At 33.9% G+C, this 60,948-nt stretch overlaps 1 protein-coding gene across 4 annotated transcripts; it reads right to left on the reverse strand.

Moving 5' to 3' along the window:
* Positions 1–14,085: 14,085 nt before the first annotated feature.
* Positions 14,086–60,367, reverse strand: LOC143249656 (dual specificity protein kinase CLK2-like). Of its 4 annotated transcripts, XM_076499916.1 has the most exons (13): positions 60,106–60,287; positions 59,580–59,678; positions 38,137–38,230; positions 35,927–35,993; positions 30,348–30,461; positions 27,714–27,804; positions 23,553–23,628; positions 22,891–22,985; positions 19,749–19,878; positions 18,529–18,611; positions 17,285–17,364; positions 16,033–16,120; positions 14,086–14,763 (listed from the first exon to the last, which is right to left on the reverse strand). In XM_076499916.1, exons 1-13 carry the CDS (start codon positions 60,172–60,174, stop codon positions 14,533–14,535), a joined length of 1,317 nt encoding a protein of 438 aa, XP_076356031.1. In that variant the 5' UTR covers positions 60,175–60,287; the 3' UTR covers positions 14,086–14,532. The 4 variants fall into 4 exon arrangements, with proteins under 4 accessions (XP_076356031.1, XP_076356033.1, XP_076356032.1 ...); XM_076499918.1 differs by lacking the exon at positions 59,580–59,678 and having other exon boundaries at positions 60,106–60,367; XM_076499917.1 differs by lacking the exons at positions 59,580–59,678; positions 60,106–60,287 and adding an exon at positions 40,934–42,236.
* Positions 60,368–60,948: the final 581 nt, after the last annotated feature.

Below are 60,948 nucleotides of genomic sequence, written 5' to 3' on the forward strand. Positions count from 1 at the left end.
GGCCGAGCGCGTAAGGCGTGCGACTCGTAATCCGAGGGTCGCGGGTTCGCGCCCGCGTCGCGCTAAACATGCTCGCCCTCCCAGCCGTGGGGGTGTATAATGTGACGGTCAATCCCACTATTCGTTAGTAAAAGAGTAGCCCAAGAGTTGGCGGTGGGTGGTGATGACTAGCTGCCTTCCCTCTAGTCTTACACTGCTAAATTAGGGACGGCTAGCACAGATAGCCCTCGAGTAGCTTTGTGCGAAATTCCCAAACAAAAAAAACTAGAAATGGACAAATAACGGTCGATTGAAAAATATTTCGAAGAATAAGAAACAAAGACAAAAAAGTATGGTAAAAAACAGTATTTCACTCTCTGGACACATAAATAATTTGACATGATTTAGTTTTGAATTTTGCGTAAAGCTACACGAGGCCTACACGGACAGAAAATAAAGTGAAAATGTTAAAATGCCTTCTCTTGTAAAATGTAAACAAAAACATAAAATAAAGTCCCTAACTAGTTTAGGACGTGCCTTCTGACACGATGTCGTTCTTGGCCTTACATAGTAATAATATAACTGATAATGTGAAAAGCCTTATTCAGATACACATAAATAAAAATAATAAACTTTGATCTATTTATCTCCATGTGTAAATTAACTACAACCGTATCATGTAATGCACCCTTTTTCTGTGTAACAAAACTGAAAATGATGAAATTTACTCTCCCACTAGGAAGAAGACATACCTAAATATGAACATTTGTTTTCATAGGAGGGTTTTCCAGTAGGCTACGTGTTAATATATTAATTATAAAGTCTTTTCGGTAAATGTAGTACGATTACTAAAGATATTGCAGTCAAATAATCAAATCAGTCAAAATCAGACACAATTTTTATGTTTGTTTTTTTAAAACCAGAGCACGTTTCTATTTAACACGCGAACAAATAGAGAAACGTTAATGATTTTTTTCTAAATCGTAATATAATGTTTATTGAATGTAATGTGAAAGTTCATTACGTTTTGAAAAAAAAAAAAAACAACAAAAAAACGTTTGATCGGCTGTGAGGACTGAATATAATCCAGATTGATTGGAATGTGATATGCTTTGAAATAAAGAAGATTGAGGGTCTTACAACTCCTCTCATCTAACCCAAATTTAGTACCGAGTTTTGTTATAAACTAAGATTGAATACTGGCCTGATAACTTGTTTGTTTCTTTGTTTAGAATGTTTGCGCAAAACTGCACGCGGGCTATCTGCGCTAGCACCAATTTAGCAGTGTAGGACTAAAGGGAAGGCAGCTATTCATCACCCCGCAGCGCCAACTCTAGGGCTACTCTTTTATCAACGAATAGTGGGATTGATCGCTAATTAAAACGCCCCCACGACTGAAAGGACGAACATGTTTGATGTGATGGGGATTCGAACCGGTAACCCTCAGATTACGAATCGAATGCCTGAACCACCTGGCCATGCCGGGTCACGTATGTTTTGATTGCAGCTTGCTCTAAACAAAGCATGGAAGTTATTAATTTTCTATTAAGAAATCTAATAATATTACTCCAGTTGTGTCCTCAGTACATAAAAATCTTAATTTTGAGAAAACGATAATTCAGAATAAAACGAGCAGATTAATTAAGTATGTGAATTACAAAGTTTCTGTGCGATATGCACGGACTTCCGAAAGCTTAAACAGATTTTTGTTTACAAAGTCTACAACGAAAATAGTCGTTTTCAAATACCGTTTGAAAGACAAAGCTTTTGGACGTTTTCATTCTAATATTAAAGGTGACAATAAATTTATATCTACTGCTGTAACAAAAAACAAAGGCTTAAATCTTGTCATAAAATGTTCATATATCTAAAACTTTATATAACTATTTATCAAACGATTTAATATCTAACTTATTAAACTATCAGTGTGTACTTTCGAAACCAAATGATTTTGTTTATGCTTGTGCTAGAATCCAGTTTTTTAAGGCTTCGCATATAACATTCCAGGTACGCTAAACAATCTCTCCAAGAAATGCGAAGAACAATACATTATCATACTGTAACTCATAGGAGCATCGACTACCATCCTTTGTATGTATAACATACAAATATGATGAAATTGAAATCGCACAATTTGTCTTCCTCTTAGGATTAGCAATAATACGAGTTTATTTCGAATATACAAAGTATAAAAACATTGAAATAAAACGTGGTTCACATTTTATTTAACCTCTTGTAGCTTTTCAGACAATACAGAGTCCATTTATCCAGCAGATGACGGAAGAAGCGATAGATATTTAGTTCCTAACAGTAGGGCGTTTAAATAATAGAATGATCCATTCCTTAGGTTTAACCGTAGTATTAGATATTTTGAAACGCAGTAGATGCTATAGAGCAGTTTTCTGTTATTGTAGCTGAGGACTGTAATTACGACTTACGTAATTAAAAAAAAAACGTAAATATAATGAACGGTGAAAGACTATTAATGCGAATTTCTTTAATAAATAATATTATAAATTTTACGATACCCGGCATGGCCAGGTGGTTAAGGTGCTTGACTGGTAAACTGAGAGTCGCGGGTTCCAATCTCCGTCACACCGAACACGCTCGCCCTTTCAGCCGTGGGGGCGTTATAATGTTACGGTCAATCCCATTATTCGTTGGTAAAAGAGTAGCCCAAGAGTTAGCAGTGGGTGGTGATGACTAGCTGCCTTCCCTCTAGTCTTACACTGTTAAATTAGGGACGGCTAGCGCAGATAGCCCTCGTGTAGCTTTGTGCGAAATTCGAAAACAAGTAAATTGTTGAATATTTCACGTACCGTATGATATTTTATCTTTTCCCATCTGGTATCAGACAATATATTTTGTGTCTGAACATGCAGCATGAGATATGAGTAAATTGTTACATAAACAATTATGACTTATTTTATTTATTCATAGCATTTCAGTCATTTCACACATACCTTAACAAAACAATCTCAGTGAAAACATAACAGTCTGCATAGAAATACAAAACGAAACATAGTTGAGACGCATCAGAAATAACAGATACCTTTTTTAACTACATTGCCATACTGATGATGAACTGAGACCTTGCATACACGTGTCCCATTGTTTCGGCACCTTTGTTTCTAATAACATCACACGTTCACTCTTGAAGTTTAATATATACAACCGTCTAACTTCAAATGGTTCGGTTAATTGTAAGGAAATAGTCTTTTTGTCTTGATTATAAATAATCACTTTTCGCTATATTTATATGTTGTCAGTAATTCAGTATATTTTATGTAGCAGTTTATGAGCGTATCACGTAGCAAGTGTAAATTATTTTAAAAAAATAATTTATAATGGAAGTTATTTAATACAAGTGTACAATCAAACAGTATAGTAATAAAAGTTTTATTAGAATCAAACTAAAAAATGAACATTTAAATCATATTTTCAGAGACTAGATGTTTGTATCGAAATAATACTGCATATTGAACATTATAATGAACATCTACAGAGGAAAAGTGTTTCTCAGAACGGTTGGTATGGGTATTAACACTTTTATTGATAAGCAGAGAACAGCGTTTCGACCTTCCTAGGTCATCTTCAGGTTAACATCATCAGAAGTAGAATACTTTATTGTACTCGTCGTATTACAGCTAGGATATACAGTCCTTTCCCAGGACCTGGACTAAAAGTATGTGACATCCATCTTTTTTTTTTTTTTTTTAGATTTCTCGAGGATGATCTGTGTGGAGCAACACTTCCAGATAATTTATATTGTTAAAACATCTTTAGATGACATCCTAAACATGTACGTTTTTGGTTATGCTTTAATACGATTGACAAATAGGCATTCCTGTTAAACTACAAACTCCCAATTTTATAAGAAAATTTCATATTTCAAATGATTAAAAAGTATAAAAACTATATTTCACCAGGCACATAGCGAATCACAAGTTTTATTCGAGAAATTTTATTCAGAATCTATCAAAAACTTTAACAAACTAATTCCTACACGAGGATACACTACAGCAACATCGACTGTTCTGAACAGTGTTCATTGATTCTCCCAGCGTTCTGCATTTTCAGGCTTGTTTGTTTGGAATTAAGTACAAAGCTACACAATGGGCTATCTGTCCTCTAGCCACCACAGGTATTGAAACCCGATTTTTAGCGATGTGAGTCCACAAACGTACCGCTGCACCACTAGGGGGCAGCATACTGCGTGCCAACAAATATTTTAATCGCATCACCAATGTCGAATTATTTAAAAAGAGAGAAAAGGAAAAACTAAAATGAATATTTGTTTGTAAAAAGAAGGTATTTAGGTAAGCAGTATAACATGGTTTTGAAACATCTTTTGCCATGTCTAAAATTTCTTGCATAAAACTTGTCTCTGACAAAGTGTAAGTTTCTCTTAAACAAACATTACCTAAAATACAGTTTTTGAAATACTATTTTTTAATATTTTTTTTAATTTCGCGCAAAGCTACTCGAGGGCTATCTGCGCTAGCCGTCCCTAATTTAGCAGTGTAAGAGTAGAGGGAAGGTAGCTAGTCATCACCACCCACCCCCAACTCTTGGGCTACTCTTTTACCAACGAATAGCGGGATTGACCGTCACATTATAACGCCCCCACGGCTGGGAGGGCGAGCATGTTTGGTGTGACCGGGATTCGAACCCGCAACGGTCGGATTATGAGTTGAACGCCTTATCACGCTTGGCCATGCCGGGTCTTGAAATATTAAACTATTTTAGTAACCATTCTGAGAGGCAAAACCTAAATTATTCTATTATCATTTTCCTGAGTGTTTTTTTTTCTTATTTACTTTTGATTAGTTTCTAAAGTAATTACTGTCAAATCATATTTTTACGTTTCAATGATACTAATATTTTCGCGTTGCTCTTACCGTGAAGGACGAGAAATCTAATTATCTCAGTTAGCTGATTCTTCAGCAAACGTGACCGTTTCGCCATATATTAAGATAAGAAGAGAAGTTATGGTTTCATAAACACAGTCTTTCAGGAGCAAAGAGATTTATTAGAGGAATTATATGAAGTTTTCAATGGAAACTACAAAGTTGCGTTTGAGAAGACCAAGGACAAGAATGTACTCTTTGATTTGTGCTGTCACCTGTTATTAGGTATTGTAACTACATTATTCAAAAAGTAAAAATTGTTGCTTAAATCGTACATGCAATTTAGCTGTATAATTTAACAACAATTGTCAAGAAGATGCGCTGTTAACGTCCATGTCTTCAAAGGAGCTTGGTGATAAATACAGGGCTAGAAACATTCATAATATATCCTAATACTAAAAAGATTAGCTTATTATGACCTTTTTATGGTTCATAAGATGAAGACGATCAAAGTTCTTTTTAACAGTTAGGATATGTGATTCTATTTATATTGATGAAATAACGGCATGGAGACAAATCACAGACAAACTGTATATTTGTTTACAAATTTCCTTAAAATAAAAGTTTGATAAATTTTCTACGGCTTATTTTTATTTTGGAAACCCTACAATAGGTTACACGTGTATGCCTACAAATTTAAACTTCATAAAAATTGTTTGGGTTTTAATAAGGAACCTTCTGTTGTTCATTTACGATAATTTCGAAAATAATATTTTTTTTTATCACGTAAGAATTCTTTGCAAATTGAAAAGAAAATCTCTAACTTACATCAAATTATTATTTCGTTTATCACAAAAAGCATTTTTAATTATTATATTTGTTGTGTTTAGGTTTTAGAACTATCGATAAGACTCTGACGTCGCTATTGGTCTAGAGAAATTTATAGCCAGTAGTTGTCAACATTTTAAGCATAACAAAATGTAACCAGATTTAAATGAAAATGATTTACTTATGTATAAGTACATATGATGTTTTGTGAAAGGTCTGTACGTGACGGAGAAATATGGATATTATTTTCGGATTCAGCGTACAGGAATTATTGTAGAACATGCAAAAATTTCACGAGGATAAAACAATCGCAGGCTTATAAATTATCAAATGATTTTCGTGGCCTAATGGATAAAGCGACTATTGTGGGATCAGAAGATTATAGGTTTGAATCCTGTCGTATACGTGTTTTATTCTGTTATATAACAAAATATCTTCCATAAACGATTACAAAATTATTGTTATTGACAGAAATAAACTTGAGTTCTGAAACATTGAACATAGATTTTGAATTTCGTTAAATTATAAATACTAAAAATGAGTTTGTTAATTTCTTTTGTACTTTAAAACAGCGTCTGAACCACAATCGGTAAGTTATTAACGAAATAGGATCCTACGAATCTCTTTTATATCTACAACCGATCGTCATAGTTGGCGGTAGGCAAACGATATTTCTTTTTGTGACATCGAATATTTTCATCTATTCAGGTATATGAGTTGTCTTAACATGACATATTAGTCAAAAAAGTCACTGAGTTCCTTTCACTCTAGCTACTCATTGCTCTTTTTCACTCATCTAAGATGTTATATTTGTCCTTCCACGTCTAATGTTGTTGTAGATAGTGACCTTTTTTACTGGCTGGTCAGTTGGTGCCTAAAGGCTACAAATTTTGCTCAGAGTTAATTGAGAACTATCTGCACTAACCGTCCATAATTTAGCAATGATAAACTAAAGAGAAAACAGTTCCAACCATCAAGCCTAAAAGACTGAGATTTCAGTGTTTGTACACTTGTTACAAGTCGTGTGATATTATTGTTTACGTTGTTTTCTTAACTTACTAGTTATCCTTTGTAGGAAGTTACGCCAAATACCATTGCAATGACTCAGTTTGTGCCATTTGAAACCAGAGCTCTATTTGGTTTGTTTTGAATTTCGCGCAAAGCTGCTGGAGAACTATTTATAATAGCCATTCCAAATTTAGCAGTAAAAACTAGAAGGAAGCCAGCACCGACGATCAAATCCTGGGGCTACTCTTTTACGAACGAATAGTTGGATTAACCATTACATTATAACACCCCACGAGTGAAAGAACGAACATGTTTGGTGGGACGGAAATACAAACCCACAACTGCGTCCAAACAGTCTAACCATTCTGGACCCTACCACAGCTTGTACCCTGCATAAAATCGGCAAGGATTTAACTTAACTAACATTTGACAATACTTCCTATACCATCTTCCTCACTATAATATAATAATTCACATGCAAAAAAAATTTGATGATTTATTCAATACTTGTAACTGTTTACTAACCAGCGTCACATCTGATTTATTAACTATTCTATGGTTCTCATGAACCTTCTTATAATTGTCAGATAATGGATTTAACGTAATTTATTTTATCAGTTATTCTTAAAACTCTTGTGTATTTTTTGTCTTGAATCCCGTTTTGTATTTGTATTAAAATAGTTACAATGTCAGATGTCACATTAGATATAGAGAATAAGAATACCTACTCTCTTCACAAGTTTTACTCCTACTACAAAGTCCCAATTAAATGTTACAACTACTTGGTAAACGCTGTTTTTAATATTACTTTAAAACTAATAGAATTATTTTACAATTTAGAATCTATCTAAAACAATATTTGTGTTACACAATTTGGAGTAATATTTAAGACTATACCCCTTAGTTTAAAGGATACAGCTTCAGTGGAGGATTGACCAGGTGAGTGCAGATTAAAGGATACCGCCTGAGGGTTATGTAATATACAAACAATGTCACTGTCTAAGGGTTATATAAATCTGCGTAGTAAACACCAGAGGGTGATGACAGCTTCAGAGAACGTGTCATCAAAACTGGTTTTTCACTTCTATAATTACCAGTAAAACTACTGATTATATTTTTAGGTGTTGCATATAAAACAAGAAAAGAGTTATCGACAAAAATATTTCATTTTGACACAATAGTTTTTCACGACAAAGATTTTGCAATTTGATCTACATATCTATTAAGGACGTCTTTTAAAAGAAAACATTTTGATGCAATATTATGATAAAACATACTATTAATATCTTTGTAGGATCCAAATTCAAATATCCGTTTTTGTTTCGACGCATGTAAAAAACAGTAATACGTATAATATTGTTCACATAGACCAATACGGCCCTTACAGCTGTTAGTTTACTTTCGACAGTTCTTTTTGACGATCCCGGCATGGCTTAGTGGTTAAGGCACTCGACTCGTAATCCGAGGATGGTGGGTTCAAATCCCCGTCCCAACAAACATGCTTGCCCTTTCAACCATGGGGGCGTTATATATGACGGTCAACCCCACTATTCGTTGGTGAAAGAGTAGCCCAAGAGCTGGCGGTGAATAGTGATGACTAGATGCTTTCCATCTAATCTTACTCTGCTAAATTATAGATGGCTAGCGCAGATAGCCCTGGTGTAGCTTTGGTCGAAATTCAAACAAAGAGTCGCTGAGATTAAAAATCGCACTTCAAATATCACTGAAAAATAAACATGTTTCATACAGTGTTATCAAGTTCAACAGAAGTTACTAAAGCTACATATTACTCCTTCATCTCCACTATTTATAAAGTCATTAAGATATTAATGATACTTTAAACTAGCCACCAAAAAGTTATAGTTTTACCAGTAATAATCGTATTCTGATTTCACAGTACTTGGCCATAGCATACACTGCTAAGTTAGGGATGGCTAGCGCAGATAGCCTTCGTGAAGCTTTGCGCGAATTTCCAAAACAAATCAACAAATCTTCTTAATAAACATCCCTATGTTGATATTATTTGGAGGTAGCCCTAATGGACCAAAATAATTTTTTATTTCGATAGAAGTAAACGTAGATCCAGTGTTTACAAAATTCGTAACTACAGGGTGTTCGGAAAGTCGTTCTGCAGTTTTGTAATCATATGTCTATTCAGTATATTTCAAGCCAGCAACTGATAGCAGTGTTTAGAAACAAAATAAGAAGGATCCAAGCCTGTATTGATGCCAACGGGGGTCACTTTTAACATTGTTTATAATTGTCATTTATATTTACCTCCTGTATTCTATATTGAAACATGTCTGTTAATAAATATATAAGTGCACAGTGACTTTCCGAACACCCTGTAGAATCCAAATTAACTATGAGCAGTTCCTTTTGTGCATGGTCACGTGATCATCGGCAACCACACCTCCAAGCTTCTTTCACATACAAAAAGCTTGGGAACACATCGAACAAATTTCAACTGTGTTCATAACCTCTTGGATATTAATAGTGATGTTTCTAGACGGATTAATTTCTAAAATTGGTTGTGGTGGCGTTGTTATGTAATGGGCAATTCTGCTATTCATCGGTAAAAGAATAGCCCAAGAGTTGGCGGTGGGTGATGATGGCTAGCTGTATTCCCTCTAGTCTTACACTGCTAAATTAGGGACGGATAGCGCAGACAGCCCTCGTGTAGCTTTGCGCGAATTCAAAATTCAAACAGTCTAAAATGGGCTGGAATTCTGCAATGTTGGGTAAGTCACATCCAAAACGTATCTTAATTTGTACATTTCCCTGTTTTACTAATTTAAAGTGTGAATTTCCAACAGATAGATTGGGTATCCGATCAAAGAGTGTATATCTTTCTTTCAAGTGTTTCATTATAATCAATAATACTACTTTCATCTTGAAACTGTTCCTCGTTCCACTAAATAATGTTTCACGATTTCATTCATTTGGTTTAGCATCAAAATCAGGTCGTAAAAGTCGAACAGGAAATTCTTTATCTATCCACTTTGATTGTCATGAAACTGATACTGTAATGTTTGAAACTGTATGTGTTTTTCTTATAAAATCTCATTAAATGCATCATTAACAACACATCCTATAACAAGAGGTGTAGATACTTGACCTTAATACGCTTCATTAATAGATGCTTGTAAGGTTCCCTGAAAAAATGAGAACAATTTGCAGATGTGTGTGTCCCTCACTGGTACAGTGATAAGTCTTCGGAGTTACAAAGCTAAAACCAGTGATTTGATTCCCCTCAGTGGCTTTGCTATAAGAAAAAACAAAGAAACTGTTAAAAGGACGATGGGATACAGCCGTCGCCGTATAGAAGATTCAGTAAGAAAAGGAAGAAGCAAGTAATAGGAGTGCATTTTTGACATTACAACCTTAACACAATGTTTTGTTTCACAGTAAAAACTATGCTGTAGGCTTAAGTTGCTTTTAATGACAAGGTGTTTTTGACATGACAGCCTTAACACAGTGCATTTTACAATAGAAACGACACTGTAGGCTTAAGTTGATTTTAGTGATAATGTGCTATTGACATGAAACCTTAATACAACGCCCTTTACTGTAGAAACTACGCTGCAGGGCTATTATTAAAATGATTTAAATTTTGAAAAAAACAAGTAGGTGTATACAACAGGAATAATCTCAACTGATGTCCAACTCAGACACTTAGAGGAAAACAGCCTCAAAAGGAAAACGGATCTATTGCTCCCAATGTAGTTAGATATAGTCGTCCTTATGAACAATAACAATAAAACAACAACAATTTGCCCTTTCGGTTTCTGATTAGGTTGAGTCTCAATCATTTATCAATAAAGACATTGAATTCCCAAGAGCATCCTCACAGACAGAGGTTGGTGGGATTTTTATAGACACAACGACTAGTGAATTATATGCTTTACGATCTGAAAACCAGACTGTGAAAACACAAATTTTCTAAACAGGATTTTTATAGCAATGATGAGAAAGTAAGAGTCATCACAGTAACTGATAACTGTTTCAATATTTCCACAGTATTTTATAAGCTTTTATACACTATACATGTTTAGAAGGTTAATTCTAACAATCATGAGACTTCGACTTAATATGTCATCGTACAAGCATCATAATATTGTAAAATATCTGATATGGACAACACCTGAAGGACGGGGCAGGTATAACAATGAGAAATTGAACATAGAAAATAATGGTTTTTCTTAAGTAAATATTACCTAGTGATTTGATTCTGGCTGATCGTGGTTTTGACACAAGCGACGACGTAGGTTCAATGTGTGTTCGAGTTAACATTTCCGGCTTCTACCAAAGATGGATATCAGTTTCCACCTCCAAATTTAGAGACGACTAGGAATTTAATCAGTGTTAGAAGATGTTATTTGGACTGCACTCCAAAAGTACACGATTTTAAGCGAATACTTTCAGTGAGCTTACTGAAGTCCAAGAATGACGGTTCATTAAGTATATTGACGTGATAGCTCATGTGAGCTGTTCGCTTGTTCGTTTGCTGTAAAGTTTAATCAGAACGTGCGCATGCCATGAATCACAAGAAGAATTATGCACTTTGTAGTATGACACACGAACTTCGAAATCTAGAAATAAAAATATTTGTTACTCATAATTTTAGTCTGATTTATTCTTGAAACAGAACACTTTCGTGGACCCTGCGTAGGTACATCTAGTCACAAGTGGTGCTACAGACGCATCAGGGGATTTCCTAGGGCGCAGTTGATCACAAATTTTACATCTGTAAAATTATCTGTGCAGTTGAAAACTTACCTGTATAAGTAAGTTTATGTGGATGGATGTAAAAAAAAAAACGTATTTAAGATCATAAATTCCATTCCAGAGTTGTTAAATAAATGTATTTTGTGGAATATTCTTCATTTTTAGGATCATTTGTTACTAGGCCTGTATATACTAAGTACCGAAAAGATAACTGTCCAGTTGTAAAAATAATTCATATTAAAATAATTCTGTTAATTTCAAATGGAATTTAAAACAACATTTGAAATGAAATTTATAAAATACTAACAACTAAGTATCTGTACTTCTTAACAAAAGAAGAGCAAATTTTGTGACGCTTTTATTTACCTTTGTATCTCTGCTTGACCTCCAAGTCAGTAATCTTATTATCTACTAGGGCCTGGCATGGCATAGCGCGTTAAGGCGTGCACTTCGTAATCTGAGGGTCGCGGGTTCGCGCCCGAGTCGCGCCAAACATGCTCGCCCTCCCAGCCGTGGGGGCGTTATAATGTGACGGTCAATCCCACTATTCGTTGGTAAAAGAGTAGCCCAAGAGTTGGCAGTGTGTGGTGATGACTAGTTGCCTTCCCTCTAGGTCTACACTGCTAAATTAGGGACGGCTAGCACAGATAGCCCTCGAGTAGCTTTGTGCGAAATTCCAAAAACAAACAAACAATATTATCTACAATGTAATTTCACATGACGATGTAATGTAAAAGGTTTCGTATACTATGTTATATGTGAGTTAAGAGCATTTTTTATCCAGTTTTCCTCACTAATTAATTAAGTTAAATATTACTGGAAGATTAACTTCTATTAGATATTGAAGAAGTTATGTACAAATAATCAGGTAGGCTAAAATCAGAGGCTCGATTCCCCTCAGTGGACTCAACAGATAGCCCGATGTGACGCTGCTATAAGAACACATAGAAAATTAAAGTAAAAAAATCAGTTAGATCATTTAATTTTATATAATATCACGTGTAATATTTATACCGAACATTCAAATGCCATATTACATATCTTAAAGTTATTGTTGTCATAACTGACCTTCAGTGTGCATGATGCAAACTTTAGTGTAGATTGTTCAAACATTAATGTAACTTTATTTCATTTTTTAACTCTGTAATATAACATTTTCCTTACCGGATTATCCCCTTGAACAAATAACACCGACTGTCAGTTTTTCTAAATAAAATGGGTTCAGCTTTCATGCAAAATAATTAACATAAAATAAGCTTAACTATTTTGTTTTAAAAGCGGAACTTCGTTAGGTTGGATAAATCTAAAGATGAATACAGTTTGTTTGTTTTTTCTAACTTCAAATAATTTTCGTTTTCTCATATGACTGAGATGAAGTTTGGGTAAAATGCAATATTCAGACAAAATTCGGTACCTCAATTTTTTCTGCTGTAACGTCCTGCCACCTAGTGTCAGTAGTAATAAATTTTATGTATGAATTTTCTGATATCAAAAAGTGGTGTTAATGTCTCTTACTTTTCTGTTGTCATTATATCTTTGAAGACTGACAGGCAATTGCTGTTAAATTATACCAATATTTCATATTGAATAATAAGTTCAATTTTTCACATCCAGAGTAATGCATTTATCATGTCTAATAATAGGTGACAAATAGAACAGAGTCAACTTAACATCCATTTCGCTAGTCTCCATATAACTACACCCTTGTGCAAATTAATTGAAACAAATGGTCATTTTACAATATTTTCAGCATGGTGGCAGGTGTAGGCTCGCTGGACCCGCTGATTTCTTTTAATAGTCATTTTTTCACACAGACGGCGTCATTAGCTGTGTTTTGCAGTACGGTCGATCTATTTTTGGGATATATGACGAAATTGTGAAGAATATTACGTCATTCGAAATTGCGTTAGAAAGACAAGGAGACCAGTCAAAAAGCAACTTCTTACCAACTCAATGAAGAAAAAACGGTACCAATAGGGTCTGAAATACAAGAACTGGACGCAAGAACAATGGAGGAAGGTGTTATTCAGTATGTAATTTCTGTCAATATGCAACTTAACCACTTGTGTGAGTTACTGTCCACCTCCAAGATACACAATGCTCGTTTGAGACGATTAATTTAAAATATAAGAAATAGATTAATCAGAAAATGAAATTTTTAAGTGTTATGAAAGTCCATCTTACATGCTAAAATTTAAGTGTAAGAAAAATCTAACTTGCATGCAGAAACGCAAGTAATAAACTAAGATGTCAATGTTGTATCTCTGCTGAAAAATGCTGACTGTTGCAAGTGTACCTAATGATCATGCAGTGTGTTTCTGTGGAAACCATAATAAATTATAACATTGTGTATTCAAGGTACACAAAAACTTTCTTCACACAAGGTGGCTTTATCTTTCTGTGTATTAATTTTGGCTCCATACAAATGCACTCTTGATTGACGTAGTAAATATATTGCTTGAATAAATTGTTAGTTAGAGACTAAATACCCAAAGATTTACAACACTGTTTAATAAGCTGCCTAAACTACGAACCTCAAAATTTAAAAACACGTTTGTTTGTTTTTTCCATTAGAGATTTTGCAAAGCTTACGTTATTGTAATGTGTTTTGCCTTTCAGAAAATCTGAATTTCATGAGGAATATCCAACCAATTCTTATGAATATGTAAAAACACTACACGAGAGACACTACTAAGTAACAGCATGTTTTAATTTAGTAGAATAGAAAACAAAACCATAAGCAAGTTAGTATGTTACATAATATTACTATCTATCTATATAAACACCTGTTTCTAAAAATAGCTTTGTACACTCTTATAAACACTGTACATGAAGCATGCAGACCAATCTGACATGATTCTCTGTCAAATTTGTTATGAAATGGAAATGTTTCGGGGGTTGTGGGTTTAAGAATGATCATACTAATCTCATTCTTTTTAAACTTTTAAAATTAACTAAGTCACACATTATTTATGATATAAAGTAAACATGGGAGATGCAAAAACAGCTTCCAAACATTTTTTTTCTGAATAAAATAGATCACCTATTTGAAATACCATGTTTGTCTGAATTATTACACTAAAAAATAAAGAAACAAATTACTGGCAACTTCTTTCGTTTTGTTTACCATGTTATCGCTTCATCTACTAAGGCTGTGAGAACGCTCTCGTAATCCACTTTTTACCTCCATTGATAAACTGTTAGACCTCTGATCTTGTTTATGTAAAAGTAGCTCTGCTGGTAACTTGGCAAAAAAAGGATGATCGAGAGCTTCTGCTAAAGTAATTCTTTGAGATGGTTCATACTCTAACATCCTGAAGACAATGTCAAACAAGTTTCTGTGATCTTCATCCACCATTGGGATGTATCGCTGAGTGAGGGAGAAAAAAATTAGAGAACCTTACAGAATACGGAGTTTGCAACCGTAAGTGTATATTGAATAAAATATAATATACATATTTCTAAGAATACTACCAACTCAAAAATGTCTGCTCAGATATTCTAAATGTTAATAAAGAATCACTTATAAAAACAGGAGCGCATTTTCTTCTTCAAGTCTTTAAAGTTCTAAAAACTCAAATGATGATCTATACATTTTTTTCAACTCTTTGTTGGATTAAGGCGTCAAATTAATAACATTAGAAACTAATAAAAAATAAAACTCCAAAAAAGTAATTAATTGTTCTATAGTTACCATTTGTAAATGTTATGCTAATCAACCCTTTTGATTTATTAAGAGATAAAAACAAAACAATCATTCGAACATTAAAGCTCAGAATTTTACATTTATCTGACAGATAAAAACTAGTAACATAGATTTAAAAATATATACATTCTTCCTTGTCTGGAACAGTAAGTATGCCATAAGTCATTATGTTTTTAACCTGATACTAAGGTTAGAAGCTTTGCGTCACACACTATATTTATTTGTATTGCAAACTCAGTAGAGAAACCGTCCTTTCCAAGGATAGTTAAAACTTTGGTTCTTGTTCATTTCTTCTCACACACATTTATCTTGGTACGTTGTAAACAATAACTAATGTTTCTCAGCATTGTACAAATTTTCAGTCTTATGTATAGTCTATTTATTTTATTTCCACAGTTTATAATTTATATATTTTACCGAAATAGATGTACTGTTTATAAAACCATAACAAGTAAACGTTTAAAGTTTAAAAAGTTTTTCATGTCTTACAAAATGGCATAATTGCTAAGTTCTTTCAAATGTATTTTCACTTCCAGTTGCAAAAAAAAAAAAAAATAATAATCGTTCAAAGGCATAAAAATATTCTTTCTTCCTGATTGGACACTATTAACGCAGCTACGCTGATGACTAATAAGTGATTCGTTAAAAACACCAAAAAAATCAACTCACTGTTATAACATTATTAGATGAAGAATATCATTAAATATAATTCTAGAAAGTCATAAAAATAGCTTCAATAAGTGAAATAGCCAAAGACATCATCTTACTAAATGCTAGTTGCATGACTGTAATGCACGAAAGATTAACCATCATCAATGTTTCTTAAGCAGTCCTCATATTGTAAGTAAAAATAAAACTTCGTATTTGATTAAGAAACAATGTGTATAACTTTTGTTTTAAAACTTTTGAGTTATTTAAAACATAAAATCACACCTTCAGAGGCTTGCAGTTTTCTCGAACATATCTACCAGCCGAACTTTTGTCGTCCCAGTCAAGCCTTCCATGGTAGAAATATTTGGTTCTAAAAAAAGTTTCAAAAGTTTTATGAACAAATTTGCAAAACTTGCTATATTTAACAGGTGCAATGAAATACGAATATTATTTTATTTGTGTAAATTTAATAAAAATACTTAATTTCAATACTCATTTGCATCACATCCACTTTCAGTTGTCATAGAAATTATTCTTACCACAGTTTCAGCCCAAAAACCTTACATTCCTTTATTTTACAAATCACAACTGGCATCCATCAGAACATAACTGCATGTCTAAAATACCTAAAATGCTATGGCAGGTTAAGAAAAACATTTTCTAATATACTTATCCTCAAAGACAAGTGAAATTCAAAAGTTTCTTGTCCCATTACTTACAACAAATACAAAACTATTTTTAAAAACGATTCATTCCTTAATTTTTATAAGGCAAACCAGTTGGTAACTGTAAATAAAATAATTCAAAACCTCATTTCCATCAATTCATTTTTTGTTGCTCAGAAAGTAACATTACACATATATCCAACTAATTTTAACTTTTTTTATATTTATTAACATATTTCTGTTCTGATATTATTTCTGTACGTTGTTTACCTGAAAAAACACTTAAAAACCAAATAAGAACAACATAAGATTCATGTGATCAGTAATGATTTTAAAAAGTTTATTTTATCCAGAGTCAATTAAACTTTTCAAATTCATTTATCCCTAGTTAATTTTACCCATTCATTTTCATGTTTTGGAGCTTGTTACGTACCCAGCGGTAAGTCTTCCGATTTACAACGCTAAAATTGGGGGTTTGATTCCCCTTCGATGGACCCAATGTGGCTTTACTATAAGAAAACACACGTACCTTGTAACAGTATTTAAATATATTTAAAGTCCACGCCTTTAAAATTACACTTGTGATTAGAAAATCTGCAGCCGTAAAACTTATTTTCGCAGTAGATCTAAACATGCTCCACGCTAGTACAGAGGTAAATTTACGGATTTATAATGCTAAAATCAGGGGGTTTGATTCCCGATGTGGCTTTGTTATAATAAAACACACACACACACAGATCTAAACACGCTATTTTTCAAGTTATTTAGTTTTTAAGCTGCAAATGAAGTTATAGAAAAGTTTATTAGATTACCTTTAACAATTAAACATATTTATACAATGCTCCGCTAGTAATAAAATAAAAACTTACTTTGTTTTCCGGCACATGCGATAAGGAAGTGGTCCAAGTATTCTCTCCATCATTGCCAGATGTTCTTGGTTGTCATGAGTCTAAGAAGTTCATTTTTTTTTAAGCTATGATTCAACACAGTTATATTGGTGACTAAATAATCACTTCAAATATAATTTACTGAATCTAACTACAAAGGACAAGTTTCGAACAACTATTGTTTCCTTTTAAGTACATACTTTACTTAGCTTAATTTTCTAAGATGCACCACCGATGTCACAACAATATCAATTTCACGCATTGTTTAAGATTAACAGAACCCAAACTAATTATTGTAACAAAACAGAGTTAGTGAAAAAAACACAACAAAACGTAATTTTTAAAAAATTCATTATAAAAGGTCTTACATTTCCTTTTCTAAGAATACAGAAGGAATTGCAGTTTTACAAATCAAAATATAGAATTAATGTACGTAATTTATATTTGACTGATAATAAATATGAAGTTCTATAACCACCATGACAAAATCTTTTACTTCGTTACTGATCGCAGAAATTTGTTCATATCAAAAATGGAGGCCTGGCATGGCCAGGTGGTTAAGGCACTCGATTCGTAATCCGAGGGTCGCGGGTTCGAATCCCTGTCACATCCTTTCAGGCTAGGGGGCGTCATAAGTAACGGTGAATCCCATTATTCGTTGGTAAAAGAGTAGCCCAAAAGTTGGTGGTGAGTGATGACTAGGTGCCTTCCATCTAGTCTTACACTACTAAATTAGGGACGATTAGCGCAGATAACCCTCGTATAGCTTTGCACAAAAATGCAAAACAAACCAAACCAATCAAAAATGCTGTAAATAAAATGATAAAACCCCTATAACCCGAGCGTTCGAGTTATACGATTTTATTGTTTTACATTAAGACTTCTTGAATCTAAGTGTTCTGCTGACACCATGGAAAATCCTGAAAAATCATTATATTTCTATGGACCTATATTGGGTAGTTATAGTAATATTATGACTACAGTATAGTAAAGCTTGTAGTAATTACCAAATGAAAAATAAAAGAATTATAATCTGAGAATTAAATAAAAAAGAGTTTTATAGGTTTAACTACAGGATAAACATGTTATAAAGGTGGAAATAACATGGTGGTGCATGAGTTTTGCGTCATCACGTACGTTGTCTACATTTAAGTGATAATAAAACCAAACACGTCACTGAATATTAACAAAGGGAAAGATGGAATAAATTTATGACAACAATCTACCTGAAACAGGGTAATTCCCAAATAGAGTTCGAATAGGATACAACCTATGCTCCAGACATCACAAGGTTGAGCCCAGCCTAATTCTGAAGAAGATTAATAAATTAACAATATTTAATGCTCAGTAACAATAACAATCCTCAATATGTAATAAACTTTTGGCAAATAAATTTAAAGAACATCTGTTTTGTTATATTTTATAATATTTACTGTTTTTCTTTGTATAACAGAAATGTTTCAGTTCCTTAGGTACTCGCGTTCATTAAACATGCTGAATATGAGAAAAGAAAAAAAAACACTCGGTGAACATTGTAGCAAAACAACTTAAATAAGGTTCACTTGAGAGTCACTTCTTTCTAAAACTTTTTATGTTTCAGATTCTGGATTTGTCATAAAAATTCCCACTGAACTTTTCATTCTGAGAAGTATTTTACGAGATATCATCAAAATATAGACATTAATAAACATTTTAATATGTCCATAATAATTTATATGCTACTTTAAATAACCCCTTGTACTCATGCCAATTTTCACGTAACTCTGTAGATACAGTCTTGAGTACCATATGAAACCCTTTTGACTCCCCATATGGAAAGCTCAAATTTCAAACCCTCAAAGGCTGAATTTTGATTCTTATTCTCAATTATTCCTCACGTGTTAACACCAGTTTTGAAGTAAATTGCTTCAGTCAGGTTTTAGATATCCTAAAATTCACTTGACCTTATTTTATCGTTGGTGACACTTAACAATACTTTATAAATTTACAATTTATGTGATTAAAAACTATAACCAAAGTTTCAAGTAGCTTTTCTCAGAAATTGTTTAGGGAGCTCGGAAATAAACAAAGACATATATATGAGAACCAAGAATTGTTTTAAAAATAATGTTCGTTTTAATAAGTCTTTCTCTGCCATGATTATTAGTAAACAAATATCCTAGTGTCATTCGTATAGGTAAAAAAAAAACTCTTAGTGCCACGTTTACAGGTAAACAAATTTCTTTCTTTTTTATTTTTAGATACCTAATAGGAATAAAATGCACGTTTTAATGTTAACTACTTATCTTATACTGGTACACTTTGGGAGACTTGAAGGGGGAATATCCTTTCTTCACGGTGATACAAAGTTCCAAATTCATGTGGCATATGGCAGAGGGGTCATGTATGTATCTATGGCAATGAAAGAGTTTCTTGCTAAACAGCCAAGTTAAAGTTTAAAAGTTACCAAGGATTACTTCTGGGGCACGATAATGTCTGGTTGAAACCACAGTACTATGATGCTCATGATCAAATGTGGCTGACCCAAAATCAATCAGTTTGATGTGGGTGTCACGTACTCGACGTATCTCTCGTTTCTGTCATAAACCAACGACACCCAATGACATAACGTAACACTAAGACATTAATATAAAAAAACTGAATTATTTAATGTATTTGTTACACTTTACACATATTGTCTGATAAGTAAAAAAAGAAACGCCACGGCAAATGATGAAAAATTGTGTAATGTTCTAATGTTTTCGAATTTACAATTTCCATCGTCCGAGATTTGCAATAACTTCTGTTATGAATAAGTAATATTCAAAAATTACCAAATATTACAATATGCTATTACTAATCAAAAATGGAATTATACAGAAAGAAAAAAATGAAACTGAGATATATAGTTTCTACAAAAATTAACATAATTATCACAACTATTATATCTAAATCTAGTATAAAAGCCTCTCAAAAGTGACGGAAAATCAAAGCCTACCAGATTTGAATTTACCAATATGCATTTGCAAATTTGCCGCCCTTAAACAGACAACAAAATAAAGGGCATTCTCGCTTCAGAATAACAAAGCCTATCATGGGCAATACTTCCTTCACCTAAAAGTCGTCTCTTTCCAGTATTCATTGGTCAAGATTATTTCTTATCATATCGGTAACATTACTGCAATAATTCTCTTAAAACCATATTTATTCTAAATACGCGATCATCATTCAAAAACTTTTCTTTGTAACAAACGTCAAATTAATTTTACTCGGTGATAAATAAATCCTTGGCATAAAAACTCTTCCTTCGTGACTGGAAAAAAGTGAAATTGAACTCATGTAGCTTATAACACTCAGAGAAATCGAGCTTAACCGTTTGAACGACCGACCGACACCTAGCTTTTATGATTATAAAATAACTAACCAAGAAAAAGATCTCATAACCCTCTAAAGTTTAATTTATTGTTAAGTGGTTTGATCATTTTATGTAACTGAATTGTTGCAGAATACTCTGTGTTTGTAAGAGATATGTCAAAAATTACTGGAAACTACAACAAAATGCAGTTTCTTTGTTTATCCGGCCATATTATTTACAAAATTAGACGTTGTTTTTCTTAGAAAAATTAAAAGGCTAGCCATTATTTTACAAAATGTTTTGTAAAAAGTAATATGAAGACAATTGAGAAAGGGGCTCAAACATGTATCATAAATTATTTTAAATAAATTTAATGTGAAGTCGAGTCGCATTTCAAATTCAAAGAGCTTGGCATGAACTCTTGAAAATTAGTAAACGTTTACTCTCAATAAACAAATGTAAAGAAATTACTAAGATGGTTATTTTGAGTATAAGCAAAACGGATAGCTTCTCTTTACATTTAATTTCAAATTAAATGTTGTACATGATTATTTTAAGGTTAAATGCATTACTAGCCTATTGTTGTGAATGTGTAAAACAAGTTATGTTGATCTAAAGCTAATTTGAATTGTTCAAGACATCTATATAGCTATAAATCTTTGTAGTGAAAAGGAAGCAGCTGTTCTAGGGCCTGTCTCAGAAATAAGTCCATCTGTCTGGTCATAAGGTTGGCCTTTGAGAGCAAAGTGACGAACTCCAAGATTAGTTTCTGCAACACGTTTTTACTAGGAAAGAAATGATTCATTCAAGCGTAATGCTTGCGGATTTGTATCGAAATTAGCCATTATATAGCAAGTAACTTAAGAAAACTTCAAATTTATTAACATAAAACTTATAGGTGGAGCTAAAGCTCAGTAAGGTGAATAAGAAGGGTATGAAATATATTTATTTTAAAGAAGTTAAGGTATAACATACATTATATCATGGTAAAATATCAATGGATAATGTTTTTTTTTAAGAAATGTTATGTTGAAGCTTTACTTCATGATGTATTTAAACTTTTGTAATGTCATAAAGAATAGGGTTTCTTTTCTTTCAAAGAAAAACCGAAGTTATGAATAGAGTATCACACACACATAATTAATAAGAGCACAACACACAAAACATTGTACTTTATTGTATGTGGATTGGTTTAAATATATATTTACAACATCAAAGTCAAAGCGTTTACAATGAGACCTGAAACAATATTTTTAAAATTGTCCATTACCAGTCCTTGTCACTATCCTTAAGTTATAATAGAATATCCTTGTAGTCATAACTCCTAAAAGCGTTGGGGATATTCCATCTATCAGGCATAACCCAAACATAGATGCCAAATTAGTTACAGCCACAAAAGTTGAATAAGGAGTTAGGAGTTGAGAATTTAAACCCACAATGTGTGAACTTCTACAGCATTTCGCTGTCTGCATCCAGTTGTGGAAGACAGACACCCTCAGTCTTTAAACATATAAAAAGAGTCCTATAGTAGAAATAAACCGCTCTATATTTCTATAATATTTAGGCTCTCAACCCTTTCCGATAAGTATTATGTATTATAAAATGATGTTAAATTATGTAATAATTCTGATATCTATATATAAAAATAACCTTGCAATGGAAATGGAGGAAGATGGAAGTTTAATTATTACAGAACTATTAAGGCAAGAATGTTTTAGTTCTATTTAATATCACTGAACATCATTTTACAATAATTATTAAAAGAAAGTAGGTTAATAATCTTAGAAAAGTAGAAATAGGGAGGTTTATTTCTACTACAAATTTATTTTATATCTAAATATTAGGTGTTGTAGGCTAAAGCACTCAACTTCTAACTCTTAACAGAATCTCCATGGCTGCTAACTAGTTTGGCATCTGCGTTTGAATCATGTCTAAGAGATGGAGTATTCCCAGAGCTCTTGGAAGATATGATCTCCGTTATTTTCCATTATGACTTAAAGGAGGTAATAAGGGTTGGTAATGAATTTTTTTTAGGTCTCATTGTAAACGTTTGACTTTGATTTGTATTAATGTCACTATTTTTAGACAGTACGCATTTAATCGCCAACTTGCAATGAACGTAATCTATAGTACTATAACTCCTGACTGATATATCTATACCTACACTTAAGTTATACAACAGCTTCATAATGAATGATTTTATACTATAATATTTAAACTTAATAGCCTGAAAAGGAAAAAAAAAAACACGTACTTTTTTCGTATGGTAGCTGACATCATAGTCTGAATTTAGAAATAAAATATTTTCTGGCTTCAGATCTGTATGAGTGAGTCTGTTGTCATGCAAGACTGGAAATAGTTTATAGAAAATACATAAAGAAAACAATTTATTATTCAATTTAAGATTTAAATCTCGTGTTAAGAGATAAATGTTGCGTAATTTAATGAACAGTTGCAATTAAATTATATAAAATATTGTAAGAAACCACTATTAAAAGGAATTGACAAAGAAAGACAAGAAAAGAAATCCAGAGAAAAACAACCATACTTGAACCGAAATCACTGTAACATGATTTTCTCTTGAGATTCATAAAAGAAATTAAGTGAATTAGGAAACAAATGACAAAAAGGATAAATGTGTTAATTTATTTCTTCGCTTGTAAAGAGGAGAAAATAATAACCTGGAAATTACTAATATGGTCCATATGGACTCTATATGTTTTTGAACACATTTTTATAAACTGTTTATATGCCAATTTGCCTGTGGGCTCAAGTTTCTAACCACTTAAGCATATCCATTTGTAACAAGCTATGTATTTCAGGTAAATAGACGAAAAATAATGACGTAATAAGTTAGTAATTTGACTTTTAAGCAATTTTAGATAAAAATCGTGTAGGATGTTCATAGATTCTTACATTTTACAGAATAGCACATTTGGTAACTGATATGTTGGACTTGTTCCATCGGATATGGTTGGTAGTTGTTCTCTTTCTGTAAAAGCATAGAAAAAAACTCTGCATGAATACAGATTAAAGAACACCTGATTTGTATAGATTTTCAAATAAAGCCCAAAACTCTAGCGCTTTAAAAGTTCACTATTTTCCTCCAGGACCCTTTATTCTCTTGAAGTAAAATAGCGAACTATTTGAAAATGCTCGAGTTTTGGGTCTTGTTTGAAAATAATTATTATTACAACTTTTGTATGTCTTTTTGTCTGCTAAGTCATAAATCTCATTTTGCTCCATTCCACAAAACAATGTCTCTTCTATCCTGGGCTGCTGTCTCTATTTTGACCTTACACCTAGAAAATCTTATATTTTCTTATTACTCATATAAAACTACTTTTATTTTGTGAAGATTTTCTCTTTCAAAACTTCAGTGCACAGAACACAGTATTCTCAAATTCAACAAAAATATAGGGCTTAGCTTGCCATTTAAAGATGTTCACCATGTACCCTGTTTGTTACATATTACTGAAACAAATTACTATTTTCATAATAATACCAAAAAGAAAGTTTTATTACAATAATGTCGTTGCAGTTAGAAAATATTATAATTTAACAATTTATAATTAAGATTTTGTTTATTGTTTGTGTAATTTTCCTTCCAACGTTTAGTTCAGCTATTTGTTTCGTTGCCTTAGAAGTACTCTCTCACTCGCTTCATAATGTAAAGTAAATATTAAATAAGTCATTTTATATTAAGCATCTAACAGGAAGTTCTGTTCCCCTATTAGTAATGTATAGATAACAAAACTATGTTAAACAAATATTAATTCATTGGTCATGTGATATTGTAAGAAATAAAAGTGATGCCTGTTTTTAATATAAACAAGTCTTGTAAAACAGATTGTTTGTAATGAAGCACAAACCTCACAAAGAACTATCTGTGCTCTGCTAACCACAAGTATTGAAACCAGATTGTCAGTGGTGTAAGTCCAGACATACTGCTGTGCCACTGTGGACCAGCAGTTAGACTAAATGTTTATACTTGTAAATTATTTAAAATCATACGTTTACTGCAAATATTTGCTTGGTTATTGTTGAGCTAATTTTGAGACATTATAATATTGTTAATAACTATTCCTTGTAATCTTATCAATTAGAATTTTTTATTCTAATTTGTTGTTTTTGTGTGTTTTTCTTATAGCAAAGCCACATTGAGCTATCTGCTGAGTCCACCGAGGGGAACTGAAGCCCAGATTTAGAGTTTTAACACCACAGATCTACCACTGTACCAGCAGGAGACTAATTTTTGGTTATACTAAATAATATGGTAATGAGAATTTTGCCCTTTCCTTCTGGATGTTTATCCACTTAAGATATTTGATTTAAAAAAGGCTTTGTCAGTTACATTAGTTTAGTTTCTTCAAGTTGTATAATTGTGTTGTGATTTTATAAAATTGTAATTTCTATCTTACACTGGAAGTAACAATGTCGTTTGAAACATTATATTCTGGAGCAAAAAACTGCATATTATGAACTGTGTGTATATGTGTTTTTTATAACAAAGCCACATCGAGCTATCTGCTGAGTCCAACCGAGGGGAACTTAACAGATAGCTCGATGTGGCTTTGCTATAAGAAAACACTATACAATACTAAAGTAAATAAAATTAAAAGTCTGTAATGAACTTCTAAGAAAACAAGTAACGGATTATAAATAAACTACCCTTAAAAATGAGAATGGAAAAAAAATATAATAAAATGTTCTTTCAACAAAATGAACAACAGAGCAGAAATTATATTTTGGGAGACCCACTACTCTACCGAATATTGATAACGATGTACTTCAAATTCACAATGATACAACTGAATCTACTTTTCTGAAACAGTCAACTTCGGCAAATATGGATACTCTTGAATAACATTACTACAACCACTACTGACACAGGAAATATACAATGTAATAAGAGTACGATGGTTGATCCTGTTACACTCTTCAGTCACTGCAATGCTAAGCTCCCAAAATTTTGAACTGAGTTAAAGATTAGATGTACATAACCTCTAAGGGGGTTCTAAATTTTAGCTGATGAATAAGCGATACATAAACTCTTGGGTTTCATCTTTATACAAGTCATAAATCAATCGTGACAGCGTAACATCAGTCACTGCCATAAAGCAGAGAAACATTTGATTCAAGTGACCTCACTAAAAGGTTAACTGCTACATTCTATGTATTTGATCCTCTCCTTCAAAACACACCAAATATAATTGAGTCGCAATTAAAACCGTCACACGGAATGTTGTTAAATTATGTTAATCCCCTCAGGGTTCTTCAAATACAAGTCCGTTAGTTGAATCATAAAGACACCTAAATACCACTGACTCAATTTCTTAAAGTCCAAATGAACTTAGGAGCCAATTATGGGACTGAAACAAGTCTTCTCACCCTCAAGCTTGACTTACGAGATCTGTTATTGACACTTTAACGCTTGATTCTCGTCTATTTACTGTTTTTCTCTTTATGCTGAGGCTACAGATAGATAGGCAACGATCTACAACAATTATTTTGTATATATAACAATAATTACTCAGTATAAAGTTCTTTCTCGATCTTGTTAAAGTTATCCAACATAAAGATTTAGTTGTCCGATAGTAATCATAATTATAACCTTGGATACAAAAATTTACAAAGTCACTTGCATCTGCGTTGTTGTATTTTGGGGAGGGAAGATTTTAGACTTAAACATCTTTAAAAGTCTACACTTCTATCAAAAACTTTCACCTTCCATTAGTTGATAACACTCTCAAAGAATTATGTGGACACAATAACTAGTATTAAGTGGTCCCCAAGACAAAACTGATCAGATTTAAAAATAACATGAAAGTGGGTATTATGTGAAAATCAAGCGAAATAGAGATGCATTCTTACAATATAACAACATAAAATGTTACATAACTAATTATATGTCGGTATTTAGTGTATCACTATGGTGTTATTTTCCACTTTCCACACGTATTTAACGTTAGCCCTTTTATTTTAAATGTAGAGTACAATCATATACATACATACAAAAGAGATTGGTATCAAAATAAACAAAAACGTTAATGTTATATCACAACTGTAAACCTAATACAACAGTCATTAATGATGTAGAATAATTCATAATTGTAACTCATAACTATTTTATTTAAATTAACAATCTAAAACGATTTCTTTTAAAGTTAAATAAGCATGGTATGGAAACAGATCTTATTACATGTCAAGAATGAAGAATGATACAATAATTACTGTTTATTTAGAATATAGACGTAATAACAGCACACTAAACAATATAAAGTTGCTTTGAATCCTCGAATTGAGAAATCTCCGATAAATGAAAAACAAAAGGGAATCCTCAATAGCCGAGTCACTTGAAATTCCTTTAGGCACGTTTAGAGTAAATTATTTTATGTGGTCCTTTGGTGTGGTCAAATACATCATTCGAAAGGGTTTAACCTCTTAAGTCCAAAAACTATAATTATATCTTAAATCGGTTAAGAAATAACAGAGCTATGAGCTAAACGTCTGTACTTGGAGCCATTCTGTTAGCCACTATGGCACAGCTAATAAAAAATATAATTAAAAACAAGACTCGTTGTTGAAAACAACATGTTTACAACTGTGTCACTATGATAACAGCAATTTTAATCGTTTAATATAAACCTACGATTTTATAATCTTCAATAACATGTTTTTACATCTTGTTCTTTCATAAATATTTGTTCTGCCATTTAACAAACAATTCGTTGTTATTGCTTTATATTTATTACAAATATTAGAACTAATATTTTGTATATATCTACCCATTGCTTGAGTTGTTGTATTGCTTAAAGTGTCTTGAATTGTAATTGACTTATTTAATGACGTTCAGTTCTAAGGGTCCCTGATAAAAAAAAATGCCCTGGATCCTCAAGTCCTTTATTTGGCATCTGCTAAGAAAATATTTATTAATTTAATCTCTTTAATGTTACAAAATTTAAAATATCTGAAACTATTATCTCTCTCATTAATTTAAATAACTTGCTATATTTTTCACGAATAAAATAAGCTGAAAATTAAAATATTTTGAAATATTGTACCTGCAGTATTTACCTGAAAGTCAAACACGCTAAGTCCTAGCATTTCAAATGCTATACACATGTGTCCATGATAGTCAAACCAATCCAACATGGTGACCCATAATCTAGAAATAGAAACATTTAGCTTGTTGATCTATGATGCACTGTCACTAAGAATAAAAGTGGACGCAATATCTTGTACCTCACTAATGTTAGGATACAAAACAAATTAACAAATTATTGATATTAAAACATATAACTCATAAGAACAAGTCGAGAAAATAAAAACAAATTGAAAAAATACTAATCTATATGAATATAATAGCACTGTCTGTCCTACGTACATATAACTGCTTCGCAGGGTATGGATAGATCTTCACCAAAATTGATATGGAAGTTCATTAAGTCCATGCGGGGTACATATAAATTTTCACTTTTGCGTTTTGCACTTTTTATGGAAGTTTTTGCGTTTTTTATTACCACTTCGCACCACATAGATTTTCACCAAATATGGTGCGGAGATTGTTGGATCCATTGGAAGATATGTACAACTTTTATGTTTTGTATTTTATGATTTTTATAGGCGTTTTTTACTACTTCCACGTCTCCTGTTGATGGATTTCCATCACATATTCATGACACTTTGTTGGGCTCATGTGAAAATACGGGCAAGTTTGTGACTTCACATTTTGTATTTTGCGATTTTATGTCGTTTTTTTTTGCGCTTTTTACAATTACGTATAAGGGAAGCAACTTTCCGTATCTTACAATAACCTTCATTAATTATGAATTTACATAACTTTTACGTCCAAGGAACGGGGCCCAGCATAACCAGGTGGTTAAGGTTCGAATTCCCGTCACTCCAAACATACTCGCCCTTTCAGCTGTGGAGGAGTAATAATGTGATAGTCAACCCCACTATTCGTTGGGAAAAGAGTAGCCCAAGAATTGGATGTGCGTGATGATGACTAGCTACCTTCCCTCTAGTCTTAACACTGCAAAATTAGGGACGACTCAGGTTTCTCCTCCTGGTTGGGGGTTGTGCAGTAGGCTAACAATCTGCTCCCTTAAAAAAACCAGCCTGTTAATGAATCCACAAGCGATTACGGCCCTATGTTCCTTCATGGAATCGAGTGGCATAATAATAAATAATAATAGCGCAGATAGCCCTCGTGTAACTTTGCACGAAATTCGAACAAAACAAAACAAAAAACCAAGGAACGGTTACTCCAGCTAGTAGAACAATATATTGTTAAACGAAACAAATAAAAATATAAGTGCAACAATACAACTGAATACAAAATAACTTAAAACGTTCATTAGTTTCAGTATAAGTCACCTAAAAAGCCATCAAAATCAATAGGTAAGTATTTGTAACTACTTAAAACTATTTAAAGACAATTAAGTTTATGAAATACGTATAAGAATATTTAGTAGGCAACAAAAATAAAACTGGAGTCTTAAACTTTTAAAAAGAGCATTTTTAAAAATTAAAATTGCTAAAATAAAAAAGTATATGTATGACTATGATGAAAATAATTTTCTAAAAACAATTTTAAATATAAAATTATAAAAATAAAGACAACAATTATATACTGTTTAAGTCATGCCTGTTCTGTATATACGGAGGTTGAATAACTAAATATTAAAGCAATTTTGAAGATTCATCACGCTGCTAAAATCCAAATCACAATGTTTAGTTTTGCTCTATCTGACGAACATGTATCGTTAACAATAGCTCTGAAGCATAACTTTCAATGCAAAAGACTTTGTGGTAAGATTGATATGTCCAAAGCACACATCCCTTTTGGCCTTTCAATAATGCATCTAGTACAGAAAGAAAACGGTATTTCAGTGCCAATTCTAGTAGTCCGATCTCACAGAAGTCTTCATAGATGGTGCATCTAGTGACTTTACGAGCATGTCTTTGTATGGAATAACATGAATATCCTTCCCATTATATATCTGTTTTAGGTATGCATAAGATTAAATTGAAGCACCTTGTGTACATGTGACTTGTGCAGCTTTTCCAAACAAAGGTCCTTCTTGATTATGTTGTATCCTGTTGATTCGGACATGCTAACAGCTTTTACTACTTTTTTATTGTATATTATTACCTGTTACAAGATGGTACACTTTACATTATTTCGTTTTCCAACATTATAGCATAAAAACAGTATACCCCTCTTGAAACTTATAAGTGCACAAACCAATGCATCTTTATGATCTTTATGTATAAATATTTTGTTTCGGGAAAAGTTTTACATACCCTTCTCAAAGCAATTAACTTACAGTAATATCACACCACTTCCAAATCCAAACAGTGTCAAAATATAGTTGTGTTACATCTTATATCACCACTAGTTATTGGATGTGATGATCAAATGACTTGCTTATTAAAAAAAAAAAAGTCTTCGTATAACGTACTAAATACTCGATATTATTATACGAATAATACAAAAAGTATGACAAATTGTTTAAAGTACCAGTAACAGTGATTAAAGTATTGCCTCAAAACATCAACTCTTTAGTCCTAACAAATTTGAAACAGGTGAACAAATACAAAAACAAAGAATCACAAGAAGTAACAACATAGCTATATTTTATGATATCACAAAGTCATACTTAATCGTATTTAGAGTATATATGTAGTTTGATCAGGACTAACCTTCTATTTTCAGGGTCTGCTTCTGCTAGTTTCTCAAGCACGTTAATCTCCAACTTTGCAGCCTCTCTGTACTTCTCTACATTTTTTATTATCTTCAAAGCTACTGGTTTCTCACTGAAAGATTAAAAAAATGTTTAAACTCTTTCCAAATACATTTAATATGCACTTTATTTTCTAAATTCAGTCTAAATGATTAATCTTAACTGTATTGTTATCTAAACAAATATCACAAAAATATAACGTTTTTTCTTGTATGTGTGGGCCCCCTAGTGGCTCAACGGTAAGTATGGCGACTTATAACGCTAAAGAACGAGTTTCGATAAAAAAAATTTGCAAATTGTTCCCGAACTAATGCAGCATAATAAAATGTGACGAAAAAAATGAACAATGTACATTGACGAGTCTTTGACGTCTGGATCGTTATCGTCTTATCATTTCTTGTCAATACCGCTCTCGTGTATTGAAACACAGTTCATGTCCTACTCGCATATTAAAAATAAATGTACTGAAAGCAATATCGCATAACTTTTCCACATATGAAACAATACGCCATATTAAAATGTATGAATGTCGCTCACAGTGTTTGCATTACAGTTTTTCTTTTGCTGGAGATCGATCGACTCGACGAAAGTTCTTATTTTATTTTATCTAATTTTACTGTTTGCTTCTTATGACTAAACATATTTCATAACGTTAGTGATAAACTGTAATTGTTCCAGTGGTGTATTCGGTCTATAGAACTTAAATTTGTAGAAAAAATATTATTTCAGCTCCGTCAAGATCAGAAACTGATTAATAAATTCACTATCATATGTTCTATTTGAGTTCTGTAATGATGGCGAACCACCCGTGGTGACAAAAAGTCTATTTCTGATGATACGTTTTCTCAGAGCCATCGAATGGACTCTGTTATCTTTTTTCTTATTTTTTGCCCTGGTTTGAACAAGTGATCGGCATTATTTGGCTGTGAATCTGAATATTCATGGTTTGCGACCTATTGCTGCGAAGACACACTCCGTTCTTTGGGAACTTAAATACACTATAACACTGATGAATAAATCCTACTATTCCATCATAAAAGAGCAGCTCAGGAGTTGGCAGTGAGTTGTGTTGACTAGTTGCCTTCTTTGTAATCTATCAGTTCAAAATTAAGGACAGTTAAGCGCAGAAAGCACTTTGTGTAACTTTATGCAAAACTTCGGAAGCAAACCTATGTGTGTTTTTTTCCTTTGTTTGAATGTTTCCCCATTTTGTACACGTATTGGAAATAAAAAACTTTTACATTCTTGGTTTCTTCGTCAACCGTGAGGTTTCTATGGTGAATGAATGTTTTGAGGAAAGAAATAAAATCTTCTCTGTTGCGTTCATATACTTAAAATACATAGCTATATATTTACGTGGTTACAAACTTGTGTTTTAAACGCAATCTAGTTAAATAAAAGTAAGGATACATTCGCGTCAGTTATTTGTTATTAATAACTACCACTTTTAAGCATTAATTATAAACCAAAATAAACATTTTAGGTACAGGATCCTTTCAAATTATGTTTTAAACTGTTCGTATTTCTGTACGCACTTCATGACTAATTTTCCATTTAACTACGTGTTCAAATCAATTTTAGTGCTTTCTGTATTTTTTACACACACAAAAATTCGTATTGCCTTTATATGGAGAGTTCGTTTGTTTGTTTTAAATTTCACCCAAAGCTACACGAGGGTTATCTATGCTAGCCGTCCCTAATTTAGCAATATAAGCCTAGAGAGAATGCAACTAGTCATCTCACCATCTCTTGGGCTACTCTTTTACCAACGAATAGTGGTTTGGCGGAAACATTATAACGCCCCCACGGCTAAAAGGGCGAGCATATTTGGTGGGACATGGATTCGAGCACGTGATCTACAGATTACAAGTCGAGCGCCCTAACCACCTGACCATGCTAGACCTTATACATAGAAAGAAATTTTGTGTCTGACAAATGTACTTATGTCTTGCTAATGTTACAGAACTTTGCTAGAGATATCATCGTTAAGAATTGCAGCCGTTACCTATTAGTTAACCTTCTATTTTTATACTACGGTACTGATGATACGTGTAGTTATTTTTAATACATTTTAATACGTTAATTAAAGAATGGAGCCACTGTTATTAAAGCTTACTCTTCACTCAATCTCCTACTGCACACATCAGTTTTATAAGTGAACGGTCTGATACCCAGTGGTATGTCTGCAGACTTTTGTATAGCTTTGTGTCTAACAATATTTCTATTCAAAAATACATTTGATATGAACTACCGTATTTTCTATAATTAATGGGGGCGTTGCAAACGACAAAGGGGGAGCACTAGTTATAATATTTGTGCAGTTCAACATTACGTGTATGTGTGTTTATTTTTTTCATTGTTTTAAAATCGAAATAACGGTAATAATAATAAAAGATTATATGTGAGATTAACATTCCTTCCACATAAGATAAGTCTTATAAAAATACCGAAGAGGGCGTTAATTAAAGGCAATAACGTATTTTGTTTTTTGCCTTGTAGGCTTACTGTTTATATAATACAGTTTTGATATTAACACATAAATACTTTTAATTGAGCAAGCATGTACGTGTTCTCTTTCTTTAGTAAGAATACATTTTGTCTTCTGGTAAACATTTTAAAAGTTTCAGGTTTTGTTTTGTTGTTTTTTAATGAGAACATTTTTTTGCGAAATACTAGAAGATGTACTCTTGGAAGACTGTTGATAATTACTAAGTTATATATTGATAGTTTAGATTCTACATAATATGATTATTACACAAGAAGAAAATGATTCCAGTTAATATAATCCAAAACGCTTGACTTACTCTGAAAACTTTGCAACTTTTACGTTACTTTGCTATATATAGATGTAAGCTTAATGACAAACCATGAATGATAGACGTAGGAGACAACAGTTATTTCTGTCTCTTGAGGGGATATATAAGAAGTCTTGTGTCACATGACACAAGATATTTGGACGAAAACAGTCACTTGCGTTGGCAAGATAGCGAGTGACGTGTCGATCAAGGAGATTTACTTTATGTTATTTTTTCTAACTCAATGTTAGTTAGTTTAGTTGAATTTAAAATTCGCTTCTAAGAATACGCTTGAATGTAGTACAATAATAAGTGAGTTCAATAAAGTTTCACAATTAATTTGTTGAGTAGCCCTGTTTTCCTTGCTTTATTATTTAATAATTAGACGAGATAAGCGGTGATACTCCCAAAACCAGTAGGTTGTTTCATAACATCCCTCTCTCTCACCAGAGGTACATAAAAATGAGTAACAATAAACTACATCAGGCCGATTTGGTTATCAACATATTCCTCGAAATTAACATCACCCATTAGTAATTTCTCTGAACATTGAAATCCTTACTTGAGGTAATGGCCGTTATATCCAGGGAAATGTTTACGTGGTTTCTCCTGGTTTGTCGAGAAAACCCACTTGTAGAGAAACATGTATGTAAAAACGGCTCGTTTGGGTTGAGAATTTTTTTTTTAATTTTCTCAACCAAAACGAGCCGTTTTAACATATATATTTCTCCTGGTTTGTTGGAACTGTTCCACGTATACTAGAATAATGTGCGAAAAAAAGGGAGGATCTATTTTCCAGTAGTGATGCCAAACAGCATAAGTTTCTATTTCTGTCTAATTTAACCTTTCCCAAAGGATTGCGTATGGATGTTGAACCAGTAGGGCGTAATTAACTAAAGATCTTCAAATTATTATTTGGCGAAGTAATAAAAGGCCTCAGTTTGTAATCTAGTAATAAACATCAGCATTATACATAAAATAATTTAAATAATTTGATAGTCATATAGGGATGAAAGGATATTTTCAAACCACAAATATATTTTATATCATGTTAGATGTTTTTGTTTATTAGGCCTATTACAGTAGCGCGATATTTCTTGCGAAGGCATGACATGTGTACTGTTTGTTTAACAGTTTGTACAATTACAGATTTGTTTGAGGCCACAAAACGATTTGTTTTGACCAATTAATTACATTGAAGCATGCCTTTGCTTCATGTACTCACAAAACGTTATTTGGAATTGGTGTAATCATGCTGAATATTTAGACTTAAGCCGATAAAGAGAAATAATGAATCACTTTTACTAGTTACAAAATGATAGAGTTGTCAAGTTGTCTTGTCCGAGCTATAAACCTCCCTTGCTGGAGTTCATTGCGAAATTCACTCAAAATATTAATTTTATTTAGTTTTCTGATGACTATAAGAATGTTACTGATTTTAGAAAATATTAATTATTTAACAGAAACGCATCAGATAAATTAAAAACAATTTTAATAACAAAAAATAAGGACACATTAGTGATATCTTTTTCCCAAAGACGGCAGCACTTGATTATTTTCGCACAAAATAAAGAGTGTACTTTAGCATGAAATGTGTTTATCGAAACCCAATTTTTAACATATAAACCCTTCAGCTAATCGCTGAAGGAATCAAACCAATAGTAAGTTATTAAGTATTAATACGCAAGTAGAAACTGTGCTGTTCCAGTATATACATGTTACTCGTTTAATAATCTTGTTTATTTGAAATTAAGTACAAAGCTACACAACAAACTATCAGTGGTCTGCCCACCATGGATGTTGAAACTCGGTTTATATCATTATTGTAAGTCCACAGCCACGCCGATGTATCACTAAAGGGCGTTTGATAATCCTGCTCTTTAACCAATATAATCTGGTTTTTATTGTTTTATGTAATAAAATTTGCTACACATCCAAACAGTTTTAACAAGTAATTTACAAACAACTTTGATAAGTTCAAACTAACCAATCAGTGTGATTAAAAAAAACAACATAATTTTAAAGTGCTGTTATTCTTGTTTTAATAACGGATACCGGAAGACAAGTGATATAAAAGCTGGTTGAAATAACCATACAATAACTCTCGATGAAACGTAATCAATGTGACTACTTGCACAGTGTCAACGGCCCGGCATGGGCAGCTGGGTTAAGGCGTTCGATTCGTAATCTGAGGGTCGCGGTTTCGAATCCCCGTCGTACCGAACATGTTCGCGTTATAATGTGACGATCAATCCCACTATTCGTTGGTAAAAGAGTAACCCAAGAGTTGGTGGTGGGTGGTGATGACTAGCTGCCACCTTTGGTCTTATACTGCTAAATTAGGGACGGCTAGCGCAGATAGCTCTCATGTAGCTTTGCGCGAAATTCAAAAAGCAAACAAACAAACAAAGTGTCAGAAACTAAGTATGCTTGGAATTCGGACATAAAAACTAATGATAATCGCGTTCCGGCTTCCGGTAAAATAGACAATCAACATTATTTGTAGCATTTTTAGAAGAAAGTTATAACGCAAACTTAGAAAATAATTTAAAATTCTATACGAACACCAAGACGATGCCATTGTAACTATAGTAGAACCTTAACAAGCTAAAAGTAGAGAAAACTCTTGTCATGAAAATTTGTACAGCATACGATCCATTAAATGTTTCCTTAACCCACGTATTTATCAATACTATCATCACATAAACCAAACTATCTTCAATGTAAAAGACTAAGTACTTACGTTCTACTGTCCACAACCTTGACTACTTTACCGAATGTCCCTTCTCCCAGAGTATTGATAACATTATCTAAAAATAAAGTAATGAACACCATTAACGAGAATATTAGAAATGCACCATTTGCCTTCAATCATAATTGTGATACAGTGAAAACATAACTTTTTCTCATGAAATAACATGTGTAAATTGACGTGTTTATTTATAAAGAATCTAAGTTATGTTGAACAATGATAGGCAACAATTTTCACCACACTTCCTATAAACTTCAACGGCTTTAAACACCTTAACAAGTATTGTGACAAAAGATAGGAACAACACTACTTCTATCGATAGGAAACATGATTTAAAATCCATCCCATGAAACAAATAAATATTTTTAAAAAATCCAAATTCATTAGTTTTAAATGTGGCATCGGTCGTAGTAAACTCGCAAAAGATTAGATAAATTCATGACTTGTGAATGACATCAAAGAAAAGCTACAAATATGGATAGCATGCTATAATTCATTTGGACGAATTACTGTGAAATATTTTATATTTAACATAACAACGGCTTGGCGGATAAAATAAAACGTTGAGGTAGAAACTTTCGTTGACTAGTGTTCGATATTTACTGTTGGGTCTTTGTGCATGCGTAGTACTACCGAATATTTCGTTTTTACAGCTGATACTCAGGAACATTTCTGGATGAAAATAAAACAGTATTACACCATAAAATATGAATATTACAAACACTTGCATTCAGTAGAGCTAGGGAGTGTAATTATTAACCTCTATTAACCGTTTCTGGTGGATTGAGGTAATATTTATGCTCTAAGTAACGAGAAAAATGCAAATAACAGAAGACGCTATAACCAAATGTCCGTACCTATAGATGTGATGTAAAATCACCCAGAGTCCAAACCATCCAGCTCTACTGGATTATTCGTCTTTAGGTTGGTCTAAGTGTTACATTTGAGTTCTTCTTCCTCTCTTGCATAACTTAGAGAAGTATCCCAACAGACTATTATATGTATTATATTATATGTATCATCGACTTCTATATGATGACGAACATATAATGAATAAGATTAACTCGCCCTCTATCTGTGAATCATGTTACTTTTGATATTAGATAATTCGATAATTTTTTCACTTGTGTCTGTTTGTTTTTACATAGAATTTAACATTGTTTTGTTCTGTTGTCAGACATGTAAACCCCTCGCTAGTACAGCGGTAAGTCTACAGATTTACAACGCTAAAATCAGGAGTTCGATATTCCTCGGTGGGCTCAGCAGATAGCCCGCTTTGGCTTTGCTATAAGAAACCACACACAGAGAGATGTAAATGCTATCAGTAAATGTATCTAACATTACTTATATACATAAATGTATCTAACATTACTTATATACATAATCACGTGAACCTCATATATGTTGTCAATCTGCTTCTCGTCAAGAGAGTGTGTGTTTTCTTATAGCAAAGCCACATTAACTATCTGCTGAGTCCACCGAGGAGAATCAAACCCCTGATTTTAGCGTTGTATATCCGTAGACTTACCACTGTTTAGCTGCTGTTTATCTCCTCACTCTTCATTTTATCAAATGTTTAAAGTGTAAACTTTTCATCTTCATTACGGAAGTGTTTTAATATATAACAATTGAAAAAAATAAACTTTTAAATATTTGTTGTACCTACTCTTAATAATTTCTTCAAACAAGTAAGCACATAATAACAATAAGTTGGCAAATTTTCACAAAAATAGAAATTTATGTGTATTTCTTAACATTTACACGAATACAGATTATCTTGGTTTAAGGACGTGAGTATATTTGGGTGTATTACGGTGTTAGAAAGGTACAATAGGTTGATTTGTGTGGTAGTCGCTTGTGTTTTCAATCAAACACTAGTCTAGGAAAGTTAATTCACGTAAGTGAAATATCAGTGTCGTTCAGTATTTCTAACGTTTACTTAACTGAAACAAATCTGATTCAGATATTCTGGCACTTATAACTTTATGAAACTGACCAATTAACAAAGACATTATAAAAGCATCTTTGCAATAAGATAAAGAACGAATTCAACACAAATTTTGTTTTGATTGACAGAACAAGAGATTGCTATTTTATCACACTTAAGAAAATATAAGTAAAACAGAATTATACGTGCATATCTTACAATAAAACATATTATGTCAAAAACTGAAATGGACACGTTACGAAAAGATGAGTACATCGATCTCTCAGGATGTCTCCATGACGATAGATCAGATGTCCCTCATCATCGTCTTCGACGCTAGGCGGCCTGGAACTTTGTTCATGGGTTGACTGGCCGTTTGCAATCCCCCAAATAATCAGTCAGATCAGCCAATCCACCACGTGGAATCCATCCATAAGACAGCCGGTCAGTGCACACAACGTGGCAATCATCCACAGTTAGAATGATTGAAATTCAGATGACGACGAAGTAGCACGTGCCCACAGCACGGGTAGTTTACCGCCATTTTTCAGCACCATGGTAAATAATATAAACAAGGGAGGCACGCTCGTATGAACATAATTGTTCAATAATATTAACTATACAGTACGCTTTTAACAAAATAAGTTCAACGATTCCTTTCAGTTCTTAAATTTGTTTTTAATGGTCAAATTATTAAAATCTGACGCCTTTTACTGTATTTAGAATACAAAATAAGTTAAACAGCGATTCTCAAAAAAACAAGCAAATGCAGCCAAAATTTAACAATTTCACTCATACAATCTGCTGAGGAATACAAAGCATGAGTTAGCGAAAATTGCAAATGTAAATAAGCGGTTATTGTTATTAAGCACACGAGTACAGCTCTTAACACATGTATATGCAAAATAAAAAATAATCAAATATTTAATTCAATAAATGTGAAATCGTAATCATAAGCTGATAAGCAATGAATACAATATTTATACAAATGAAAACAATTAAACATTACGTAGATTTTTATAATACGAAAAAAAAATTACGGATGTCTAAAATTAATAAATTAAAATATTGACTGAAAGGCTAGAGTAGGAAAACATTTATAAATACATGTATTATCGTTACGTGTCACTCTGTTAACTGGACTGAAAAAAGTTAGTTGAAGTTGAAATAGATATTAGAGAATTTTAAAATTTATTTCTGATAACAATTAAACATTTAACTACTCTACTAAATACACATGCCATCTTAAACCCAATTAAGATGTATTTGGAGACACTTGCCACTAGAACATAGTGGCACCAACTGAAATGAGATACCCACACAAAGCCAACTTTCTCTGCCCCCTCTCAAGCATCTCTTGTGAAATAATAATAATGTTTAACAAACAATTCTAGAACATTCACAAGTTCTTACTTCAGAACTATGCTGTAAATACTAAAGCTCTAGGCTCCTGGAGCCGTGTATGTTCTTAAACATGTAGTGTTTTCTGTATGCTTCCTTCCACTACTGGTTTGGAAACAAGAAACAAAAATTTGATAATGGATCAGGCAAAATATAGTTTAAGAAAAACCTTTTCTAAAACAGACAAAGAGGACCGGTATGGCCAGGTGGTAAAGGCATTCGACTCGTAATCCGAGCATCGCGGGTTCGAATCCCGGTCGTACCAAACATGTTCGCCCTCCCAGCCGTGGGGGCGTTATAATGTAACGGTCAATCCCACTATTCGTTGGTAAAAGAGTAGCCCAAGAGTTGGCGGTGGGTGGTGATAACTAGTTGCCTTCCCTCTAGTCTTACACTGCTAAATTAGGGACGGCTAGCGCAGATAGCCCTCGAGTAGCTTTGCGCGAAATTCGAAAAACAAACAAAACATACGGTCAAGTTGTAAAATTTCATTTTAAAACCTTCAAGACAAAATGTCATTTAAATTAATCATGCAGAAATCGTCCATCGTCTTACATGCTGTATATTTTGTACTGGTTGAAGTGGTAAACGGAAGAACTAGTGATAGAATTTCAGTAAAAGGCTAAAACGAATCTAATCATTACCAAGGCTAGTGGCACGTCTCATACAAACATTTTAATGACAATTCCTTATCTTACCACTTGCATCGAAGCCAATTATTTATATTGTCGTATGTGATGACCTGAGATATATTAATTAAATAACAAATCGTATACGGAGAAAGATAAGTCGTGAAAAACAAAAAATTAAAAACCTTTCTTTCATCAAGTTCCTTATTATTTGAGAACAAATTATATTATCCTATTGTCCTTATTATTGTAAACTGTACCCATTCAAAGCTCCAATACTTCGTTATTCACATTTCGTCACACAAAGTTTCGAAGTTAACCCAAAATCTTGCCGAGTTACCAAATAATTCTTCAACAACACACACACACACACAAACGAACCGAGTAAATGTACACTATGATAAAAGTTGGATTTATGTATTTGATGAATCATGAATCTTTGGTCATCTGTAAAGAGTTTAAAAGTTCGTTTTAAGTGAACTAAACTTTTTCAGCATTAACGTCGCAAGAACCTAAACCTAATTTTTACAGTACCACAACAAGACATTAAACAAGTTAGATATCTGGTAAACGTCTAGTTATTTAGTAATTTGATAGAAAAACACAAGTTAAGTAATCACAACGTCTCGTATATAGAGGTCTTTATTAACATGCTTAATCAGTAAAACTGAATTAAAAACCAAAAAAACCGAGCGCTTTCGAAAGATGGACCTTTATTCTTCAGAGACAAATTGACAAATTGGTAAAACTATTACCGCTGAGCTGATTTCGAGTTAGATGTAATAACACAAGAAGGGGTCAGTAAGTAACCTGTCACTATTATGTTCAGCTTTACGTCACAACTAACAAAAGTGCCAGTAATTAATCTGACACTAGTATACTCAGTTATATGTCACAACTACCGCAAGTGTCAGCAATTAATCTGACAATAGTATGATGAGTTAAGAGTCAACTACCTGAGGTGTCAGTAATTAACCTGGCACTTGTATGCTCAGTTATGTGTCATACCACAGTGTAAAAAATAAAACAAACACTCCCTACAGATATTAACTTCTTGACGCTTTCCTTCTGTCCTAGATGATCGTCGTTGTCTGGCTGGACTTTCAACCTGGACGAAAACCGCTGTAAGAAACTTGAGCACGACCGAAACATTTTGTACCACAATGGCGGGGCCGCTCGTCGTTTGAATGATCGCTTGGGCAGATTCAGTACAGTATTTATTTCGTCCTTGTGAAACTTGGCCACTTTTTTGATATTGTAATTTAAAGTTATGCTTACTTCAACTATTCGAGAATTTTTCTACATGTGCAGACAACACACACTGAAATCCTGAAATGTTCTTAACACGATCTCCTTTTGTGTTTTCAGTAACTCATCTTCCTTAACACATAACATTTTGGTTTGTTTGTTTTTAACACAAAAACTAACACGGAAAAAGGTTCCCTCGAACAAATAATAAACACAAATACGAATACAGCACGGTCTTCAAATGTACTCTTTATGATCAAAAGACAAGGCTTGATTGGAATTTTGTTTTCCTTTGTTAACAGAGTACAAAGTTCATCAGAGCGAACAACAACAATTTATGAGCACCCGAGATGAAAAAAACAAATGTAATCTAAAAATTCTTACAATCGAATAAGATTGTCACACTAAAAATTTTTCTGTGTTTAAAGAAATATCCATCACCCATGACATCTTCCCACGTAAATAGAAGACAGAGTGAGCTAGAAAAGCAAAAACACGTTCTTATACACTTATAAGAGCATTTTGCTTCCTTTTATTTTTCCTACTGGCTGGCACATTGTAAGCATCCCATCTGACGTTACGGTTTGGATAAACATATAAGTACACACGAAAATATATAGGTATGTGTGTAGATAATCCAAAATCTACTTGATACTAATTTGACGACGCGGTATTTCACAGTTTTCTCATGTCATCCTTACATAACCTACACACTGTTCTCTTTAGACTGAATGACAGTTTGAACATTCACCTCTCTGTAGATAACTTCACAATCATAAGTCATCTCTTGGAAATCCGGCGTGTCACTGTTTTCTCATACTCGTTTAAACTGTTCGTTTCCTCGAGAAACACACGACATACGACATGGAGCAAAATTTCAAGTCAAACTTCCTACATTTTAATTAATAGAGAAAAGCTGAAAGATGGTAGAAGTAGATGAAATCTCGAAACTGTCTCGAGGATGAATATCGAAACACACTATGAGATAGTTTGTTTCTGTCTTCTAATAATAACGCGAAAGAAGATAATTTAGCCGAGAAAGAATTAAACCGCGTCTGTTTGGCGCATCTTCTCGTGCTCCGATACCGCCTTGCTCAACTGTATTCTTAAAATAACTTCTTCTCTTTGACCAGGTTGCCAAGTTACTAATTTCATGCAAACTTCGCATTGGATTGGAGAAATAATTTATTCTAAAAGTGTTCAGTTAGTAACTATAATAAAACGCTAAAATAAACTTAAATAGCAGTGACAGGCGTGGTAGTCCTTGAAAAAGTAATGTAACTCATTACAGTTACGTCTCAGTTCTAGCTTTTGAATCAAATAACATGAACTCTGAATAAGTTGATAAAAACAGCGTTCTTGTATGAGATGGCTAAAAATATTCAATAAAACCAGTTAAACGTCATGTCATTAGTATTTGTTTGTAACTATAAATTTTTGTTAGCCCAAGAGTCTTGGCTACTGGCCGAGCATAGTAAACCGTCACATTATAACGCGACTCAGAAAGGATGAGCATGTTTGGCGCGGTTTCGCATCCCTCAGTCGCACGTCTTTACATGCTCGGCCATGCCAGGCCTGTGTATCTTTGTTCATGCTACTAGATTGGTATGATCGTAATAAAATAAATGACACGATAGTTTATTACTATAAAATAGATTTAGCTAAAATATTTCAAAATTTAATAGCCCAAGTCCAATGCTTGAAGTTCATAAGCAGCTTTAAACACGGATAAAATTATTCCACCATTATCAGTTTGAAAATAGCTTTCTAGGTTTTAGAATCACAGGGAAATATAGTTTGCCCTCAGTGACTTGTAACGTGGAGTTAATTTTGGATCCACCAGTGTCCTCCTTCCTTTATCAGTGATATTGGTGCCAAGGTTTTTTTCACATTATATTTCAATTAATTCAGGAGAATTTTCATAAATCAATCCATATTTGCAAATTTATCGTCTGTTATTAATTATACAGTTCACGAGAAGTTCGTTATGCACAAAATTTACCTGTTAACTTCTCAAACATCCACGCACAAAAAACATTATCTTGTCAATAACTCAACACGTAAAATATTTGCTACTTGAAGTCTACACTGTCGTAACAGTTTAATTAACGTTTAAAGTGATTAGATATATAAACATATGTTAGTTAGTTATCACAATTAGATTCCATCAAGGAACATAGGGCCGCAATCGCTTGCGGATTCTTCATCAGGTATTTAAGTGAGAAGGTTGTTAGCCCGCTGCACCGAGCCGTCCCTAATTTAGTAGTGTAAGACTAGAGGGAAGGCAGCTAGTCATCACCACCCACCGCCAACTCTTGGGATACTCTTGTACCAACGAATAGTGGGATTGACCGTCACATTATAACGCCCCCACGGCTGGGAGGGCGAGAATGTTTGGCGCGACGCGGGCGCGAAGCCGCGACCCTCGGATTACGAGTCGCACGCCTTACGCGCTTGGCCATGCCAGGCCATAAACATACGTAAGAGTTAAAAAAAATAAAGAGCCAGATAATCTCGTCAACAGTACAATGTATGCAAGGAGTAATCATCTTCTTTGGTGAAGTTATTTCACCACAGTAATATTTACATGAAGCTCAAGTTCTTGGAAGCAAGTATATTTAACCACAAAGCGCTAGCGTCCTTTGCATTCTTTTCCAGTTTCTCTTTGTTGTTGTTTTTTTAATTTCGCTCAAAGCTACTCGAGGGCTATCTGCGCTAGCCGTCCCTAATTTAGCAGTGTAAGGGAAGGCAGCCTGTCATCACCACCCACCGCCAACTCTTGGGCTACTCTTTTACCAACAAATAATGGGATTGAATTATAACGCCCCACGGCTGAAAAGGCGAGCATGTTTAGTGCGACCGGGATTCGAACACGCAACCCTTGGAGTACAAGTCGAACACCTTGACACGCTTGGCCATACTGGACCTTCCAGTTTCTAGGTCATTTACTGTTATATATATATTAATAGTATCAACTGTATCACAACTACAGTAACCTGTTAACAAACTACAGTCATTTCCAATGAAAGTACGTCAAAAGGTTAATATGACATTTTTCTATCCTGTTACATACAAACGTAAAGTAGTTAATTACGAAAAATTCTAGATTTAATACATTCGGACTGACAACAGAAGAAATAAAATAACTAGAAGTTTGTCGTTTCACAACTTATTTAATCTATTTTTTCACACTGATTAGCAACCCACACTGGACGCAGGATGTTTTATCTGAAATGATAATAATTTCGTTTCATTTGTTGTGTGTATAACTTCTCTCAAGTTTAATAATAACCTACGTGTCTATAGCTTCAAACAGCAAAATAAAAGTTTGAAAACGCTCGTCTACAAACAGTGGTCTGGTTTATATTCACGTTTCCCTACACTGAAGAAAACCACTGAAGGTTGAATTGTTTTTGGTTTAGTTGGAATTTCGCGTAAATCTACATGCGGGCTATCCGTCCCTAGTTTAGCAGTGAAATACTAGAGAGAAGGCAGCACCCACCGTTAACTCTTGGGATACTACTATACAAACGAATAGTGGGATTGACCGTCACTTCATTAACGCCCTCACAATTAAAAAGGCAAACTTATTTAGTGGAACGGAAGTTAGAATTCGCGACCCTCACATTGTGAATCGAGCGCCCTAATCATCTGGCCATGCCATGCCTCCAAAAGTTCAAATATGTAAGATAAACAGGCGGTTGGGATGCTCAACTCGTAATCTTAGGGTCGTGGCTTCGAATCCCCGTCACATCAAACATGCCAGCCCTTTCAGTCGTGGGGATGTTATAAAATTACCGTCAATCCCACTATTCGTTGGTAAAAGAATAGCCCAGAATGTTAACGGTAGGTGGTGATAACTAGCTGCTTTCCCTTTATTCTTACACTGCTAAATTATGGACGGCTAGCGCAGATAGCCCTCGTGTAGCTTGACGCGAAATTAAAAACAAACAAACGACAAACGCAAGTGAGTTTATTTAATCAGCACAATCGATGGAACAAGTCTAATGGTAAATGTAATTAAAAACATCCTTACAGAGATCATTACAGAATTTACAAAATCGACCCAATCTAAAAATAGCATAGACCGCTTTATAAACATCGCTAAAAAAACACATAACACCATACATACTGCAACTAATCACAACAATCACAGGATACATGCTAAAAACATAAAATCACTGTTCTAAGCATCAACATCCAAGGTGCACTTGCTTCCAAGAAGCACGAGATCGAAGACATAATAAAAGATACTAACCCTGATATTTTTATTCTAAGTGAAACACTAATTTATCCCAAGAATAGATTCAAAATCTGTAACTATACGTCAATAAGAAAAGATGGAACAAATAATCAAGACACCAACAGAGGAATTATGTTATTATAGAAAAACAACCTTTCCGTTACTGAAATCAAAATGAACAGTAATAACGAAAATATAATGATTGATGTCCTCTTAGAAAACCACTCAATAATAACAGTAGAAGCTATATATTGTTCTCCAACTAAGTGCATTAACATAAATCTAATCCACAACACCTTTTCCTACAACCAAAATACAATTGTAATAGGTGATCTGGATAACAAACATAAGATGTTTGGATACAAATCCACAAACTCAAATGGCAGATACCTATTACAATTTATAGATAATAATAACATAACCCTTATTAATGATAGAACACCTACGCATACTACCTATGTGACAAATTCAAATAATATCTTAGACATTTGTCTCACCTCTTTTAATGTTAGACAAAAGCTAATAAATTTTAATGTGGGAAAAGATGTTGACAACGATCATCTCCCAATATGGTGTGTCTTCGATCTCACCCCCCATAAAGATAAAACCTATAGACAAGACAAATTTGATTACAAAAAAACAAATTGGCAGTAATTTCAAAAAGTATTAAACAACATACTACTAGAGAAAATTAAGCATACAGTCAATAACGAATCTGAAATTCATTGTTACAGTCAAATAATAATGGAGTGCCTACTAAAAGTAGCTACGGACACTGTACCAAAATAACAACATACAACCACAAGCAACGCACGAAAACCAACTATACAACTATTAACAATGATAAAACAACGAAGACAATTAAGAAGACTATTTATAGCAACAAGAGAACAAGAAATAAAAACGCAAATTAACAACATTAGAAATAAAATTATAGCAGAAATTAAACAACTAAAACAAGAAAAATGGGACAACTTCTGCTCCCAACTAAATGAACAAACCGACCCTAGAAAGTTCTAGTTACACCTAAAAAGATTCACAAATGAACCCACTATAAGAAAATACCCAACACTGGAACATAACAACACCTTAGCGAAAACCAACAAAGAAAAAGCAGAAGCCTTTAGACATCAACTATAAAACACATTTAAAACACGTAATAACTTAGACATGAACAACTATTACTACAACAAAGTAAACAATCATGTAACAAATAACATAAAATTACACAAACCACATTTTCCAGTCAATATTATTAACAGTAACACTAATAACACATATGATTATAATACTTTACCGCTCACCAAAAAAATCACACTAACTGAACTCAAACAAGCAATCAAAAATTCATAAAACAAAGCACCAGGAAATGATAGCATACAAACAAGAAAAAAGCACTCCAAAATTATTTGACCACCTATTAGCTATATTTAACTTATCTCTATATTCTGGATACATCTCAGTTTCTTGGAAGCACGCTAATATATTAATGTTCCACAAAGAAGGTAAACCAGCCAGTAAGCCAAATAGTTATCGACCGATCAGCCTGACCAGCTGTGTAGGCAAAATTCTTGAAAGAATAATAAGTAATAGACTCTGCAAATTTTTGGAGATTACTTCAAAATTACCAGAGGAACAAAACGGATTCAGAAAGTATAGACAAACAATAGATCATTTAATTAGATTAACTGAAACGATAATAAATAGCTTTAATAAAAAAGAATGCACTGTCGCTTGTTTCCTCGATACAGAGAAAGCATTCGACAATGTATGGCACAATGGTCTTCAGTTCCGTATGTATGAAATGGGATTACCGCGAGGAATTATTCGTTGGTTATCAAACTTTTTGGATAATAGAAAATGTAGAGTAAACGTAGAGGGAACTTTCTCGGAGTTCTTCACACTAGAAGCTGGTGTCCCTTAAGGAGGGGTGGTTAGTCCTACTCTATTCATCATGTATTTGAATAATATTCCACTGAAAGACCCAAATCATGGATACTCGCCACAGTTCACTGATGATGTAGCAATTTAGAAAAGTGCCCCTACACCAGAAATTGCAACCACTTACTTACAACCACAACTAAACAGATTATGTGAATACTGCCAAAAATATAGAATTAAAATAAACACAGCGAAGACACAATTAGTCATATTTTCAAAATCTAAGAAACATCAAAAAGATCAACCCCAGATTTACATGAACGGAGAGCTTTTACAGACTGCTACATCTGCAAAATTTTTAGGGCTAACATATGATTCTAAACTTACCTGGATAAAACATGTAAATGACATAAAAACTAATATTTGGCGAAGAATAAAGTATGCTAGGAGTTTAACTGATAAAAATTATGGAACAACACCCGAAAACATCATTAAACTATACAAAACATATATAAGACCAGTAATAGACTATGCAGCTCCTGCACGGATTAACGTAAGTGAAAAATTACTGCAAACCAACTTTCTAACATTACAGAATACATTAATTCCATACAGAGTATCTAAAAACCACTTCATCAAAGTTCGTGCTCAAATACACAAACAATACCAGATAGACTTCTACAGAGTACAATAAAATATTTTGATAAAAATTGGAGAAAAAATGAGCTATTATGCCAACTAGACAGGTATTGTATATATGATGAAGAGAGTCCTAAACACCCTCTCCCCGTTAAATTTGTACATTAGATCATTAAGTTAAAAAATAAAGAAAGAAAGAAAGAAAAAAGAAGAAATTTAAAAACATAACAAAATATAATAATACTAAAAAAAAAAAAAACTAGTGCTAAAATAAAACAGGCCACCTGTGTTCCAGACTTATAAAAAATGAAAAAACAATATACATGGACATTGCCCTGAGTTTAGTTATGCTTATCACTCTGGCCCTCTGTATTTACTTTAAATATATTAATAGGTGCACTCAAACAATGTAAAGGAAGGAGGAAGAGGTCTAGTGTACCTGACCCTCCTGGGTATACAAACACCTAGAGAGAGAGAAAGTTTAACTCACAGATCAAAACACTCAGAAATGTAAGCATCGAGTACCTAAGCTCGTAATTGGTAAAAGATTTACAGGAAATAGTATATTCATTGTACATTTAGCAGAATCTCAAGAGTAGCAAAATGGTATTCAAGAAATGTTCGAACGAATACATTTGTGTATTTTCTAAGATCAAAGCTGCACAAGGAATATCTCTGTTTTACTCGCCGCATAGATCAGATACTAAATTTTACCTTTACAAGCCCTCAAACTTGCAGCTGAGGCACGGGAGAAGAACTCTCAAATGTGACAACTTCAAACAAATAAAAAGTCTACCTTCCATAAAACAGCTTATACTTTGTATAAACTGCGTTTTATTCCTCCATTGTCTGGGGACTTACAACGCTAGAAACCGGGTTTCGATACTCGTGGTGGGCAGAGCACAGATAGCCCATGGTGTAGCTTTGTACTTAATTACAAACAAACAAACCTCGGATGGATATGAATGTACAAATATTATCAGATGTATATATTCTTACCAATTAAAATACAATACATTTTCAAATCAAGCAGTATATGTGACACGTGCTGCTAAACCTTCATATATATACATAAAAAACTTTTGTGAATATTTCGGTTCAAAAGTATTGTTCAAAGTACTTTTAATTGGAGAAATAATTATTTACATTCTCAAATAAATAAAAGTCTCAATAAAATAAAATTAAAATCTCAATACACACTAATAAAAGTAACTTATAAAACTCATAAACAACAATTACAACTGGCACAATAAGTTTAAATACACAGTTTTAAGTAATTCTTTTGTGAAGGTCTAATCTATTGTCCTACCTTAATTAATTCCAAAATAAACTACAGAATAATGTGCCTCTTGACGAAGTTTTGTTTTTTGTTTTGAATTTCGCACAAAGCTACATAAAGGCTATCTGCGCTACCCGTCCCTAATTTAGCAGCGTAGGACTACAGGAAAAGCAACTAGTCATCACCCCTCACCGCTAACTCTTGGGCTACTCTTTTACTAACGAAAAGTGGGATTGACTATCACATTATAACGTCCCCACGGCTGAAAGGGAGAGAATGTTTGGTGTGATGAGGAGTCGAACCCACAACCTCGGATTACAAGTCGAACGCCCTAACCACGAGGCCACGCTGTGCATTTATTTTCACGAAGTATTCAGTTCACAATAATAATAGATAATAAACGGGAAATATTTTCGAATGCTTTGTTTAGCCTAATTCCGTATTAAAGTAAATTATTCAAATTAATACCTTAGGTTTATTTGTTCTACGCATACTTGTTAGAAATTCTACACTTGTTATTTTCTCTTGAAGGTCGATCGTGGAAGACGATTCTGTTTTAGTTACATTAAAAAACGGCGAAACTACATCTCAGAACAGTATATTTAATTAGATATACTCGTTATCATTGGGCTTTAGCTATGACATTTCGCACTAAACTACACGAGGGCTAACAACCCTAGCAGTCCGTAATTTAGTAGTGAAAGACTAGAGAGAAGGCAGCTAGTCAACACCACCCACTACCAACTCTTATATTACTCTTTTACAAAGAAATAGTGGAATTTATCGTGACATTATAACATCCCCACAGCTGAAAAATCTAATATATTTTATTAAACCGGAATCGAACCCACGCTCCTCAAAGTGGGAGTCGAACGACCTAATCACCTGGCTATGCCGTGTCCTGACATTAGGTAAGTACTCGTTATGTATCGCCTATGCTCAATAAAAAGAGACATTAACATTGAAATTTGTGTACGGGTTTTGCTTTAATTGAGCAAGTGCTAAACTTTTGCATTCTTATATTCTATGACTAGACGTTAGACATTTCACAACTTTGATGAGCTTTTAATATGTTATCATATAAAATGTCTATTAAAGTTATTTATACCCACCTTTGTTTTTAACATCCGTTCAAATTAAATTCGCGAGCATGCGCTTTCAGATAAGAAAGTGTGCGTCCATTTTCAAGACAAACTAAAACTGAATATTCTTATATGTGTAATACATTGCTAATTTTAGTACAACACTCATTACAAATAAATCTAGATATTTATGGGCTTACAGTATCTTTATATTACGTTAGTAAAGTACAGGAAAAACGACTACATATTCATTAATATTAATTTCACACACACAATGGCTAATATAATGAACATGTTTTCTATTGTACGTAATCAGGTACGAAAGATTTGTTTGTTTGTTTTGAATTTCGCGCAAAGCTACTCGAGAGCTATCTGCGCTAGCCATCCCTAATTTAGCAGTGCAAGACTAAAGGGAAGGCAGCTAGTCATCACCACCCACTCTGGGGCTACTCTTTTACCAACGAATAGTGGAATTGACCATCACATTATAACGCCTTTCACGGCTGAAAGGGCGAGCATGTTTGGAGTGACAAGGATTCGAACCTGCGACCCTCGGATTACGAGTCGAACGCCTTAACACACTTGGCCATGCCGAGCGAAGTACGAAAGAAAGTCACACTAAATAAATGTTATTATCCGATAACTATGGTACTATAAAACACTTATGCTTTTTAGTCTTTGTAATAATTTTAAAATGATTAAATTTTTGCAGATCCTTTTGACTGATATCTTTAAATTTTGAGAAAATGTGCTTACTGCAGAGGCGTCGCTAAGTGCTTAAAAATTCGCGGCTCTGGTCCCTAGGCGCGGAAATTTTCTACGTTTTTAAATGATATCAGTGACGTTTATCTATTCTGACGTTTTAAGACACCAACTGAGATTTCGGGGCACTATCATATCAGGGCACGCCTGTGTCCCATGTTCCTAACAACGCCTCTGAAGTATTGCCTATGCATGTTTTCCCAACCAACAAAATGGCGACCGTTGGAACACTCTTTTTTCAATATCTTAAGAGCCATCTGTTGATCTAAGTGAGAAAATGAAATTAAAACCACGAAACTCTTACTGAGCAATATGGGGCTTATTTTTTCCACCAAATGCTTCAATATTTGTCTGTTTTATTATTGTGCTTAGTCGGGATAAAATTGTTTTCAATGAAAGCGATCACGGTACTCATCACTCAGTAACGAAATTACATTTGAAAACTACAGAAACAAGACACTTCTCAGTTAAGCAGTGGTTGATTGCTAAGTTCAGTACAAGCACAACGTGTACAACCTAAAAAAAATATACCAGCGTAGCAATATTCAATACATAAACAAAGTCCTCGACTTGAAAATGATACCAACGTTGGTTTGTTGGTGAGTGGGTAGAAGTGATTTTTGAAGAAAGCATTAGTAGATGTTGTGTTGGAATATCTTTTAGCTTTTGGAAGCTATGCGTTTAATATTTTTAGGGGGGACCGTCCCTGTCTTGGGTTATCACTAATGGGAAACAATAAAAAAACATCTTAAGTTTCGATGTGTATTGCAACATTTTAAATACTAATTTCGAATACGAAAGGTACAGAGAACAATTTAAAGTGCCGTAAAATAACAATGGATACAAGTATTCAGTTCTACATTATGTTTCATGTCAAACGACATTTCCACTTGCACATGATAAGGCGTCTCCAATATCAAACATTTCAAATTATACTATAAGAAACATTATTACGTTGACTAATTTTTTTATCTACTCTATACAAAACGTAAAGTGCACTAACGTACTGTCTAGAGTTAAATTTGAAGAACGAAATTAAAAAAACTGTCTTTTGATGACAAACATATTGTCATTCTGGCTAACAGACATGTTTTCCAATGTAGTTCCGTAATATTGATAAGCTATAGCAAACATAATTACTAGCATTATTACTTCCTACTTCTCGATATCACTGTTGTTAGTTTTCAATTTAGGAGAAGTCTCAGGGATTGATGATGGAACATGTTAGACATGATCTACTGAAGAAGAAGTAACACTTGTTTTACTGCTCAGTTCTGATGATAAAACGTAATGTCTCTGATAGAAAAACTAATGATAAATATTAACTTGCAAATTATGTCTGACATTATGGATATCAAAACAGGAGACAAGATGCTTTTGAATGACTGCAGTATGATTTTAGAGGACGTAAATACAAAAACAAATATTCATTTTCAAAAGACCTTGACATCTAAATAGTACTCACTCTCAATGTATACACCAGTATAACAGAGGTAACAAAGGATCAAGTTATACAATAATAACCCAAAAGAAAGTATTTCTGTACAAGTGTCGTTCTATGTGAATTTGTTACCAGACGTTATGGACCCGGCATGGCCAGGTGGGTTAAGGCGTTAGACTCGCAATCCGAGGATCGCGGGTTCAAATCCCCGCCGCACCAAACATGCTCGCCCCTTCACCCGTGGGGGTGTTATAATGTGACGGTCAAATCCACTATTCGTTGGTAAAAGAGTAGCCCAAAAATTGGCGGTTGGTGGTGATGATTTGCTGCCTTCCCTCTAGTCTTACACTGTAAAATTAGGGATGGCTAGCACAAATAGCCCTCGAGTAGCTATGTGCGACATTCAAAAAACGAAAAAAAAAAACAGACAATCAAATATGTTTAGTCATAAAAAGCAAATAGCCATTCGAGTAGCTTTGCGCGAAATTCGAAACCAAATTCAAAACTAGACGTTACCATGAGCAATGAAAGTTAGGGAACCCATGATTTATATGTTACAAATAACATAAAACTCACATTTATACCCAGCATGTGAAAGCACGTTGCTACTGACAAACTAACGAACTGATTAAAAATTATGTCATGTCCCAGAAAGTAAATAAGAGTTTATTATATCTTTGTTGTCAGAAGGAAAACGTGTAACAAACGTGTGTTGTTTAAACGGTCGAAAATTTAGAAACAAACCTGAAGTTCTACTGGGTATAAACTTGATTCTGAATATTCTACAGCAACAATAACGAAGAGACACCGCTGTCAAATGTTTCTAAAACAGCGTTCGGTACATGCATTTTGTAGCAAATTGCGTATTTAATATAGAATAAAATATAAACAAATGAGCTAAAGATATATTCTTGTTCACTTATAAATACAACTAAACACAGTTTATCTTTACATTTGAAATTAGAAGTACGCGAAAGCCTTTAGAGCCCAAAAAACACTAAGAAATTCATTAATAGAAAACTACAACCTACAAAAAATTTTTTCACAAATAAAAGAATAATTTTCGAATAAATGTTTCTTCAATAAACTTCATGACATGAACACCTTTTCTAAGTTGGCGAAGCACAGTATTAATTAATTACACTTGTCAACAAACATCAATATTAGACTTATTATAGTTTTTAATGTTGCTTTCTTTATTCAGTCCCTTAAGGCTGAGGATTTTACGATGATTTGTTTGTTTTGAATTTCGCGCAAAGCTACACGAGGGCTATCTGTGCTAGCCGTCCCTAATTTAGTAGTGTAAGACTAGAGGGAAACCAATTGGTCATCATCACTCACCGCCAACTCTTGGGCTACTCTTTTACCAACGAATAGTGGGATTGACGGTTACATTATATTGCCCCTACGGCTGGAAAGGCAAGCATGTTTGTTGCGACCGGGAGTCGAACCCGCGATCCTCGGATTATAGGTCAAACGCCTTAACACGCTTGGCCATGCCAGGCCTCTTTACAGTGAGATAAATGTAAAATATTACTTCAATCATAATACGCCCTCAATATCCATTATCGTCATCTCATTTCACTCAATATTGAACTTACTAGGTCGACTAGGACTCAATAACAGCTGTAGTGATCAAAATACTATTGATATATGAGCAAAAAATGAAAACAATGAAATACTTTAGAAAAGACAGTTGTTCTTGACTAGAATAAATTTATACATTATAATTTATTAAATAAATCATCATAAAATCACCCCCAGTAGCATAGTGGTATGTCTGCTGACTTACACTGCTAAAAACCGAATTTCGATACGCGTGGTGGGCAGAGCACAAACAGCCCTTTGTGTAGCTTTGTGCTCAATAACAAACAAATAAAAAAAAAATTTATATCACGATATAACTTCTGAAAAGAAGAAGTTTATTATGCATATAATTAGTCTATAAATATTCTGCCCCCCGCTAGTACAGCGATATGTCTCCGGATTTACGACGCTAAAATCAGGGGTTCGATGCGGCTTTGTTACAAGAAGACACAAACACGCACACCCCTAAATATTCTACACTATTCAAAGAAGTGTTTATCGTTATCGCAAATAATTCAAAGCTCAGTCTCTTTGCTCTCAAATTGTTTAAAATGTTTTTGCTTTAACAATCAACAACAAAAAATCAATCCATTTAAGATAACACAAGCGTTTTATTTCTTGAGTTTCAAATTATCTTTACTGATGATCGCGTAGCTCGGGATGGCCAGGTGGTTAGGGCGCTCGATTTGTCAACTGAGGGTCACAGGTTCGAATCCCTGTTGCACCAAAGATGCTCGCCTTTTCAGCCGTGAGGGCGTTATAATGTTACAATCAATCCAACTATTCGTTGGTAAAAGAGTTGGCGGTGGGTGGTGAAAGCTAGCTGCTATCCCTCTAGTCTTACACTGCTAAATTAGGGACGGCTAGTGCAGATAGCCCTTGTGTGACTTCGCGCGAAATTCAAAACAAACAAATAAGCTTCTGGGTACACAGGAATTTGGAGGAAGATGTCTTGTGTACCTGACTCTCCTGAGTATTCAAAAATTAAACATACCCAAATACCCACAAAGAAGAAGCAAAGCGAAACGTACACAGAAGTTATCTAAACAAAACATGGACTTCTTGGGAAGGAGTTTTCGGTATTTGCCATTATAGTTTTATGGTTAAAATATATATGTAAAAACGAGCCATTTTTACATATATATATTTTCTCTACAAGTGGGTTTTCTCGACATCACTGAGTTTTATTTGTTGTTTAGCGTTTTATGGCGCAAAACAACTAAGCTGTCTGCGCTACTTTTCTGGAACAAGGTATCTTGTAGTTCGATAACATTTCAAGATTGTGGATACTGTACACTGGGGTAACCTACTATTCTCTTTCACAGGATTGGGATTTAGGTCATTATCGACCTTGGAAGGTCAGGTTCTCAGTAGACCTCTTCCTCTCTCCTGTACTGTGGTTATAAGGTATCCTGGATTTTTAGGGTAAATAATCATGTCATCTAGCTTCTACAGCCAACGTCATGTCATCTTCCTTGATCACCCTCTCTCGGCTACCTTGATCCGATTCCACCTTTTTATGCTCTTCTGTGAATCAACTACAATTTCAAATTTCAACTGCGCAAAACAAAAAACAATCCTAACCCACATTCAAAATCACGAAAATAACAACAACAATTCTGCCGCGAGCGGTACAAAAGGAGATTTTTATATCCCTGTCCACTCTAGTTGGAAAAGTATACTTTCCTTTAAAATTAAATTACTGCCAGGAAATTTTGGTGTTTTTTGTTGTTTGTTTTTCGGGTAAATAAATTGGTTTGATGAGCGTTTATTGTTTCTATTACTACTTTCCTTTCCAGGGTTATGGTGCTATGTCCTTTTTATGTTGTCGGGTTTTCATGTGTTTTCTTCTGTTAACTATGTATTTGTGGGATGTGTTATTTGTGATGATAGGAACAATTGTATTATGTGAGGTAATACTGGAGTTAGGTGTTCAATGGCTGTTTTGATCCTTAATTTAAAATTGTCTTTTTGGTTTAAGAATTTCTGTAATTTGTGAAAAAATCATAAAAAATGTGTTTGTCTGCTTTTGTTATTTTGTTTGCTTTTTGTGTGTTCGTCATTTGTTTTTGATGTGTCTTCAGCTTGGATATGGGCTTTTTACTGCCTTAAAAAGGTATGTGTAGTAGATTGGTGGTTTTTGTTGGTGGCTTCTTATGGTGTTATGTAGTAATGTTTTTCTTTGTTTCCTGGTTTGGTGCTTACGTGTTTGTGTTGTTTTGTATGTTGAGTATAAGGGCTTTAATGTTTTTGTACTTTTAGTATTGCTGTTGGCGGTTATGGCAATGTGGATGTGGCCTCTTACGAGAGCATTCTGAGTTTCTGTGAACACTTCCTCACTTAAGCTTTACATGTTGCTGCCACATGTCCCGGCCCGGCATGACCAAGCGTGTTAAGGCGGGCGACTCGTAATCTGAGGGTCGCGGGTTCGCATCCCCGTCGCGCCAAACATGCTCGCCCTTTCAGCCATGGGGGCGTTATAATATGACGGTCAATCCCACTATCGGTTGGTAAAAGAGTAGCCCAAGAGCTGGCGGTGGGTGGGGATTACTAGCTGCCTTCCCTCTAGTCTTATACTGCTAAATTAGGGATGGCTAGCACAGATAGCCCTCGAGTAGCTTTGTGCGAAATTCCAAAACAAACAAACAAACAAACAAGCCACATGTCCATAACGTTGGCAGTTGTAATACTGGGTTACAACTACCGCTGATGTTTTAGATGGTTCAACTGTGTCTTTTGATTACAAAGAATATCATCAGACATCATATTCTGCATACCAAATGTTTTGTGTACATGTATTTTAAATAAATTTGTAAGTTTCAAAGTTCTGTTCGAAAAACAATGCGTTCATCTTCAGTGTATTTTATGTAGCTATGCGTGAGTTCTGCTTCTCTGACTTCATTTGTAATGCTAATGTATAAATCTTTCACAACAAAAGATTTTTGGTTGGATGTATTTCCTGGTTTGAAAGCATTTTGCGGCCATTCGACCAGAAATCGGTTGAGGTCAGCGGCCTCTGACCTTTAAACGAAGACACTGCCCTTGGCTAGACGCATGATAGCAGCTATGTTAACTTTGTCTTGCTTCTTATGATTTCTGCTCCTAATTGGAGTTCTCTACACCGGGCTGGGTTTCTTTGTATTATAATTGCGAATTCTGGTGGTTTCGTATGTGATGTGTTTGTTTCTGGGGTTGTGTTCGATTTTGAAATTGTAGTTTGTTTGTTTTTTCTTGGGTGTCATCAGGATGAAGTCGTGTGTATCTTCTTTTCTTGTGTTGGTTTTGATCCTGTTTGTTTCCTTCTTACAGTTTTGGTTTTTGTTCTCGTGTGTTTCTTTATGTCGTATTTGAACTTGTGTACGGTTGTATATTTCCTTGTGTTCACGTTGTTTTGGTGGTTTTTCTGCTTCTGATGTGTCCGGAAGTCAGCTAGTCATCACCGCCAACTTTTCTTCTACTCTTTTACGAACGAATAGTGGTATTAACCGTAACATTATATCGCCCTCACGGCTGAAAAGCGAGTATATTTGGTGCGATGGGGATTCGAACCCGCGACCCTCGGATTACGAGTCGAGCGCCTTAACCCACCTGGAAAGGTAAGTAGTCATCACCACCTACAGCCACCCCAAATTATAACGTTCTCACAACTGAAGGAGCTAGCATGTTTGGTAGGACAAGAACTAGAACTCGTAACCCTCAAATTACGTGGTCAAACGTCATAACCACCTAACCATTTCAGGCCACTGTTCTGGCAATGTCCATTTAGTTCATACCATTTATGGATACTTTGGTGTCCTACAATTTCTGGCACGTGACGAGATATGGCTCTACCCCAAATTACAGAAATTGTCCAAACAAAGCGTTAACGTGTTTCGAAAATTACACAGTCCCGTGAATTTAAACTTTATAAAAGATGTTTTGGTTTCAATAACGGATTTTTCATAATTCAGCTCGGACTTACAACGCTAAAATCAGGGGTTCGATTCCCCGATGGGCTCAGCTGATAGCCCGATGTGGCTTTGCTATAAAGCTACACAGATTTCGTAAAGAATATTCATTTTTCTCTGTCACGTAAGATTTTTATAAATCGGAAAGAAAAAAAAAGCACTCTTACGTAGATCAAATTACACATACCACAATAAGAACTCGTACATGTTTGTTCGATCACATGCTACATTCTCTGTTAGTATCCGAGTATTTACTCAGTAAACACTCCACGCACGTAGACCGTGACATCAGTAAGACCGTAATGTATATCAAACCTCATATTTTTAATGAATCAAACCTGGAAATGTATTCATAATTGCTAATTTTAAATTTGAAAGCTAGGTTTTGTATGAACTTAGATGCAAACCAAAACCTACTAAGTAAATAATAAGAGAAACGTTCCACATAATAGAAATATAATAATTTAAAATTGGATTGAAACAATTATATTTTTATTGCACGAATAACAGTTGTATTATTATTATTATCCTATTGCATAATTGTGATTAAAAAGAGTATAAGATCGTGATTAACACAACAGGAAATATCTGGCTAAATCGCAAATTTCCACCCCGACATGACCAGTTGGTTAAGGCGCTCGACTCGTAATCCGAGGGTCGCGGTTTCGAATCCCCGTCACACCAAACACGATCGCCCTTTCAGCCGTGAAAGCGCCATAATGTGACGGTCAATCCCACTATTCGTTGGTAAAAGAGTAACCCAAGAGTTGGTTGATGGTAATGACTAGCTGCTTCCCTCTAGTCTTACATGCTAAATTAGGGATGACTAGCGCAGATAGCGCTCGTGTAGCTTTGCGTGAAATTCAACCCAAATCCACCCAACGATAATGCTAGCAGAAAAATAAATAAAAATAAATTTATCTATAGACTACCCTTTCTTTTCTGACTGACACTATTTCCGTCATTTTCAAAAGCTCGAACGTAAATAAACAAACTATACCCCTTAGAAACAGATGCTGATACTCACATCACACTACATGTTGAAATGTTTGGCGAGAGATTGCTCCACGAGACTTACGTCACCGGAAATCATTTAACAAATAAGTAAAAGCAATGCATAATTTTAAGTGCACAAGTCTAAATGTTATGCAATCAGAAATCAACGAATCATCGAGTTTCTACACAAAACTAGCAACGTTTATATAAATAACTTTTAGAAGGGAAACGAGCTTCGTTTTTAAGAATAGAAATCCACCGTCTTGAAAGAAATAATGCATCACCTTAGAATAAAATAGAGATAGCATCCTACATTACTAGCAGAGATTTTTCTAAATAATAAATAATTCGAAAAAAAAAACTACAATTCGGAAACCAATGATTGTCATAACATTGATAAAAAAAAGCTCACTTCCAAACACAATCGGCCATTAATCAATAACCTACAACAAACGTTTTAGGTTTGAGAAAATTTGGCCTAGATCATATATAAAATACTTCACTCTCTTAAAGAGCTAGAACCATAATATTCTTGTATATCGTGTCTAAATAATAGGAGAGCTAGATTTATATCACACTTACCTCCTCTGATGAATGTGAATCGTAATTAGACCATTTGAATCGTTGGGCTATTTTGCTTTGTAAAGCAAAACACCACACGTGATATTTACTACATCGTCTCTAGTGGACAAAAATATGAAAACTTCAGCCAGAAGAAACAGTTAAGTCGCAAATATTATGTCTCTAGTTAGTAGACTTACGCGGCATTGTGTATATGGGTATAAATTGTCGATATTTTCAAGGTCCTTTCGCACGTTATTAGTTAATAATTTTTTTACACATCTTGTATTGTTATTTTGCAGTAAAGTTAATGCACAACCTCTAATTATTTCAGGTACACAACATGCTTAAAGTACGTGGTACCAAAACAAAAATATGTTAATTAAACCAAAGCTCTGTTTCCTTACACACACTACTACTTTAAAATAAATTACATTTTTGCTATAACTATCCTTCACACGAACTACACAAGATGATGCTAATGAAGATGTTATTAATCATGCACACGAGACCTTAAAAAAGCAATTTTGTTGTTGTTTGCTGTTACCTGCCCGTGGTCCGATTCGCTAATATCTAAAAATGGTTGATTAGCTGCAACAGTCTGGCCTTGAACCATGATTATGAAAGGTCTAACTTATTCAGTCAACGATTAAAATTTGTGTAGCTCCAGCAACTGTATCTGCTCGCGGCTGGTCAGAGTCCTACTGCTCTGATGCAGCTCAAAACTTATCATATACGCAAAGGTAGAGAGCCCGAAAGTTATTTATAACCACAGGCGTAGTTCGTTCTCGCACGCTTTTACAGAATGTGATTCTTCCACCAGTCTTTCATCATTGTTGGATTACAGGCTTATTCGGTCTCTCTCTTCCCCGAATCCCGTGTAACGATCAAAGGTACTGCCATCTTTATTTCAGGCTATTAACGTGATTATCTGTCGATTTCTGAACAGATATGTCCTATTTCCGACGTAAAATTTTCTGAAGTGTAGAATTTCACTGCTGTGTATCAATTGTACAACTCAAAACCACATGTAGAGTAACAATCTAAAATGTTAAAATCTTCCCTTGCTACTCATGGAAAACAAACGCAGGTGTGGAAAACGTACTCTTTTGAGATGTTTCTAATAGAACAAACTTGGAATGCCTTCACTTTAACTTTTTGTGCCCTGGTGAGTCAGCAATAAGTTTAGGGACCTACAAAGCTAAAATCCTGGATTAAACTCTGCATAACGGATAAGCGCAAATGGCCCATTATGCAACTGCATTAAACCCTGCAAAGCTTGCTTTAACTTCTTTTTAATTAAATATACTGTTACATAAAATTACACTGACGAAGGGTACAGAAGTAAGGAAAGAAAAGGTCAAGACTTGCAGTATCGCGTTTCTTAAGT

This window comes from Tachypleus tridentatus, chromosome 4 (genome assembly GCF_004210375.1).
Source record: "Tachypleus tridentatus isolate NWPU-2018 chromosome 4, ASM421037v1, whole genome shotgun sequence".
Taxonomy (NCBI): Eukaryota; Metazoa; Arthropoda; class Merostomata; order Xiphosura; family Limulidae; genus Tachypleus; species Tachypleus tridentatus.

What these genes read in the sequence shown, in the direction of transcription:
- LOC143249656 (XM_076499916.1), bottom strand. Translation starts at nt 60,174, where the DNA reads ATGGTTCAAGGCCAGACTGTTGCAGCTAATCAACCATTTTTAGATATT. An exon ending in TTAGCGTGTTTGACTTTCAG is followed by an intron (nt 23,629 to 27,713) that starts GTAAATACTGCA and finishes ATGCTTTTACAG; the next exon opens with AAAGAGAACAACTACCAACC. An exon ending in AATGTGCTATTCTGTAAAAT is followed by an intron (nt 22,986 to 23,552) that starts GTAAGAATCTAT and finishes AACTATTTCCAG; the next exon opens with TCTTGCATGACAACAGACTC.